The sequence below is a fragment of the Chelonoidis abingdonii genome, chromosome 1 (assembly GCF_003597395.2).
Source record: "Chelonoidis abingdonii isolate Lonesome George chromosome 1, CheloAbing_2.0, whole genome shotgun sequence".
In the NCBI taxonomy this organism is placed as follows: domain Eukaryota; kingdom Metazoa; phylum Chordata; order Testudines; family Testudinidae; genus Chelonoidis; species Chelonoidis abingdonii.
In genome coordinates, this window is record NC_133769.1 from 243,107,421 (window position 1) to 243,179,509 (window position 72,089).

Sequence of the window (72,089 nt, forward strand, 5' to 3'; positions counted from 1 at the left end):
GACATGGGGCCAGAGGACAGGCGAATCACCGGCCTGCAGAGGGCACTCCAGAGCTGGAATGAGCTAATTCCCAGAAGTCACCAGCAGGAGGCGCCAAAAGGGTGAGTCTGCATGTCTACAGCTGGTAATGTTAGATGGTGTCTACTTGGCCTATGGATCATTACATACAATGTGTTTAGCAAGAGCAGCAAAAATAACATTAACAAGAGAATTGAAAATACTGCACTGATTGCTATAGGACAAATAATCTAAGCATATATAAAACCTTTCAAACACATTTTTTTGTTGTTGTACTACAATTTGTGCTCAAGAATAACAGATGTGGATTTTATTTGCAACACCCTTTGCTAAAGAGGTAAATTAAGTTACAAGTAGTTGTTTCTTAAAATTTTGTGGCAATGCTAATGGTACCTTAATCGTAACAAAGGCAAGACAAGATGGGTGAGGTATCATCAAACAACTATAATCCATATTTGATGGGGACCCTGTCCTGAAATAAATCTTTCCTGACTCCATCTTCTGGCCTTCAAACAACTTCCCTCCACCCTCCATTCACCAAGTTAATCAGAAGCAAGCTCCCCACAGACAAGGATGCACCAACTCAAAGCAGCACCAAACTCTGCCAGAACCAGTACATACAAAACCTGCAGACATATTTCCATTTGTATAATGATCAACACCACCTACAACACACATTTCAAGATCCATAGATCCTACACATGCCTATCACAATATGTGGTGTAACTCATCCAGTGCACTAAATGCCCCAATAACTATGCAGGTGAAACCAGACAGACAATCACTGTACTCTCGAATGAACTCACACAGGAAGATGATAAAACACAAAAACAACCTATCACTTATGGGTGAACACTTTTCATAAAGCAATCACTCAGTTCTCATCCTCAAAGGAAACCTGTAGAACATTTTCAAAAGATGAGCTTGCAAGCTTAAATTCGTAACTTTGCTTGACACTAAAAAGAATGGTCTTAATAAAGACATTGGATTTATGGCTTATTGCAACAATCTGTAACCCCCTTTTTATCCTATGATTATAGGGGTGTTAATAGGGCACTTAACCTTGAATGGTCCCTTATAATATGTGCTAACTAGTTATGCAAAACTACTTGTTCAACTTTGAATTTAACTCTGACACTCTGAGTACCTTTTCGAGACCTGAAGGAAAGCTTTGTGTAAGCTTCAAAGCTTGTCCCTCTCACCAATAGAAATTAGTCCAATAAAAGATATTACCTCACCCATTTAGTCTCTTTAATATCCTTGATTGACATGGCTACAACAACACTGCATACATCATAACAAAGGTGCCATTTTGCAATTGAAGAGGAAAAGCAATTGCAATGGATAAATATGCTGAAAGAAATCAAATGGATGAAGGGAGAGAGGAGGAGGATATGTACTTCAGAACAAACAACACTGACACTTGACATGTAAGGAGTCTTATTTGCTTTCTCTTTGGAATTTATTTGCACTGTTGCAAAAAGACATCAAACAATTGGATGCCACAAAGAATTTTTGCACTTCACAATACCTAGAACACTGATTTGATTTTAAGATACTTTTAGCAATGTATTCCCCAATAGAAATATTAGCTAACAACAAAGCCTCCTTTAAGCTATCCACATTGGGATTTTCCTAAACCAAATTCAGTGGATTCATTTTCATTTGATAGACTTTGGCTGTTAAGCACCAACACACTTTTCTTAGTAGAGAAACTGCTACCAACAATGACCCATTTAGAGTCAATGGAAGTGATTCCCTTTTCCCCTCATCCAGCACAATTATTGACTTCTCACAGTCTTTAAAGTCTTTAAGGCCTTGGCTACACTGGTGCTTTACAGCACTGCAACTTTCTCGCTCAGGAGTGTGAAAAAAACACACCCTTGAGTGCTGCAAGATACAGCGTTGCAAAGCGCCAGTGTAAACAGTGCCGCAGCGCTGGAAGCGCGGCTCCCAGCGCTGCAAGCTAATCCCCATGAGGAGGTGGAGTACATGCAGCACTGGGAGAGCTCTCTCCCAGCGCTGGTGCTGTGACTACACTCACACTTCAAAGCACTCCTGCAGCAGCGCTCCCGCGGCAGCGCTTTGAAGTTTCGAGTGTAGCCACACCCTCAGGAATTCCTTCCTTTCTGCATTACCATGAACTGCTATAGATTCCTTTTCAGCTCTACTGGTGTTTAGAACCGACTTTGGTATAAAAGACAAATTAACAAACTCCTTCTGATTTTCACTCAAATTCAGAACTACCTCTGGCCCTTCAGGAAGATTTTCACACAACTTTCTTTTAGGCAAACTGCTAGACTCCACAGTCAAAAGGTTAGAGGCATTCCCTTCCTCTTTGCAGCTCTTCTTGCTGACAACATGCAGATTAGAGACTATTCCAGGGACCGGCAACCTTTGGCACTTGGCCCACCAGGGCCGGGCCAGTGTGTTTACCTTCCATGTCCACAGGTTCAGCCAATCGTGGCTCCCACTGACCATGGTTTGCCACTCCAGGCCAATGGGGGTGGAGGGAAGCGGTGGCCAGCACATCCCTCAGCCCGCGCCGCTTCCTGCAGCCCACATTGGCCTGGAGCGGCGAACAGCAGCAAGTTGGAGCCGCGATCGGCCAAACCTGTGGCCGCGCAGGTACACAAACTGGCCTAGCCCTCCAGGGGGCTTACCCTGGTGGGCCATGTGCCAAATGTTGCTGATCCCTGGACTTTTCCTTCCTTGTTACAACTTTCCACTTTCTCAGTGGGTAACACTGTCAAATCACCTTTATGCTTTCCTTGTGCCCTGGTCATGATATAAATCTAACCAGACAAGGTTGTCATACCTTTACCCTACAACACACAAAATAGAAACATCAGAATTTCCTGGTCCCTGGGAGCTAGTTATGACATCACCTGGATGCAGCTTGGTTACAATGTTATTCTCCCTAACAGATACAAATTTAGGGACATTTCCTTCCTGGGCTTCAGTTGTGTCCAGAATCAACTCTGAGACAAGTGATAAATTTTTAACCATCTTAGGCTGACAGGCTTCTTCTGTCTGCTTCACAGACAAAGAACTAGAGAAACATTCTCCTTTAGCAAACACACTGCTATTCTCAACAGACAAATAATTTGAGATATCCTTTCTTTTGTCCCAGCACTCCTGGCTGTCTACAGACAAATACTTGGAAAGAGGGACAGCTTCCTTAACAGGCAAGTTGCCAGAGCCACTCCCAACAGATGAATTACTGCTTTCCACAGACCGTGGCTCATCATACTGAACTACCTTAAGCAAATCACTTTTATATTGTCTAGGCTCAATTTCATAAGCTTCACTTGCCAATAATTCAGTATCCACACAAAATTTACCCTCTTCTTCCACAGGTAGGGTATTAATCTAACCATCAACTTTAATTTGCTCCAGAGAAACATTTTCCTGAGCAATGAGTTCTTTCTGTGCCTTATCTACCGCCAGATTTACTTCTGAGACATTAGACAGACATTCAGAAATTTCTTCCACATATAAACTGCTTTTCTGGACAGTTAAATAGCTACTTTCCTCAGACAAACATTTGGAGAAACCCTCCATAGGCAAGTCATTGCCCCACTAGACACAGGCTTAGGATCATTTATTTCCTATGACTGGTTCATGAGATTAACTTGACTGAACAAAGCTTTAAGATAATTCTCTAAAAAAAGTTCTGAAGAAATTGTATTTTTCGCTCCCACAGCCAAGGTGCCATCAAATCCCTTCCACTTAAGAGGGATTTTAGCCAAAGGCATTCTTACAAAATATTCAGATAATGCTAGCCCAGTTACACCTTCACCTGGCAAATCTTCTTCCCTGACAAGACTTGCTTCAACCAAAGTAATATCTCCTGCAGTATCCCTCCATCCCATACACCTTATTCCATTAACTTCTGCATGGCTAATAAACTCTGTATTTTTGTTCCCATATTTATGATTTATGATGTAGATAACCTTCTTGAATATGTGTAGTATACATATGCACATATTATATGTACAGTATGTGTGTGTGTATATATAGGATGTATGCAGTATTATCAATATCATCTTCTACAACATTTTCTGTTTGTAGGAAAATATTTTACAGTGAACTCTAAATAGACATCTTCTCTCTCATGCTAATAAATGAGGCCCTGATCTAATTAGCTGTTCTGTATGCCTATGCAGAGACCTAATAACTTCAATAGGTCATCAAATATTAAAATATTTCATAAAAATAAATGAGATAGAAGAATATATTGGATGGTTGTCTCCTGTGCCATGGAGATGTAAGTATTTTGCAAACATCCATACACAATCAAGTTTATTTTGTATTCTGTATAATTTTTATCTACTGCTCATGCCTTAAAGGTTTCTCTGAGCAAGAGGTCACTTCTGATTCAAGTCTATACTCCATTATTGGGGCTACACTTACAGTAACTGAGATTTATATATTTGTATTTTTCATAAACCATAAAATATGTAGTTAATTTCTTTCTTTTGAAGCATATTTGTATTGAGTACTTTAGAAAAGTATTCAACTGAAAAATATAATATAATTGACTCTCCCTGTGGCCCTGAATCTGACCCTCTGAAAAGAATAAGAGCTTCAATTTCAATAAGTGCATGATCAGAACCATATTTAATGTACATGTTTTATCACACAATCTGTATGCTTAAAGTAGATTAGACTCTGGTTACTGTCCATAAATTTGTTTAAGGAAGCATTTTAGGATGATGTGTTGCTCTCTTTTTAAGTTTGTGCTAAAAGTTCTGATGTAAAATTGATCTTAATCATTTAAATGTAATGGAATAATAGTAATTTGTATCTAACAAACTCTAGATTGCATACTGCTCTGCTTTTCTTAAGAGTAGTCTTACCTCACTACCAACCGAAAAACACAAAGTGACCTAAAAGCCACACAGAAGTGATAACATATGGGGTAAATATATCTTGGAGAAAGCTGTATGATCTCACATTCCTCTGTATCCAACTTAGATATTTTAACTCTCCAGCTAATGTTCAAAGAATGACTTAATAAACCTCTCAGATGATTCTTTTCTTTGAAAGTAATTGATATATGTTCTCTTCCCTCTTGATATTTCTGCAAAGAAATTTTCCTTCGGAAACCTGTCTTAAACCAGTACTCTTTCTGTACTGGCTGACAAGGTGGTCCAGTCCCAAGATAGGGATATGTGTTCCGTCGATCGCCCCGACACAGTTAGGGAATCCCATTGCAGCAAAGCCATCCACTATGACCTGCACATTTCCCAGAGTCCCTACCCTTGATAGCAGCAGCTCAATGATTGAGTTGGCTACTTAGATCACAGCAGCCCTCACAGTAGATTTAGCCACTCCAAATTGATTCCTGACTGACTGGTAGCTGTCTGGCATTGCAAGCTTCCAGAGGGCTATCGCCACTTGCTTCTCAACTGTGAGGGCTGCTCTCATCTTGGTATTCTTGTGCTTCAGGGCAGGGGAAAGCAAGTCACAAAGTTCCATGAAAGTGCCCTTCCACATGCGAAAGTTTCGCAGCCACTGGGAATCATCCCAGACCTGCAACACTATGCGGTCCAACCAGTCTCTGCTTGTTTCCCGGGCCCAGAAGCAGCATTCCATGGCATGAACCTGCCCCATTACTACTTTGATGACCAAATTGCCAGAGCCCGTGCTTTGAGAGAAGTCTGTGTCCACGTCCTCATCACTGTTGTGATCGTGCTGTCATCGCCTCCTTGCCTGCTTTTGCAGGTTCTGGTTCTGCACATACTGCAGGATAACGCGCAAGGTGTTTACAATGCTCACAACAGCAGTAGTGAGCTGAGCAGGCTCCATGCTTGCTGTGGTATGGCATCTGCAGGAGACCAGAGTTGCAGAGGAAGCAGTGGATGATGATGGATGCCACGAGAACAGATATTTATACCGAATAATGAGAGGACTTGCAAGGTGGATTCATGGCACCAGGAGAGCAGAGTTGCAGTGGAAGGTGTGGTTGTATGATGACGTTTAGCAGTCCTAGTGCACTGTTTACTGAAAGCAGTATAGCGTCTGCACAGAAAAAAGGCGCGAAACGATTGTCTGACATTGCTTTCATGGAGGAAGGGGCGACTGATGACATGTACCCAAAACCACCCATGACAATGTTTTTGCCCCATCAGGCATTGGGAGCTCAACCCAGAATTCCTATGGGCAGCGGAGACTGCGGGAACTGTGGGATAGCTACCCACAGTACAACGCTCTGAAAGCTGGCGCTTGCCATGGTACTGTGGATGTACTCCGCTGACTTAATGCACTTAGTGGGGACACACGCAATGGACTGTATAAAATCACTCCTTAAAAATCAACTTCTATAAATTTGACCTAATTTCGTAGTGTAGACATACCCACAGAAAGTAAGCCACTCTTGAGAGACCATGGTTTTCTTGGGTTTTATTTATTATAATTTTGAAAGATGCTCAGATACCATGATGAGGAGTGCAGCATAAGAACCTGACTAGAACAGAGAGAAGAACTGGATCTCTTGTGGCCTTTGGTGGGTGTAGACAAGAGAGTTAATACCAGCACTTTTATTTGTCCTTTTTGAGCCCTGTGCAAATACCCTGAGTACTGTAAGGAATGCAGCTCTCTACCATGACTTTAGTGTTGGCATTACCTCTTGCCAGAGAGACGTGAGCCAGAACTCAGGTACTGACAGGTAAAATACCTTTCAGATTACTTTAAAAATGCACAACTTGCTCTTATTAGGATTTATGTAGGACTGATTGCTGTTTGGGAGACAGTAGCTCCTTCCTGCTATGTCTCACAGCTATGAAGGTAGAACAATGTCACTAACGGTCATTGTCCCAGGCAAGAATCTAACCTGCAGTGGTTCCCTGTCCTGCCAAAAATCTTGCCCCTTCAGATGATATTAGGTAAGGAGGAGCAGGCCTTCATAACCAACAGCTTGTATTAGAAGTCACTTTATAAACAGGTTCTACTTTCCCTTTGTAATTGACTTTCTCACCAGAGAGCCATGACAAATGGAGGCAAGGTGGCAGCCTCATTTCGCAACCAATAGTCGCCAGGCCCCATCTTGACAAGTGATGAAATGTACTAATAATGCCAGAAAACACAATCTTTGCTCCATGTGCCACTTAACACAGGCCGGGAAGAAGCAATTGACAAGCCAACTGACCCTCACCTTCCCACTGATCCACTCTTGCTTAATGGCCTGCATAAAAAAGGCTGAACATAATTGAACAGACACTTAGGGTTAATTTAAACCTACTGGCAGGGGGCCAATGCAAAACCTTCTGTGTTATGCAAGCTCCATAGTACATGGAGGAGCATGGACACAGAAACTGTCCAGTGGAACTTGCACCCTCTCTGAATGCCAGGGAGGAGGTGATTCCATGCAGGCTTCAAACAAGCAGACACTGGAAGAGAATGTTGGGGCTGGGTCACTATACTTCCAGTGAGCTCAAAAGGCACCCCATAGTTTGGAATCGGGAGCTATGGATGGGCTGCATTATAACCCCGTGGTTTGGTCATATGTTTAGAGGTGGATTGTGTTACCCCTAAAATCCCTGTTTAGTTCTTTAAAGAAAACATATTTACTTGGTCTTTATGCAGCGAAGGCTGGATTTCACCCTCAGAGCAAAGCAGATATGGAGTAGCTATGCTCCTACTTACTCAGAGAGGAGTGAAGCAATGGCTTAGATGTTTTAGGGCTTTGGGGTTAAACACTAAAGCTGTCAATCCACATCACACCTTCTTCTCCACCAAATTTCCCTTTGACAGATGAAGACATTTTACATGCTAAAACCAGCAATAAAACACTTTGGGTACACGTATAACTTACAAGATCAAAAATTATTTTCACTGAAAATTCTAATGAAATATTGTTATCAGTTAAACTGTGAGCATGTGAGTAAGAACCAGCCAGCCAAGCACCTGAGAGAGAGAGAGAGACAGAATGCTCAGTGCCACCTTGGAGTACTGGCCCACTCTATCCAATGTCCAGTCTTCATCAATGGCCATCCTTGATGTTTCAGATGAAAGAGATATGACAAATAAGGAGGGGAAATATCCCTTCCTGACCCCTGCAGATGGTTGGCTGAAACTCTGAAGCATGAACTTTTAAGAACTGTAATGAGATGTGCTGAGTCAAGAGCTAACTCAGCACTCTGTTACTCAAATCCCCTTCAGTTTATACTAACTGCACTCTGATTGGAAGACTGGCAGTTGGCAGAGGATGCCAATTAACTGAGTGGAGATAGAACTGAGGACTAATTGAGTGGAAGTATCCCCAGCAGCTAGAAACATATAAGCAGACAGAAGGGAAGTGCTGGACGAGAGTAGGGAGCCTGAAGGAAGGCAGAAGTAGGCAGGATTGGCTGCTGCTGCTACTGCACCCTTCCCCAGGAGCAATTGGGGAAGCAGGCTACTGACTGTAATTATAATAAAGCATGCTGGTGGTTAAGAAGACCAGGAGTGGTTGTGCTAAGTTACTGAGGTTGGAAAGGACTCACAAGGAGCCACCCCAAGAATGGAACATAAAACATTAATGAGAGGTGAGTCCCAAAATGTTGCTGAGCCCCACCATCACAAGCAGCACCATCATATAAAACATTCAAAACTTTGGCCAGCTTTCTCAAAATTAAATTGTTTGCCTCCCCACCACTCCCACTGGGAGGCTGTTCCACAACCTCACTTCTCTGATGGTTAGAAACATTCTGATTTCCAGCCTGAATTTGGTCATGGACAGTTTATACCCATTTGTTCTCCTGCGAACATTGACCTTTAGTTTAAATAGCTCCCCTGCTGCTTACACCAATGTATTTATTGAGAGCAATCATATCCTTTCTCGGCCTTCTATTTTTCTAGACTAAACAAGCCAAGCTCTTCAATCTCCTCTCATAACATACCCCCTCAATTACCTGATCATCCTAGCAGCTCTTCTCTGTACCTGTTCCAGTTTGAATTAATCTTTCTTCAAGATGGGTGACCAGAATAGCACACATTATTCCAAATGAGCGCTTACCAGTGCCTTGTCCAATGGCATTAATATTTCTCTCTCTCTACTGGAAATGCCTCAATTGATACATCCGAGGATTGCATTTGCTTTTTATGCACCTGCATCACAATGGTGGCTCTTAGTCATCCTGTGATCAGCCAGCACATCCATGTCTCTCTCCTCCTCTGTAGCTTCCAACTAATGAGACCTCAGCTTGCAGCAGAAACTCTTATTATTAGACCCTAAGTATATGATCTCGCCCTTGGTACTATTCAAGTTCATCCCATTTATATCACTGCAGTCTTTCAGGCCATTCAGATTTTCCTGTGAAAAATTCCAATCCTCCTCCGTATTGATGATGCCTCCCAATCTGAATAATCAGCAAATGATCATCATTAGCATTCTCCCAGTTTTTTGTGCCAAGGTCTTTAATAAAAATATTAAACAATGTTTGTCCCAAGACTGATCCTGGAAGAACTCCACTATTAACCTCCCTCCAGTCTGATAACTCACCTTTCAGCACAACCCAATCTCTTCTCCCTTTTAGCTAGTTCCTTGTCCCTCTTATGGATCTTGTACTGATCCTCATCTTCTCTAATTTAACTAATAATTTCTCATGTGGTACCATGTCAAATGGTTTACTGAAGTCCAAATATATTAGATCTACTGCACTTCCCTTATCTAAAAATATCAGTTATTTTCTCAAAGAAGGAAATCAGGTTAGCCTGATTGGCATGATCTACTTTTGGTAAACCAATTCCTTTACATCTCCTTTATCATTTACCTCCATGAATTTAATTATTCTTTCCTTTACAATTTGTTCTAAAGGCTGGCATACTAGTGAAGTCAGACTAACAGGTTGTAATTGCTCAGATCACTTTTCTTCATTTCCTAAATATGGGTACAACATTAGCTATTCACCAGCTATATGGTATTACCCCCAAATAGATAGGTACATTATAAATCCTTGCTACTGGACTAGCAATCTCATAAAACAGTTTCAATATTCTGGGATGGAAATTATTCAGTCCCACAATTTGAACGCATTAAGATCTTTAAAGATTTTATTGCATCTAAGATGTGGTAATTTCCATTTCTATACCCTCATTTTCATCAGCCATCCTGCTTTCATGCCTATATTTCATACTATAATCCTTACTGAAAACTGAGGCATTCTTATTCCTGCATTCTTGATTACTTCATCACACAAATGAGGGGACACTGCCTCGGTAGCCCAGAAAGGTTGGGGGAGAAGGGAATCAATGGGTGGGGTTGTTGCAGGGGCACCCCCCGTGAATGGCATGTAGCTCATCATTTCTGCGGGATCTGACACAGAGCACCTGTGCTCTCTGATACACTGGTTCTCTAGTACACTTGCCCCATATTCTAGGCAGGACTGACTCTATTTTTAGATAAACCATAAAGGAGGGATTGACTCGGGGAGTCATTCCCATTTTTGTCTTTGTGCCCCCGGCCGACCTCAGCTAAGGCCAGCCAGGAGCACCCATGACAGCAGCAGACGGTACAGAATGACTGATAACTATCATCTCATCGCCAATTTACAATGGCACAGCAGACTGTACAGAACAACAGGTAACCATCTCTGCTATCTTGCAATGGCAAATGAATGCTGCTGTGTAGCACTGCAGTACCGCCTCTGTCAGCGGGATCCAGTACACATACGGTGACTGACAAAAGGCAAAATGGGCTCCATGGTTGCCATGCTATGGCATCTGCCAGGGCAATCCAGGGAAAAAGGGCGCGAAATGATTGTCTGCCGTTGCTTTCACAGAGGAAGAAATGAGTGACGATATTTACTCAGAATTACCCACGACGCTTTTTTTGCACCATCATGCGTTGGGATCTCAACCCAGAATTCCAATCAGTGGGGGAGACTGCGGGAACTATGGGATAGCTACGGGATAGCTACAGAATAGCTACCCACAGTGCAACACTCCGGAAATTGATGCTAGCCTCGGTACATGGACGCACACCGTCGAATTAATGTGCTTAGTGTGGCCGTGTGCACTCGACTTTATACAATCTGTTTTACAAAACCGGTTTATGTAAAATCGGAATAATCCCGTCGTGTAGACATACCCCTAGTCAGCATGGGGAGCCAGAGAGAAAAGCCCAGTTTCTATGCTACTGTCTGCACCTGCACTCTCCACGAGGTGAAGGGAGAAGAAGAAAGGAATCTTTCTCCCTACAGGCCTGGAACAGGTGGAAGGAGACAGAGCAGTGCTTAATTTGTGCCAGGGCTTTCCAGGGGTGTGTCCCAGCACCTCTAGACTTGGCAGTTCATAGCCCCAGCACCTCTGAGCATGCCGCATCAGTTATGAAAGTAAAAAAAAAAAAGGCTTGAGCCCCAGCATCTCTTTCATTACAAAGTAAGCACTAAGGCAGACGACACTCACTAGCCACCCTTTACATTGGTCTGGAGGAAGGAACTGCTAGGACAAGGACATACAAACCCAGCTGGGGAAGACTGTGCCCAAGTGGCGAGGGGAGATTATCTAGAGAGGGATTATAGAAGAACAGAGTGTGGTGACTGTGGGAGGCATACTAGTACTGGGACATCTCTCCAGATCCCTGTTTAAATTCCTTATCAGCCAAAGGGGGGACTTGACTCAAGGATCTTCCACAGACTCAATGCACACCCTAATCACAAGGTTATAAGTAAACGGCTGCTTAGGTAGAGGGTATCTGAGCACACCTACCAGAGCAGGCCCCACATCACTTACATAGTCAAATATCTATGTTCATGGATTGCTCTGGGACTTAGGTGGGAGAGAGGCACCTGGCTGACTACAGTGAGGCCACAATGCACTTGCTCAAATGAACAAACATAAGCATGTAGGGAACTTTTACTGTAAAAACTTAGGCACCAATTGAGGTTAGGTGACAGCAGAGCAGGAGTGTTGTAGATCACAGTGGTGCCTAATAATGGGACTTAGGCATCTTTGTGGGTCCCACCCTCAGAAAAATCCAGATCCTGATGCAGTGGCATAAGACTGCTGCCAAAACCCTATCCAGCACCTAGCTTTTGCTCTATGCTTCCAATTTTTTACTCTGAACTCTATGATCATGCTGTCCAAATAGCTATTAAATATAGATGTAGAAAAGTCTGGATCTAATTATTTGTGTTTCCATAAATCCAGTTATGGTATCATGATCTATCTGGATTTAACCAAATCTTGCACATTTGCAGTAAGTGAAGTGGGTGAAGTATAGTTGGATGGGCTGTTCATTGTCAAATTGGATGTGGTTTAGCTCATGAATTGTTAATATATTTAATATGCATGTGCATGTTACTGGTAGTGAAAATTATTCTACTGAAATGTTGTTTATGACATACAAGATAGTAATAGTTGCTTCAGTGGTTTGAATACTCTGGATTTAAACTGTCGTTTTCATTAATTATATCCCCTTCTGCTTCCTGACAATATAGTCCAATGACTTGTGCCAGGACTACAGCATATTTTTGAGAGAAATCTAATCCCAGGTTAGAATCCCCAAGTGATGGAGGATTTGCCACATCCCTTAGTAATCTGTTCCAATGGCTAATTAACTTCTGTGTTGAAATTCTGCATCTTATTTCCAGTTTAAATTTTGCTGACATCAACTTCCAGCCACTGTATCTTGTTATGGAATGTATTTTGTATTTAATGGTTTCCAAAGTAAATGTGACATTCTGCTTGCTTTAAGTGGGTATAAAAGGTGAAGTTAAACTTAACTTTTCTGCCTATCATTGGGATTTTTAGACAGCTTCTTTCATTTGTAGGACAACTGTTGTGAATTAATGGCAAGAATCGTAAAGCATCTGAGATATGGACAGGAGATCTAATAGTGCAAATATTGATTTTGTACTTTCACTAGTGCCATCAAAAGCAGGGGAAAGCATTAGAGGATTGTTATTTGGGTACAAGCAACAGGAACTAAGATTTTAGATACCATTTCATTTTAAATGGATTCCTCTGGTGAATAACAACACCATTCTCAGTGTTAGTTTAAGGATCAGAATAACCACTTGTAGGATGGTGCAAGTAAATGTAAAATGAAATGGCTACGCAAAGTCACCTTTGAATGGACCAATATGTAACTTTCATTTTCAAAAGCATTCAGGTTCCCCAAACCCTCCACAAATGATTACATTTCTGGGGAGGGGCATCTGACCCTTCTTGCCCCTCCTAGGCATTGCATTTTGCAGCTTATTGACCATTTTAAAATGAGAGGAGATGACAGGATCCATATTCCCTGAGATGGGTTTTTGGGTGCTGTTCCAGCTGTAAGTCAGAGTCTGGATTTTTCTGGTGAAATAGCAGTGACTCCATTTTTCTATTACTGTAGTAGAATTTAGAGATACAAGGCCAACCGCTGGCTGCCTCTACTATAGATGGAGCCAAGTGCCAGATCAGATTTTTTTTTCTGAGCCTTTGCCCCAGAGTTTCCTAGTAGAACTCAGGGGTTCAAATCCCTAGACTGGTAGACAGGTTCCTGCGACACTCTCCTGTCAGGTACTGAGCTGAGGTCTGTTGGGTTGTTTTTCTTTTGGCGTGGTGACAGGGGATATACTTGTCTATATGGCAAAATTCAGGCAAAATATTGACTAGATCCAGTCGGATCTACCTTTCAATGTAGACCTTTGAGAGTTTGCTTGTTTTAGAATGAATTAGACACTCGATTTTGGTTTGTATTTTAATGTGTGTGTCTGCATGCATGTAATGGCAGCTGCTACATTGTTTGCCTATTTTGGGGGTATGATTTGGGGTCTCCAAAAATTGGCTGGCTCAAGCAATCCCCAAGTGCTAGATATAGAGCTTTACATTATTATTGCACAACAGTAAATTAGATTTTTTCGTGTAATGGCCCAGTCTATCCTAGTTGAGTATAGACAGTATCATTCAACGATTCAGAGGAAAAACCTGTCTGAAACCCAGGTGCGGATACGTTTTTTGTTGTTGCTGTTTTTCACAATGCTCTCCCTCCTCCACCGTGAGCTGTGGTCCTGGTTTTTCTGTCGGATTGCCAGTGGCTACCCCGCAAGAGCCAGTTTTCAATTTGCGTAAATTACATCTCAATTAAGCTCTGTCTCCAGCACCTTCGCTTAGCTCCCTCCCCATCAGCTCCCCTCTAAAGAGCCGCCCACCGAGAAAGAGGAGCTGAGCAGCCACTCCGTCCTAGCTCCAAACACACCGCCCGAGAAGCCAGGAGGCAGGAGAAGTGCGTGCCGTTCCCCGAGTGTTGTGTGCGCCTCCTTTCCTGCCTGTCCCGGGGCTGGATTTGAGCCTGAGGCTGCGGCACTGGGGGCTGAGCCATCTGTTGCAAGAAACAAAAGCTGGTGAATTGCTTTGCACTCTCCCCCAAGTGCCTGGGAGGAAAGAGCTGTGGTGTTGCCGGGAAATGCTACAATCTGCTTGTATGGTCCGCTTGCTTTGAAACGAGTGATCTCGGGATTTGTTGTCTTTAATAAAATAATAATAATAACAATAGGTGGATGGATTTCGAGGGCTAATTCTTTTTTTGGAGCCATGACTCCCCAACCTGGATGGCGGGCAATGCGAAGGCGTAAGGAATTATAGCCCGGGGCTCAGCCAGGTTTATTTGGGCTGGGATGAACTTTCGGAGCCCAGGGTGCCACCCAATGACAGACACAAAGCCGGAGCACGCAGGAGCTGAAACAACCACGTTCCTGGGCATACCTTAGGCGAGCTTCTAGCCCCTGGCAGCGACGGAGGAGGATGGGCGCTGCCGCCATCGCTGGAGTTTTGTGATACCAAACTGCAGGTAATGGCTGTTGCACCAAATGTCTTTTCGCTGCCCCTCCCTCCCCGCATGGGGTCGCGTTGCTGCGAGCTGTTCGTTGCAATTTAACGGGCAGTGCGAGCCCCGGCAGAGGAGCCCCTTAGCAGAGATGGAAAAGTGCTTGATTAACCCAAACAAACGCACGCTGGTGCAGCAGCCACTTTGGACGTGGTTCGTTCTGTTCCCGGGGCTGCTTGGAAGCCTCGGGCTGCAGCAGTGAAACGCTGCCTAGGGGTGGATGGTTGGGGGCGGCGGGGTTCGCCTGCATGACATGGGGGCTTGTTTTATTTCTTTCTGTTTGTTTGTTCGGTGCTCACTGTCCGGCTGCGTAGGGAATGAACTCCCTTCAAGTCGACCTCGGGGAATTAGGGGAATTCTTCCCTACTAGGAAGCATCTGCCTTGAAAAAGGCTAAGGGACCCCCCCCCCCACCGCCCCGCTTTCTCGTGCAGCAGCTCCAGCAAATCGTGCTGCTGAAATAATTAGCGTCTTCCCCCTCCCCTGTCCCCGCTACTGCCCCTCAGTGACCGAAACCCGAGGCCACCGTGTGAGGCCAGATACTGGCCTTGGGCTTGCAGTCCTTCCTCAGGCAGAGCTCCCCGTGACGTCGCAGCGGTATCCGTGGAGAGCCACGCAGGGAGCTTTCCGCTCACTTGGTAAGAGTGAGTGTCCCACTTCCCCCACACCAGTGGTGGTCTCCGAGCTGCGCCCTCCCCTGGTCAGCCACTCAGCATTAATGATGCGGTCACTAATACCTGGGCATTGCCAGTATCTTCCATCTCCCCCTTCCCCGGTGCAGTTTCGGGAGAGGGCGCACCTCGTGCCAGTGTTCAGGAGACTGAGACCAGTTGGTTCTCACTCAGTTATTAACAGCTGAAAACAGCCCAGCACAAACATCCCCCTGGTTTGTGCCAATCCGAGGAATGATGGACCTGCTGCCTCAGACCTGAGCCAAACTATTAATGCAGGGGGCTAAGCTTGTGGGGAGCAGAGTCAGCCCTGGCAGGAGGTGACGCCTTAAACTCTGCTAGTGTAGGTCATTCTGGAAAGAATTCAAAGCCGAGCTGGCCAGGGGCTTTCCACATCTCTCCCCCTGCATTCCAAATTGCACCCTTTGCTCTCCAAGCTGCTTTTACCTTGCTCTGCTTATTATGTGTGTGCTGGGGGGGAGGGGGGCTGAAATGCTTTGTACCTTGGGCCCCTTCCCCTCCAGCGTGCCACTCATGATCGTGCAATGTTCCTGTGGCGACTGCATATTTAATTGTATTGATTGTGACAAATGTCCTCTTTTTGGGGGTGAGGAGTGGGAATCGCTTTTTTTTGTTCATTTCTGCTCCTCTCCCACATGTTCTCTCTCTCTCTCTCTCTCTCTCCTCCTGGCATATGCTTCTCTATTGGTGTTTGATTTTTCTCTTCCTCTGCATGTGCTTTCTCAACCCTTCTTCCAACTGTAACACTCCCATGCAGACCCTTCCTGTGAATATGTGTGCTGCCCCCTGATTCTCTTCCCTCCTGCACATGCTGTCCAGTTCCCTTCTGTCCTGCATACACTGTTCAGCTGCCTGGTTCCCAGCTCCCCTAAATATACTGCCCAGTAGTCTGTTCCCCTGCACACAATTCCTAGCTATTTGGTTGCTTCCTTCCCTACACCCGACTGGTTCCTTGATCCACTTGACATGCTGGCAGACCTACCTGGTTCTATTCTCTCTGCTCCCATTCTCACTTTCCCATTGATGTCTCCTAGTGGTGGCTGGCAACACCACACTCACTTGTGTTTCCAGTCATTCTGTTTTCTCTCATGGTATGTGGCAGCGGCTCCTGGTGGAGAGAACAAAGGTAACTGCTCTTTGTTTGCACCCACCTCTACAGGGGTTTGAGCTCTTCCACAGTCTGAGAAACATTGGTCTAGTGATTACAGCTGGGGACTAGAAGGCAGAACTCCTGGGGTTCCATTATTTACTCTCCCACTGACTTATTCTGTGATGTTAGAGAAGTCACCTAATCATCTGCAAAATGAGAAGAATGTTTCTCTGATTAACAGGAGTGTTGTAAGACTCAATGAATGTCTGGGAAATAACTGAAAAGTTAAATGTCATTATTAGTTGCAGAAATTGTTGTTAATGATGAAAACATTAGAAATGAGTCATGAAACGGAGGTTATAGTAAATATAACTCCTCTTAAAGAAATGAATCCTAAATCAGTTTAAACTTCTTGTTTTTAGGAACTTAAAGTTATTTAGACTCTTAATGGGAGTTAGGTGCCTAAATACCCCCCTGGAGATCTGGGCCTTAGGCAGGGGCAGCTCTAGGCATTCTGCCGCCCCAAGCACTGCAGGCAGGCTGCCTTCGGCAGCTTGCCTGCGGGAGGTCACTGGTCCTGCGGATTCGGCGGCAGCCTGTGAGAGGTCCGCAGAAGCTGCAGGACCAGCGGACCCTCTGCAGGCACGCCGCCGAAGGCAGCCTGCCTACCACCCTCATGGCGACTGGCAGAGCACCCCCCACGGCTTGCTGCCCGAAGCATGCACTTGGCATGCTGGTGCCTGGAGCTGCCCCTGGCCTTAGGTTCTCCTTTTTGTTTTTGTTGTTGGTGGTGGTGGTTTTGTCCTTTCTGTCCCAAATCTGCATCTTGACATAGCAGGGCCTCCAAAGAGATCTTGCCAAAAGAGCAGAGCCTCTTGTAAGACATTTCCTTGAGTTCTCTAAACTTAACGAAATCATCCCTTTCTATTAAAATATATTATGAAGACTCTGAAGATATATCATTTATCTCTTCCAAAAATTTCAAATGTTTCTATGTTATTGAACTAAATAATATTTAGAATGCTTAAAAGGAGAGGGATTTTATATTGCACTGAAAGGGAAATACATTTTACTGCGAGTTAATATGTATTAGGTGAATATTTTTCCAAATTTAACAATTTCAGTGTTGTGAGTATTTTGCATTATTGTTGTTCATTTATTTTCTTAAATGGAGAAAAAATATGCAATCTGTAATTTCCCACTTAGAAGTTTAATTCTTGATCTTGTTTAGCAAGTCCTCATCTTGTTGTAACTTCTTCTTGACTCCTGCAAGAATTATATAAAAGGAAATGGAGGTTTAGTACTCTTCAAAAGAAAATGAAATGTCTAAGGTGTTTTAACATGACAACTTTCACTAAAGAGAACTTTACACACTTTATGAGGTTTTTTGTTGAGAATAGTAGCTGTCTTATTAACTTGACCACAGGCACTTGAGAAACCTCTTCAGATTGGTGTCTCTTCTTTGAATTACAACAGTTTGCATATGATGTTGGTAGAAAAATGACAGTCATACTGTTTGAAGATTTAAGAAATTTGACTTTTATACTAAAGGTAATAACTTGGTGTAGGCAATACTGGATGAGGTTTTAATATAGATGAAAACCACAGGCCACCATAGACTTGGATGAGTGTCCTTCATTGCTAGATGAGGTGCCTTAATATGAATTTAACAGCTTAACTTCTGGAACCCAAATTTTAAAATGTTGGCATAAATTTTATAGATGTTAAGGCCAAACTTTTCACACTTGGAAGCTTAAGCTTCCTTCTACATCCATGTTTAGGCTTCTAAATAAGTGGTTTGGTTTTAGAAGTCCTGCTTATCCATAGCTGCAATTGAAAATTTTGGCTTAAATGACTTTGCATACCAACATCAGACAACCAGTGAGAGGTAAAGTATGACAGTCCCAGATATAACAACTCCTAGTTCTCTGTCCTAAACTATTAGAGAATGCCTACTCCCATAAAAGTTATATGTCTAAACCAAAAGTATACAATATTTTACCACAGAGAAAGAGAAAATTAGTATAATTATGGTAAAATAGAAATGAGGGGAAAAGTTGACTTTGAAATAGCAAATAGCTTGAAAGAAAAGCTCTTTTCACACCATATTTTCACAGGCTTCGTCTAAATTGTCTATCAGATTGCATAGAAATAGATTTGTACAAAGTTTTCTTTATTTACATTTTCTCTATTGTATAGCTCAGTCAGGAAACCTTAAGAAAAGTAGCTCCTACAGAAGCCATCATTTAAGTGATCATGCTCTACAAGTGTTTTTATGAAGATAAAAACATTTTCTTTTACAAATAAAACAGGTACAGCGAAATGAAGACAACTGACAAGATGCAAAAGAGGGCAAATTTTGGGGCACTATCCGTGGTGCTGATTGTGTCTCTGGAGCTTCCACAAATCGCTTTTGCATGTCCACGCCCATGTGCCTGTTACGTTCCCACTGAAGTTCACTGCACGTTTCGATCCTTGGCAGCAGTGCCAGCAAGAATCTCTAAACATGTGGAAAGAATCAATTTGGGGTTTGTATTGCAATTTTACTGAAGAGTTTTACATTTTCTGTGTATAATCCTATATATCTCAGCACACATGCTGCAAGGTGGGAAAGCATTATGTATCCTTGCTGAGCAGAATTGCAATTGTGGATGATTATTGATAACTACTTGAGTTCAAAATGATGTCAGAGTCACTGGTAATAAGGATGTTTTGGTCTAGCCTAATTTTCCAAGATCAGTTCCCATTTTTTTCAGACAAAAATTATTGTGATGGGAATTACTTTTAAATGTTATACATACATTTGAGTAGCATTTTATGAACATTGGTAAGACAAATTCAATGTTTTAAAGTCTATACAAATAAATATTTTACCTGAGATTATATTTTATTAGGAGTATCTGGAATAAGACATACCTTAGAGAAATATTGCACCTAATAGGAAATTGATAACCGCAGTGGTAGTAAACTCTTTTGCAAAATAACTTTAGAACAATACTAGAAACCCAAAGAAGTCTATAATTTTTGAGTGATAGTCTGGATGTTGATATAATTCCCCTACTGAAGTTGAAAGAAAGGATCTCTTCTCATCTTAGACTAATCTGTACATGAAATAATATTCATTTTAGAAGAAGACCTATTTTCATACTGCATCCTATTATAGTTTCATAGCTTTTTTAGTCTTTCCACTGCCCATTCTGAAATCAATGGAACTGCTCACAGAATAATGTATAACTCCCACAATACAGAGGGGATGCCTAGTTAGGACGGCTTTATTACTCCTTTTCATTGCTCCAGTGGTGCAAAAGACTATAGTGTTGGCCCAGATCTGGTCTGTGATTATGTCAGACCATCTGCTATTACTATAATTTTTAATGGACCCCATTTAGAAAATACATTGTGTGCACAAATAAATGGGAAATAAATCTTAATTATATTAAACAGATATGGTACCCCAGGGAGTCATCTGAATTGTTGTCTCAAAGCTGTAGCCAAACAAGCTGAAATGAAGAGAGGTCAAATTCTATCCTGCTATGTGTGCACTGCTCCAGTTGGCCCTAAAACTGTTGGCGAATCTTTGGTTGGAAAATGCAAAAATTATTGAATGTTCACAGGAGTCATTATTAAATAAAATTATATCCAAAAATCTATGGTACAAGAATAATAAGGTTGCAAAGTCAAGCACTCAAAATTTAGGAAGTGTCAGAGTTAAGGTTGCCTGTGAAAAGTTAATTTCCCACTTTCTGTATATGCATTATGATATAGTCTTTAATTATATGATTGCATTAAATTTTTTTCCACTGAAAATTTATATAATAATTCAGGCAAACACCTGACATGGAAAATTTGAGCCCAAACAATTGAAATCTGGCAAAATTATAAGCATGTGAACAGCATTTTAGATGGACATTTTTAAGCAACCTTACTACAGACATCTCTACCAGTTCTACCTATAATAACTACGTGGAGATCTTGCCCTAAAGATCTGCTCATGGAGGGCACCATCAATATTTGGGGTTCTCCTCCTATTATGGAAAAGGAATAGAGGATTGGACATCTCCATGGCCATACTCCCAGCTTTCTTTCCCTAGACAAACGGCCCATTCTGCACTACGTCAGGGGAAATCTTACCTCCCAGTCAGAATGGTTTGGTAGGAGTTCAGGTTTAGGCCCCTCTTGCAGGTTTACCACAGAGAGGAGAGAGATTCTCTATTATTTGGTTAGTTTACCCTTTATTTTGTGAATGAACTTAGTTTTCATGAGCCAGACATAGTAAAGACAAGCATTACTCAAGCTTTTATATACAGTTCTGTCTTAGTCCTTATTTACAGTAATTTTGTTCTACTAATCTTTGGGCTGTCTTATTCATATATTTGAAATCATGATGCTGAGTGTATTGCTGTTGTTTTTAGAATTAAGTGAAAGTTTTTGGCTAAAACATTTTCAGTGAAAAGTGCAGATTCAGCTATACCAATTCATTTTGTGAATTTCTCTCAATTTTGCCAATTTATTTCGATCAGAAAAAATGTGAAACAATCAAAACATTTAATTTTGATACTTTCAGAACAAAATGTTTTTATTTTTCAGTTTGAAATGACTTTTCATTGAAAAAGTCCTTTACATTTATTTTTTAAAAATCCAATAAAAACATTTTTAAATGGTCAGAATTAAAATGACATGTTTTGATTTTGTTGAAACAAAACATTGAATTAAACTGGAAACTATTTTTTTTCAATTTTAAGAATTACCAGTGAACTGCAAAATCTGTTATTTGGACAGCTCTAATTATTAATTATGGTTATTGGGCCAGATCCTCAGCTGACCATCAGAAATTAACATAGCTGTGCTGAATTTGACCAGCTGATTATCTCGACTACTTTTTTTCAGTGATAATGGTGTTCAGGCTTTTTGTTGTACATGGATGGGAACTAGGATGAAAACACTAATGTATCTACACAGGGGTTTAATCTAAAGCTTTTTGATGTGGGTCAGGTAACTCACAGTACACAAGTCTCACCAATAGAATGCGCACACAATGCCTGCTCCATTTTCATTTCACATTAAATGAACACTGCAGTTTGCTGCCAACTGAGGCTGTAGCGTCCTCCAAGGATATCCCATGATCCTTCGCTTTGCTGCTGAGCCGCATGCATTCTGGGATTATATTTGCTATGAATTCTGAGACGTCAGATAGGTTCAGTTTTTTGGGGTTTTTTTAAATCAAGTTTCCATTGTCTCAACCCCATGCTTCCTTTCTGGGCTGGTTTGCACCATTTTCAAATTCCCGTTGGCCATATGGCCCCAACAATGCTCTGCACTGCTATGGTGACATGTGGATATGTGCAGGCTGCTTGGGCTGTATTAAAGCTCTCGGAGCTTGAGAAATTTGGCATTCGACTTTGCCTGTTGCACCAATGAGCTGCGGGACCAGGACAGTATTCGATAGCAGTAGCAGCAGCTTCTCTGGCATCAGGAGGGAGGAGGAAGATGCCAAGCTGTTGGAACAAGAGGCCTGGTCCTGGATCACCTACACAGCATTCAGTACTGTCTCTGGGCTCAGGAAACCAGTGTGGATTGGTGGGAGAGGATCGTTCTACAGAGCTAGTATGATCAGCAATGGTCAGAGAACTTCAAGATAGAAAGAGCTACCTTTTTTGAGATCTGTGGAGAACTATCTCCAGAGATTCAGCAACATCATATCAACATGTGAAGCCTCAGACCTGTGGACAAATGGGTCACTATTGCCATCTGGAAGCTGACCACCCCAGAAGGTTCTTGGTCTGTAGCCATCCAACTTGGCATAGGACAATCATCCTTGGGGGCCATTCTCCTAAAGGTCTCGTATGGCTTTGATAAGGTGCTGTCTAATTAGGTCATGAAACTGGGTAACGCCCAGGAAATTATTGATGGCTTTGCATGCATGAAGTTCCCAAAGTGTATTGGGGCAATTGATGGAACCCATATGCCTATCATTCCCCATGCCCCACGGCACAGAAGGTATAAACAGAAAGGGGTATTTCTTCATAGTGCTCTAAGGACTGGTGGACCACTGTGGCAGGTTTATAGACAAAATTGCAGAGTGGTCTGGGAGGGTCCATGATGGTAAGGTCTTTCAGAACTCAGTACTATTTAAACTATGGAGAAAGGACCGTTTGTCCCCAGGAGCACGGTGACCATTAATGGGGTGGAGGTTTGTCAGGTTATTCTGGGCTTATTTGCGGTGCCCTGGCTACTGGTGCAATTCACAGGTCACTTGGACAGAAGGAAGGAACGTTGGTAACTATCACCTGAGTAGCTGCAGAATGGTAGTTGAGTGTGCATCTGGCCGTTTGAAAGACAGATGGGACTGTTTATGGAATAGGTTGGAAACAGCAGGAAAAAAATGCTCCAGCCATTCTAACAGCATGTTGTATTTTGCACAATATTTAGAGAGCAAGAGAGGAAGCTTTACTGAAGGGTGGGAGGCTGAGGTGGGAAACTTGCACGGAGGTTTGAGCAGACCTCAAGGAGTTCCACACAGTTCCACAAACATGCCGGGGGCACGCTGCTAGGGATGCCTATTGTTCATATATTGAGCCTCCTGCCTGAACATGTTAGCCCATGAAGGGTGTGGGGATGCTGATTGTGGGGGATTGTGTGTGGGTGGTTGAAGTTCCACATTCCATTGTGCTATTGTGAAATGCTATGAATTATTTCAGCTTTGTTTAACGGATTTTCTGTATTAAATGCAATCATGACTCTTGGATTTATTGTAGCAGTTTTATTATGAAATACCAATAAAAATAGTTAAGTTTTAATGAAAACAATGGAATAATAATATCTTTATATTTGGAAAAACATTTAACCAATCTTCATAAATAACCAGCTATATGCAAACCTTTAATTACTGCAGCAGTTTAAACAAAACTCAAAGTAGTACAGTTTTAGTGGAGGGCAGGGAGGGCACAAAGTTAGACACATGTATAAGCTTTTTTTCTGGCTCTTCTTGTCTTCAGGGGTTCTGGGTTGAGTGCCATAGCTCAAAATTCTCAGGGCTCAAAAGAGCTGGAGTTCAGGTGAAGTGTGCTTGGTGCCCAAAGGCTGAATCTAAGAGGTTTATGGGAGCCGCTGGGAGTACTGCTGCTGGAATGCAGAGATTAGGAGTTGCTGCTGGTCCCCATAGCCAGCATTGTCCAGAGCCTGAAGGACATGTCTGAGTCCAAAATTATGGGATTGCAGGCCTAGCATGACCATGTTTTGCAGGAGGTGTCATAAACAGATGGTTAAGGGTTAATGTCTCTTTTACTTGTAAAGGGTTAAGAAGCTCAGTGAACCTGGCTGACACCTGACCAGAGGACCAATGGGTGGACGAGATACTTTCAAATCTTGGTGGAGGGAAGTCTTTGTTTGGGTTGTTTGTTTTGTTCGTTCTTTGCTCTTGGGGCTAGGAGGAACCAGACGTACATCCAGGTGTTCCCAATCTTTCTGAATCAGTCTTTCATGTTTCAAAATTGTAAGTATAGCCAGGCAAGGCGGATTAGTCTTATGTTTGTTTTCTTAATTTGTAAATGTATCTTTTTGCTGGAAGGATTTTTACCTCTGTTTGCTGTAACTTTGAATCTCAGGCTGGGGGGTAGGGGAGAGTCCCTCTAGGCTATATGGATCTAAGTACTCTATAAGCATTTTCCACCTTGATTTTACAGAGATAATTTTTACCTTTTCTTTCTTTAATTAAAAGCTTTCTTTTTAAGAACCTGATTGATTTTTCCTTGTTTTAGAATCCAAGGGATTGAGTCTAAACTCACCAGGGATTGGTGGAGGGAAAAGGAAAGGGGGAGGGTTAATTCCTCATTTGTTTAAAATCCAAGGAGTTTGGATCGGTGTGAAGCTTCCCAAGGCAACCCAGGGAGGTGAAAGTCTGGGGGCGGAAAGGAAGGGGGATGGTTTATTTCTCCTTGTTTTAAGACCCAAGGGGTTTGAGGCTTGGGTTCCCCAGGGAAGGTTTTGGGGGAACAGGAAGTGTGCCAAACACTATATTTTTGGCTGGTGGCAGCGTACCAAATTTAAGCTAATAATTAAGCTTAAAAGTGATCATGCAGGTCCCCACTTTTTGGATGCTAAAGTTCAAAGTGGGGAAAAACCCTTGACAGGAGGAAATTCTGGCTCAGGACAGCGTCCATAAAATGCCTGTGCATCTCTCTGTCTTTTTCCATGCTTTTCTTCATTATGGTGATGCTGTCTTTGGCCAAATCCACTCTTTCCCTGACAACTGTGACACTGTCCTTGGCTGCTGTCATGATCTCCTAGGAAAGCTGCATTTATTTCTCCCACTGGGTCCTTGTTTCCATTTCTCAGCCAGCCTAGTTTTCCTTTCACTCTGCCATGTGATCTGCTAACGTCTCATTCAGAGTCTTCCTTCCCTCCCTCTTCCTCCCTTCAGGCTGGCCAGTCTGTCAGCAGTACAGGGCTTGCCCTTGGTGGTCTGGCTGTTGCAGGTACTGTGGCTATGGGAGCAGGAAGAAAAAAAACAGTTGTTTGTTCATATTCCAGACAAGTTATGATTTGAATTTTTTTTTTTTTTTTAGTAGGCATATGTGACTTTACCTCCACTCTTTGGGGAACCTCAGAGAAGGTAGATTGCTGCGTGCATTTGGATTTCAGTCTAGTGTATCTGCATTCATCTGCTGGTAGGGGTCAGGTTGGGTGGTTAGAGCTATGTTACAAGTTTGTTTTTGCAGTTTTGTTGGTGCACTGGAGTGCTTCTGTGGCATCAAAGACATTGTAAAGAGAGGCATGCATGGAGGGGTGCTGAATAGTAATCCCCTCTCATCCCCTTGAGGCTGTCCTGTTTGTCACTGAGTGTGCTGAGGCAGCCCACTACAAGACTGAGAATGGTCTTACTCAGAAAGGCAAATGATATACCAGCAAGATCTGCTGTGAAGTTATTCACCAGGATTGTCGCCCCAGAAGCTCTGCAAGAGTGGAAGGGACTTGCAAGCTCCATCACGGGGCATGGGTGTGTGGCTATTTCTTATAATGTGCTAAACAAAATGAAACAATTTCTCAGTCTTAAGTTCTGCTACAGCTCCCCTGCAGAGAAGGGAAAGTGTAGAGAAAATTAAATAGGGTCCTGCAATGATTGCCAGCTAGAAAGCAAGGTATGAGGAATTTGTACCTCAGCAAGGAGCAGTGTTGTTTGTGCTTTGACCAGGTCCATAGCGTGCCCTCATACCTCATGTAAACTATGAAAACTAACCACATTTATTTTCCTGTAAGCCCTGTCTCAATAAACAGTTGAATTTTTGTACAAATTAATGCTTTCGGTATTCAAATCTGCTGTGGGGTAGGGGCAGGTAGGGGATGGGGAACTGTTTGTGACTGTGCCATGCTGGCATGTTTTGAAGCAGCAAAAGAAGCAGGTGGGAGGGGGATGGGGGGGGACTCCTAGCTCACATTCACCACCAATAATCAATAATAAATTATAAAGATAGGTACTTATATTCTGCAATTCTCTATGGGAGATCTGACTCTTTGGTCCCAGTCTGGGTTTCTGGGTGGGGACTCAGGATCAACTGATACAGGGCAGGAATCAGAGTCCCCTCTAGCAAGGCAGGACTTACGCTGGCTTTCCAGCTGGTCATTCTCAGGTTCCTGAATCTCCCAAAAATCCTGCCACACAGAGGGCAGCTCCTCTGCTGTTCATCCCCTGATGAGCTGAGCCAGTCATCCTAGACTGAGAGGGTAGGGAGTGCAGGAAGCAGGCTCAAATAGTTCTGGGATGGGTTGTACTATCATTCTATTATTGTGTAGAATCTTGTCCAGTTCATCAAAAAACATGCACAGGTTACATGTCTCCTTCCAGATGTCTCCTTTTATCCCTTGTTTCAGTGTAGTTTCTCCTGAGTTTCTTGTTCTTTATCTGACACTGGCTATGATCCCTCACAGAGATCTGCTTTGCAATGTCCAAAAAAAGTTCCTTATTCTTGTGGCCACAAGAGATTCCCAAACCGAATCTTTTCCGCAGATGGTGATGAGATCCAGCAGCTCAACGTGGTTCCAGGCAGCTGTGCAATGCATGTTGTGGGACTTCTGGTGTGCTATTGTGGTTGTATCAGATGGGATCCACGAGCAAATGGGCAAAATCTGGCTCTGCGCCACCTTTTAAAGGAGAGAAGGAAAGGATCATCCTGGAAACTGACACCAGGGTTGGGAGAGCACACAAGTAAATGGAAAGAACAGTAATGGTGGACCTACAAAGCACTATGGAATAGCTGTTGTCAACATGCAAAAAGTGGGGCACAGCAGTTGTGTGAACACAAACAAAAGACAGAACTAATTACATTCAAAGACAATCACTTTGTAGAAGGACTCCAGAGTTCCAAATAAATGCAGAGTTAGTGTGCACTGATAGGTTGCATCATAAGTAGGCAAGTGCTTTCAAAACAGATTAATTTGATTTGATCTGGTTTAAAATGCCTATGTAGAGAAGCCCTCCATTTGTGGTCTAATCCCAAAGCTCCAGGCCAACACCCTCACCTCATTTAAAACCCTCTTGATTTTTAGATGAGAAGAGAGAGAGGTAGGATGCATGGGTAAAATGCTGGCCCTATTTAAATAAATGGCAAAACTCCCTTTAACTTCAGTGGGGTCAGGATTTCACGCCATGTATTTTTAAGACATACAAGCCAGAACTATTTCTTGATTTCCCAGTTCTTTTATCTTATCTCTTTTTCAGTCTTCTTGTTGTAATACATCTCTCCTCTCCTTCCCCACCCCCCCACGCTTTTACTTGTATAGCCACGAGCACATAATTAGCCCTTAACAAATAGTAATTAAAACAAGACCTTATAGTCTATTCTGTGATTTATAGCTGTGACTAAGATGGGACTGAATGGAGTGTAAATCAGTTCTCCAGAACTGAGAACTGTGGTTGGTCTACCTAGTCTCTTTCTTTTAGAGCCCCATCCCCTTCTCTCAGTGAAGTTAGCAGGAGTAAGATCAGTTCCTTCATTTCTTGCATCCATATCCTGCAGTCATTCTACGGGCACTATTCTCATTTGTTTCATTAGAAGTTTTACCTACAGGATCAAGTATTTTGCTGCAGCATTTCCTCCCCTCTCCCCTTCATTCCCTGAGACACCTAAAGTAACAATTAGATATCACTGTAGTGCACAGCAGAATTTTATCTTAAAAATAGCTGATTACTTTAAGTCATGGCACAGACAGTATTTGAAACTACAGCTGTATTCTTTCAATTCACATTCTTTTCTCTTGCAGTTGCTCTAACGCAGTAAAAGTAGGAGGAGGTTTTCAGAATTTGTGTATATTTTATGACTCATAGAATAAAACTGTCTCTGATATGTTTCTTCTGCAGCAAATATTTGTTGCTAAAGGTAAAGTAACTATAAGTATTTCTAGGGTTCCAAGCATCAGTGCTTGGCTTCTCTTTTACGTCGCATTTCTATTAATCTGACCTGGAAGAAGGGCTAAACTATGCGTTAATTATATTTTCAGATACTATAAAATTGTGATTGGCTGCAAATACTAGTGAGGACAGAAAATTGACACACAGGCCTTGAACTTGATCCAGATCAACTGAAGTCAGTGGAAATATTTCTTCAGTCTCAGCTGAGCGGGTCAGAAAACAGAATTTCCATGCTGCCAGAAATTCTGACATTTCAAAATTTGTTTTCATCCTAAATTGGGACTAAAAGTCAAAATCTTGAAATACTTCAGGGAACAGAAATTCCAAAATATTTTGATTCAGAAACATAGTTTAGAAATTTTTCATTAAAAAATTTCATTGTGTTCCCACAAAACCTTTAGATTTCAACAAAGTGGCATTTTCCAATGGAAAACTATTCCATCAATTTTTTTTTTACCAGTTCTAGTCTTACTGGGAGTTGGATTTCCCCTATGTAGATTAGAAACAGGGGAACAAATAGTCATTGTGAGGTTAATAACTGGAATACAGTAGTGTAAATGAGATCTAAGAATCAAAGTGAGTAGCACATTGGATATAAGGATACTGTACAACATGATGGCAAGAACAGCCAATGTGCTTTTTGACTACATGCACAAAAGTGTCGTAGCATGGATCAGTCAGGCTCTCACCTTTTTCTATATGGCACAGGTGAGACCATACCAGGAGTACTGTGTACATTTCTGAGTACATAAGAAAACTAAAACTTATTCAGAGTAGAGCAACAAAAATTATACGAGGCTAGAGAGACTGATTTAAATGAATGACATAAAGTGCTAAACATTATAAACCAGATGCTCAGCTAATATAATTTTGTGTAACTCTATTGTAGACAATGGAGTTATACCAATTTTCACCCGCATCTTGACCAAGTGACTGTCAAGGAGGCAGATATCTAATAATGGTTGTGGCTATACCATAGCTCTGGTAGCCATATCCAGTCAATGGATAACAACTTATTTCCTACCCTTTCAGAGAAGTCAATACAGCTGCCCTCTATCACCCGAGGGTTCCTATACATAAAGAAAATCCTCTGGGAGACATTTAAGTCAGAGTTATGACTGTTTGCAGTACTGAAGCAGCCCAAATTAGTCAAAGAGTACCAGAGAATCATGTTAATTGAAAGAGGTACACAAATCAGCTAAAGGGTTCTAATTTTTCTGGGGGCTGAATTATTCCCTGCAAACAGGATTCTTTAAGTATGTCTTTCCACCATGTATAGGAGCTCATACAATGGGCCACATTCACCTATAGGGTTTGATTGTTTTGTGCTGCTCTGGTGAAGCAAAGTAATCATAAACCCAACTGAACCTGATGATTTAGAGGGCTTTACTATGGTTTGGCATTGTCAGTTTGACACCCATGAATCTGACTAAATATTTTTAAACAATTAATTATGATCCTGATTCTGCACCTGTTATGTTGGTTTTATGACATTGTAACTCTGAATTACAATGGTGTAAAAATTACATAAGGGATTGGAGAATCAGGCCCAGTAACTCCATTTATACTGGTGTGCCTGTCTCCTTCCAAACAGAATATTTATTTTAGTTTCTGCTTGCTGTTCTTTCCATCTGATGGCATGTATTCAGTTAGAATAGAAAAAGGTCAGCCACATATATTTCACCTCTCAATTACAGTATTTTCCACCTGCCTTTAATTTATTTGATTTAGACTCCTAGATACTCATTCCAAGTGGAGTATCAGAGGGGTAGCCATGTTAGTCTGGATCTGTAAAAAGCAGCAAAGAGTCCTGTGGCACCTTAAAGACTAACAGATGGATTGGAGCATAAGCTTTCGTGGGTGAATGCCCACTTTGTCAGACATCTGACGAAGTGGGCATTCACCCACGAAAGCTTATGCTCCAATACATTTGTTAGTCTTTAAGGTGCCAGAGGACTCTTTGTTGCTTATTCCAAGTTGAAAGTGACTATATGCATATTTAAGGTAAATATGAATTTCCTCTCTTTCCGTGTCTGGTCTTTCTCCTCTTCTGTCTGTGTCTAACCCTGCCATTCTCTCTGTCTCTCCTCTACGTTTCCCATCTAATTTCACTCTTTATTTTTTCTTTCTTGTCTTTCTTATTATTACTATTATTCTGTACTTTAGAAACAGTGGAACTGTAGAGCCATATTCCTATGTAGATGTTCTTTACCTCTCACACAAAGTGAAAATTATCTCATTATCTTACTCAGTTTCACTGCAGTCAACAAGAATAATATAAATCAAGTCTAGTTGTGCAGACATAAGAAATTTCTTTTCTTGGGAGTTTTCAATGTCACTATGGCAAGTTTCCTTGCTCACAGTAAAGACAAGGAGGATTTGGTAGAATTTCTGCCGTTACAGTCACAGCGACACTGAAGGTTGAAATGTTGCTGGGGATCCCTTAATGAACTTTCTAGCCTAAACTCCTTATATCATCCATAATCTATAATAACTTCCTTCTCTCCAGCCTTCCTGTTTATTTCTCCCTCTTCAAACTTCCCAATATCCTGCAAATAAACATTTTTCCCACCACTCTGACTACATCACTCCCTATTTCTACTGCTTTCCTCCACCACCTCTTTCACTCACTCACTCACTCTCTCACATACACATTTCTCCATCAACTCTGAACACTTAATCCTTATTTTCAAGGTGCCACATGAGTCTGACTCAACCTATATCTCACCTTTGTCTCTATCTAGTCCCCACAATGTGATCTATGATCTGTCAACTCTTCTCACTTTGATACTTTTCCTTTTTTCACTCATGACTTCCTGCCTTTTTCCTATGCCCAGAATGACCTTCCGATTTAACTGTCAGTGTGAGGTATTGTGGTATGGCTTCTGAAAGGCAGCAGCAGTCAATGTAAACAACACAGTGTCTACACTGACACTGTGTCAGCCTAGCTACATCGACCCAAGCGCTACGCCTCTTGAGGAGATGGAGTTATTCAGTTAGTATAGTAGGTGAGTTACATCAGTGGGAGGTACAGTTTTAGTCAAACTAATCTATAGTGTAGACCAGGCCTTATTCTCAAATGCAATGGTCTGGACTTTCAAGATGCATGCACAACATATGGTCCTAATCTCTGTATTTGTTCAATTCCCATCCCTTTCCTTCTCCTTACTTCTCAGCATTTCTTATGTTTGTCCAATTTTAAGTTCTCCAGAGCAGGGATCATATCTTTTTATTTCTACAGACTTCCATGTAAAACCCTGGTGTTAGACAAATGTTTAATAATAACATGATTCATCTGCTCGTTGTAATAGCATTTTCTATTAAAAACTGTTAAAGGCACACCAAGCTAAATTTTTCATCATTGTCTTCGAAACTGAGTTTGCAGACAGTGCACCCATTAAAACAGTGAATTGTACATGCAGAGTCCGTATGTATAAGCACAAAATAGTTAAGTGTATGTGCAAAAGGGTACTTGGGTATACAAATATACATTTGTGTAAGCAGTTATTTGTTTCATGCCCACAGAATGTGTTTCTCTTGCATTATTAGTTATTTGTGCACACACTTTTTGTGGGCAAAACTCAGGCACTTCCGGCTGAAAATTTGGCCCTTTAGATCAATATACTTTTGAAAAGCACTTATGTGACTTATGAGGCCCAAGATCCATTTTCAAAAGTATTTTAGGTGCTTGAGTCATATTTTTAATCTGGACATTGATTTCACTGGCAGTTAGGCAACTCAATTTCTTTAGGTGCTTTTCAAAATCCCACATGGACACCTATCTACATCTTTAAGCACCTAAACACCTTTAAAAGTTGAGCCCTAAGTCACGGTTGAAAATGGGACATTATAATCCATTTAGTCATTTCTGAAAATGTTAACCCAGAAGATAAGTTTTTCTTATAAAAGTGGCTTATTCAATGATGGTAGCATTACACTGGTCTTTGCTATACTTTTAAAGTTAGCTTTTCAGTAGTGCAAATAGTGTTTATGCTAGGGAGTAAGTTTATGCATGTTTGTTGTTGCATGTGTTTTCAGACTGGAAAATGTTCTTCATAAGTATCATTAAAACAATAGATTTAGGAAGAAAACATTTTCCAAATGGAAATGGATGATTTTGAAATCAAGAAATAGAAGGTACAAAACAGATAATTAATTTGCCACCTATAAAAGGACTAAAAATGTCTTTTAAAAAAGCCTGAAATCTTTAGCAAATTCATCAAGACCGTACATCTCAGTATCTGAATGTATCTCCTCCATGCTCCTGATATTCTGTTTTTCCTGAAAAATAATGTTTTACAGCAGTAGAAAGAATGAAAAATCCAATTTTAAAACTTGGGTGCCTAATTTAGAGTTCCTGGTGCTCAGGTCAGCACTGGATATTCCTGCATTTGGCATTTGTGTGCCCAAATGCAGAACTGGGTATCCTAATTTAAGGCACCCAAGTTGGCAAATGGAATCTGATTTGTCAGTTCAAAAAGCTGAAATGAGTTGTTTTCAAATAGCAAATTCTGTCTCCCTTACTTCTCAAAAGAAAGCTCAAAAAATTTTGCAACTGGAAGATGAGTATCTGGATTTTATGTCAGTAGTTAAATATCCAGTAACATGTGGTAACAGTAGGACAAGCAGTTGAGCTAGTAACTGTGATTTTTTGATTCAGGAACTGCTTGGCAAATGTCTATTTTCAAATACCACTTCACAAAGCTTCATTTGTTTGGCAATCCTGCTCTTGGCAATACTGCAGGTAGTTTCCTGTCTCCGTACTATCCTAGGCTGTCAACATGCCATTAACTTATACCATTCCCATAACAACAATTCCATGGAAAAATATACTAACTGACATCTCAGAATTTAAACTCCCATTTGCTTTTACTTTAAATTATGGCTAAACTAGCACAAACTGAGTTTAATAAAACATAATGTAAATGTGGGCTAAGTATACTTGGCCTTATCAAAATGTTTACTGAAACATTTGGTCCTTTAATGGTCTGTCATGCCTGAAATATAACTGAATATGTTGTGTTTTTTCCCCCAGGTTTAATAGCATACAGTCCATATCTGAAAACTCATTTTCAGGACTCACAAAACTGGAATTGCTCATGATTCATGGAAATGACATCCAAAATATACCCAATGGTGCTTTAAAAGATCTCATGTCTTTACAGGTAATACTAAGGTGTTTCTAAATATAATAAATTACAAGTTATACAATGATAAAAGACTGAAATAAGTAGGTTTCTTTAATGCTTCATTTATTGTCCAATAGGTTATCCATTTTTGTTCTAAATATATTGAAAACTTTTGAATTACATGATTAATAATGCCCATTAATGGCTGATGTTATTCTGTTACTCTGCTCTCTGTTTCACTATTAGGTATTTCTTTTTTAGGTATTCAAAATTAGCTACAACAAGCTGAAAGTTCTAACAGGCCAAACTTTCCAAGGACTTTCAAGCTTAATGAGATTGCACATGGACCACAACAGAATTGAATTCATCCACCCGAATGCTTTTAATGGGTTAACTTCTCTGAGATTGCTCCATTTGGAAGGAAACTTACTCCAGCAGCTTCATCCCAACACATTTTCAACATTTACATTCCTGGATTATTTCAGACTGTCAACAGTAAAACACCTCTATCTGTCTGAAAATATCATTAGGACACTGCCTGCAGGGATGTTTCAAGGAATGCCACTCCTGGAGAATCTTTACCTTCATGGGAATCCCTGGTCCTGTGACTGCAGCTTGAAATGGCTGCTGGAATGGGATAAGAAGTCTGGAGGTGAGAAAAGATCAATGATTATTCTATTCATTATAGTGACAACATTCCAGTGATATGTCCTTCTTCTGCTGGGCACATGAAACCACTGGTTATTCTCTTGGCTTTACTGCTTATATATTGTGACTTCCTAAGGATTGCTCTATTTTTTCCACTATCTCGCAAACAAGAAACATTCCTAAAAGTAATGTGATGGAGAAGCAATTATGAATCTCAGGCAAAAAATCTGTGTTTATGCATGAGGGAATCATAGTCACAACTGAGTTAAAAAGCATGATTTCTAAAAATTGTAATGGGATTAAACAGGTGGTAGAACACACTATTAATAGAGAAATAAGATCTATCCATGGTGCAGGAGCTAAGGAGCTGCTTTGTTGCAACGAATTCAGCTGCAGTTAACGCAGAGGAAATTAAAGGCCATTGGGATTGGGAAGGATAGTCACACCCAGGCAAACCTCATCTCAGGGAAGAAGAAAAGAAGCCCAGAAGTTGAAAGTCTTATGAGGAGGATCAAGAAGGCTGCAGCACTGGGAAGGGAAGGACTCACATAAGTGTGGGATTTGGGTTATACCAACATGAAAAAGAAAAGGTAGAGGACTCAGGAGACTGTAAGAGTTGTTGTAGCTGACTGGGCATCAAGAAGGGACTGTTTTTCTCAGGAAAGTTGATGCAACAGAAGAGGTTTGGGCAGGATTAGTGACAAGGTGTGAGGGCCACTTTCACTGAGTTGAATCAAAAGATTTACAGCACTTGGGAGCAGGTTGAGCAGATGTAATCAATCATAGCAGATTCTGGTGGCTTAGATTTCCTCATACAGTATGTGGCTTGTAGCACTTTGTTGAGGGTCACATTGTTACAGATCTTTGTGTTGTAGAACTTTATTATTTTGGACTTGTGAGGGAGGGATTAACTAACAGGACTGAAATGATTTTATCTTTAGCTTTGTATTTAGATAGCTTGCCTTCTAATAGTCTGATTAATTGTCCTTAACACACATCAGTAGATGTGTCAAATTATTTTAAATTGTCCCATTTCATCTGATAGATATTAGCTTTCCTCTGCACTTGCACTAATTTAGGCTCAACTACTGTGTTTAGCACTCTTTTCTTACACAGTAATAGTTTGCCACAGTTTTTATTCGATTAACTTTGTTTTCTAAATCAGCATTCTAGTGCTGGGAATTACTTTTGGATGTAGTAAGAAAGTTATTCTTGTGATTGTCAAATAGATGTAACTTTTGTGTTCAGTTATTTTTATACAAATCCTTCACTGACTTCATTAGAAGTTTTGTACATGCCAGCGTATGGGCATATTGTTAAAGTGGTCATTTGAGATTTGAGGGTGCTTCCTTTTTGTGGGGCAACAACCAATTCTGGGATGAATAAACTCTGAGGCTGAAGGGGCTTTATTTGTTTTTTAAAATATCATAATTAATAGTCTAGTTTAACTTGAATGGGGAGTGGGGGAGAGCTTTACATAAAAGGGCTGTCAAAGTGACAAACAATCCATTGCTTAAATAAAAAAAGTTTTAAAACTCTTTCCCCTTCCTTCCTTCATCCTATTTTCATCCTTTATTTTCCTTACTCATTTCACCCATTTCATTCACTCACCCCTGCTCCCTCACTAGAAGTCTGCTTGACTCTTGTACCCAGAATAATTGCAATATATTTTGTTTACATTGAGTTTCCAAATGGAATTTGGAGGAAGCAGCTGGGATTCTACTAACCAAAATAATGTGAATACAAGGATATGGCTGAGGAGAAAGGTCTTGCTAGCCTGTATGGAGGGAAGGATCCTGGCAAACAATAGGATTCCCCTTTCATAACTTCAACAGCCCTATTTTCTTTTCTGTTTGGTATTTTTTCCCCTTTTTCTTCATGTAAATTGTGAAGACTGTACACAAATCAGTCAGAGCAAAGGGATTATGGCAGATAGAGTAGAAAGGTTTGCATAAATACAGTATTATTATTGAGGAATAAGCATAAAACGTTTACGTAGAACACAAACCCCAAGCTCTCACAGCGTGGGGAACTGCATAAATTAAAAAAAAAGTGTTGTTTTCCCTCAATAATTATGTGTACCATTTTACTCTGCATCCCTGATGATTCCATTTCAGCCTAATTATAAATAATCTGCTGGAACATTTCATGAATGAAGAATGTGTGCTACATTTCTCAAGTAAATTCTACAAATATTTTTTTTAAAAGTTTGTGACTGAAGACCTTTGCATGACTTGCAAAAAACATTTAAAACTTGTTTTAAATGTGCCATTTGTAAACATAAAAGTTTCTGTAAATATGTAATAACCAAGTAACCATTCAACTATGTTCAATATTTTCCACAGCTTGGCCTTGACTGTTTGTAATAGTCACATAACAGTCACATAAATCATAATGTTGAAAGCTTAGTGTAAGCGTTCTACAGATGTTCACCATATCCATTTGTATGCTCCTATTTCTGTCATCAATTTACAAGAGAAAATAATCTAATTTCATAGTTACCATGCTGCATAATATTGGAGACATGAAACTCCCAACTTTACAAAATCTTGTTTTTCAAATTGTTGTATTCAATAGACTTAAGTAAATAAGTACTTAGGCACAGCTTATCTGCTCTGCTTAAGCAAATACTCATTTGCTTGTGTGAAAAGGTGTGCATGTTCATTTTGTGGCCACAGCACAAACACTGGCATGAAAAATTAATTTGTGCTATATAGATAACATCTAAAAAAGTGGCCTTATTCCTCAATAACTGGGTGCCCAACTTGAGAGATGGAGGTCTGATTTTCAGAGGCTTAGAGCATTCAAACTTCCCATTAAAATCAATGAGAGCCATGGTTGCTCAGCAACTTTGAGAATCAGACCCTTTGTTGCATCAAGTCCAAAATCTAGAAACTAAGGCACCCAAAATCAGTGGCCACTTTGGAAAATTTGGCTGAAGATATGTGTGTTCTTACAACATTCATTTAGCTCTCTAAAAAATGCTAGAATTCTATGTCAGAATTCTGTATTGGTCTCTAGAATGTATCTTTTTTTTTCCTTCCAGGTGTATTAAAGTGCAAGAAGGATAAAGCTTATGAAGGAGGTCAACTCTGCCCTAAGTGCACCAGCCCAAAACAACTGCAGAAACAAGATATTCAAAACTTGAAAGATCTTTCCTGTAAGAAACCTATTATACAATCCCAATTGAAACAGAACAACAGCATTGATGAGGGGGAAGATAGGGGCAATTATGAACTTCCTATGGAGGCATTTCAGCTATTTCCATGGAACATTACTCTCAATATGACTGATGAGCATGGGAACATAGTGAACTTAAACTGTGAAATCAAGAAACCAACAGACTCTGCCAAAATTCAATGGAACCAAATCAATCCTCAGGAAATTGATATCAATGCTACAGTTTCACTTGATTTTGAATGCCCAATGAAACGAGAAAACTATGAAAAATTATGGAAACTTATAGCTTATTACACCGAAGTGCCTGTTAAATTACAAAGGGAACTCATGCTCAGCAAAGAGTCCAAAATAAGTTATGAGTATCAGCAAGATTCAGATGATGATGCCCTTTATTACACGGGTGTCAAAGCTCAAATACTTGCAGAACCTGCCTGGGTTATGCAACCGCTGATAAACATTCAATTAAATAGACACCAGAGCACAGGGCAAAAAGTGGTGCTGTCTTTTTTTACCCAGCTTTCTCAAACAATTCAGATGAAAGATATAAGACAGCATAGACGAAGCTGGGTGATGATAGAGCAACCTCAGAACTCAAAGACAGCCCAGAGTGTTATTGAAGGCTCAGACTGTCAGCTGAGATGCAATGTGAGAGCATCAGAGAGTCCTCTCATCCAGTGGGTGCTGCCAGATGGGAGTAAGCTGATAGCTCCATTTAATCAGAAAGACAGTAGGTTTTCCATCCTCAGCAGTGGCCAGTTAATGATCAAAAAAGTGGGTTACACTGATTCTGGTTTGTACCACTGTGTTGCCCAGGTGAGAGATGATGCAGACAGAATGGCCTACAGAGTTTTAGTGCAGCCTCCAATCATTCAGCCCACTGACTCTGATGTAATGAGGGTTGAAAAAAACGTAGGGGACCCAATAGTTTTGCCCTGCAGTGCAATTGCCATACCAGATGCACAGCTGAGCTGGATCCTTCCAAGCAGCCACGTGCTTAATGATTTGTCAAACTCATCCAAAGGTTATGTGTCTCACAATGGCACATTGTTAATTCCAAAGAGTCATGTCAGTGACAGCGGGTATTACAGATGTGTGGCTGTCAATCGGCAGGGATCAGATCAGTTTGCTGTTAGGGTATCAGTAAATAAGATGGTATCTGACAGATCATCCAAAAGGATAAGAATGAAGAAGCGTCCAGGTTTGAAAACTTCCGGAAAAAGAAGAGGGGAGGTGATAGAAGATGAAGGGGGATCAGGAGCAGAAATTCCAGCTGAATCCCAGCACAAAAAGAACCATCTGAAGGACCGTGAAGCATCCATTAAACAAAAGAATGACCTCATGCCTGAGGTTCAGGTTAAAAAAAACAAGAAAGACAGGAGAAAAATGAAGTTATGGAAAGGTATAGATAGAACCGAAGACAGCAATGTTGCTGAAGGACGTCGGGTATTTGAATCTCGAAGAAGAATAAATATGTCAAACAAACAGATTAATCCACAACACTGGGCTGACATTTTGGCAAAGGTCCGTGGGAAAAATCTTCCTAAAACAACAGCAGCAGCAGTCCCTTCTTTAATGACTACATTGCCGTCACTCATGCAAAAAATCACTACAGCTCCGTCTCCTATGGCCAGTCCCCCCAAGAAACCTTCTCTAGAGACTGCAACCAATGGGGAAGAGTCTTCTGCAGATGTATCACACTTGGGTGAGGAAAAGATCTTCTCAGTCACTGTTTCCCCCACCATTATAGCACAAGATTTTAGCCCAGATCAAACAACTTCTGCTCAACTCACATTAATGAGCACAGAAACTGAGCCCTCCATAGAACGCCAGTCTTTAGGAACACCTGGAAGTATATACACTGTAGAACCATCCTTTGTGTGGTCTACATACCTTACTCCAATCTCTCCAACTTTACACTCACATCACTCATATGATCAGCAGCATGCTGATGTAAAGACTGATTATTCACCAGTAGCAGAAGAAAGCATTAACACGGTCACTAAAGAGCCCCTGGATGAACAAACAACTACCTTGCCCAATATTCAAAGCAGTTTTCACACAGTGGAAAATGCAGTTACAACAACATTGTATACCACAGAGGAATCTTCTGCTTCTGCTGAGCTACCAGGGCATGCTACTGTCTTTGCAGAACCTCAGACGGTTGTAAATCTCCCTAGCACCTTGGAGACAGATGTACAGCACAGTGAAGTAGATGCAGATTCGATAAATTCCTCACCTCAGGGTGATAAGATCAGCTATATTGATTTAATAGCCACTACTACTATTTCTTCTTCTGCTTCTCCATTTAAGGATTTTGTTACTAGAGAGAGCAATGTCGTAAACCATCAGCACAGGGAGGTACCTACAGATCAGACTAAAATTACAGACATTGACTTAAGCACAATCTTTCAAGTTTTCACATCATTTAATGAGGAGCCACAGACCAACAAGGATATAGAGTCTCAGGTCAGAGTGTCTAGTAGCAGCTATGGGAGCTCTGAAGGAGCTGCACATGAAGGTATGCCTGTTTCAAAATCAGACTCCACATTCACTCTGGCAAGTACCATTGCTCCTCTTAAAAAAACAGAGTCAATAACAACTGTTGTTTCATTTGGCAACCTGACCGCTATGGCTGAGGTTACAACTCCCTCTAGAAATACTACTACCTCTAATACACTGCTTACCCAGCATCCCAGAAGAAGACCTTATGGGAGAAGGAGATTAAGACCAAACAGAGTTCGACAAAGACCAAAACCTATTCCTTCTCCTGCTTTTACCACAGAGGAGATGCCTGTTATTCAAAAAACACCTAAAATAGAAGGTGCTACTAGAAGTTCTCCTGGATCTGTTGTTGAGGGTGATCATAAAACTGATGCTAAAATACAAATTAAGAAACATAATCATTTAGAGATGATTTCTTCATTGGTTACAGAGGCAAATGTATTAGAGAGGTTGACCAAAGTTAGAAACACAGAGGCAGGTTTTTCACTTAGGCCTACTGCTTCTCTACCTGAAACAAAACATTCATCACTTTCTAATACTGATGAAACCCAGGTACTTCCTGTGCCTACAGCTATCACAACTGCTTCATCATATGGTGGGCTTAACACAGTCTCTGTTACAGAGTTACATTTGTCCCAAGAACCAGATCAGAAGACAACCTCAATGTACCATACACTAGTTAATGTGTCTGAAGAAAATGTCATTAAAACACGTTATGAAGTTACAGATGGTAAGGCACAAAAAACAAGCAGTTCAGTCGCTACTGAGTACATTAATAGCCTGCTTAGCCCTGCTTATTCAGTAACTCCAGAATTTCGAAAAGATTCCATTCCTCTTGGATCAAAAGTTGGAGAGAATGGAATCAACCCAGGAGTGTTTCGGCCAATACCTCCCACTGTGCTGCATTCAAGTGCTCCTGTTGACACAGTGGAAAGTTTTAAGGACCTGTCAATTTCAGATGAACTTCAGAAGCCTTCAAAATCTTTAAAAACAGCTCCAGTAACCACACCACCTCAACCAACAGAAATTGTGACTGTATCCTTTCCCTTCAGCACAACAAGATCTCAACCTTTCACACCTATAGAAACCAAGAAACCAATTATTGTTCCTGTACAAACTTGGACAAAAACAGTATCATCTTCCTGGGACAAGAAGGAAACCAACTCTCATGCATTTGATCATGATCAAATTGCTATATACACAACTGAAAAACCTGTATCTCCAGTTGCAACCATTGACTTTGTTCCATTTACAAAATCTGATGCTCCTACCCCATCAGTTTCAAGCACTTTACATTTGTCTGTTCATTCTTCTACCAAGCAAAATACCACATTCAATCAAGTAAGATTTCCAGAGACCAAAGGAGTTGAAATTGATGATACAACAATCACACATAGCACAAGACAAAACGTATTTTCCACCTCTTATTCAAACCAAAACAGGATTAAAGCACAACACAAACAAGAGCAATTTAAAGAGACATTTGGTCTCATTAGATCTAACAACAGTTTATTGTTAAATCCAAACTTTCCCCATCAGTCAGCTGGAATGGTACCGATCTTTAACCAGCAACCAGCTGTAACAACTCCAAAGCATATTCCAGTGAGAGGGACAAAGAGGCCACCATATCTCATAATACAAGGATCATTTCATCATTTTATAACTCAACAGCCCCTCCACTATACCAACAAACCAGAGATAACAGCATATGCTGCACACACAACACAGGACAGAAAAACCTATGCTCCTCAAACAGAGCCAACCACTACAACAACAGCCACTCCATTATACAGACCTATCCCGCTTGCTCCAGGTAGATTTGGCAATCAGGGACAAAAGAGATACAATATTCACTCCAGAGTTTTTGGCAATAACTATATTCCTGATAACAGAGGCACAGTTGGGAGACTACCGAGTCAAGGAATCCCATATTACCCCAACCCTGGAATCTCCTTTGTCTTTAATAGAACCAGAACATTTTCACACTTAGGAGTGAATCCTAAACCAATGATGCCTAGTCCACTTCCCCCAGTAAATACAAATGACAAGAAAGCCATCCAAGTCTCATCTGCTGGGATTACAATGCAAGGCATTGTTCTAAAGGCCACAGCTGTTCCAGTAGCTCCATTGTTCCACAATTCAAGTATCACACCGCCAGCCACAACTACTTTGAAGAGCATTCTTCCATCATTCATCTCTCAAAGCATCAGACCTCAAATATCCTCTAACATTCAGTCCTTCAGAAGTGTCCTTTATAATAATCAAAAAGTCCCATCTGTGCCTAAACTGGGAGGAATTATGCCAAATAATTCTAGTGTAATTCAACCTTCAAATAACTTCAGGGCACATGGTGAAAGACCTAAAATTACCACGAAAGGTCCTCAGAGCTTGTCCATCCTTGCTGAAACAGATGCTGTTATCCCGTGTGATGTAGTAGGAGAACCCAAGCCTTTTGTTACCTGGACAAAAGTCTCCACAGGTAAGTTAGTTAAATATTTGATCTGCCATATAGCTGTAAAAGGGGACACATACAGTAACTTCCATATTAAAACAAATACAATAGTATTGTACAGTAATGATCCAAAACACTATATAACACTTTTATCCATGTTAATAGTTTAGACCACTAGGATATTTTAGTCTTTTTTAAGGCTGCACATGGATATGAGAAAAACTTTCACTGTCTGCTACTCTGAAATAAAAATGACTTTTAGGTCCTTTGCTAAAAGGCAGGGCTGGCACTTCCATTTAGGCGACCTAAAATGGCTAGAGCCAGCCCTGCGCCTAGGGCACCAAAAACCCTGGTGCCACTCCTGCTAAAAGGTACTCTAAGTGCTTGATCCAAAATCAATGCTTTATTGCACTTTGGATCAGTCTGTCAATACACTATAATTTTTAACATTAAAAGTTACTCCCACTAAAAATGTAAAATGCAGGTGGAGGAGGGAAATGTATCAAAAGAAAACACTTGGTCTTTAAGAGATCCAGGCATCCAAGTGTACATGTTCTCTTAGACTGGAATTTATGCGAGAGGAGCCTAGGGGAACTGATTAGTTAGGAGAGCGCTTCAGAGTTCTTTATGTTATATGTCTAGGTATATCAGTAAAATGTTCCTGGAAATCATGTGAGAGGTTAATTGACCACCCCCCCCCCCCCAAAGCATTAAGAGTATATTGTACTCTGAGAACCTTTTCCCACTGTTTTTAAGTCTTGGACTTATTGGATGGTTAGGTTGGACAACAAAAACTCCAGGGCAAAATTCTTAAACTAAAGCCACAGGAGTATATCAGAAGGCAAATGTCAGATTTTGCCCATATAGATCATTCTTACTGGGGAGTCTGTTATCGCCATTCATCTTCACTCCTGGCTTCTACTTCATTATTGTTAATATGCAGTAAATAGAGACTTTCCATAAATGTCTTTCAGTGCAATGTTGTCTGTTTTAAGAACAAACTCTTCAATTTTCTTTCTTTTGTCCTATCCTCCCAGGAGCTCTGATGACAGCAAACACAAGGATACAACGGTTTGAAGTCTTGAAAAATGGCACATTCATTATCCGAAATGTTCAACTCCAGGACCGTGGGCAATACTTGTGCACTGCTCAGAACCTGCATGGTGTCGATAAAATGATTGTCCTGTTGACAGTGACAGCCCAGCAGCCCAAAATGTTAGTTTCCCGCTACCGAGATGCCACTGTTTATTTTGGAGACACGGTGGCAATGGAATGCCAGGCCAATGGGATCCCAAGCCCACATATTTCATGGATTTTACCTGATAGGAAGATATTGCAAACAATAACCACCGCTGAGAGCAGGATAATGCTCCATGAAAATAGAACTTTGTCTATCAAGGAGGTGACATTTTCAGACCGAGGAGTGTACAAGTGCATAGCTAGCAACACTGCAGGAGCGGACAGCATAGCCGTGAGGCTTCACATTGCAGCATTACCCCCAATGATCCATCAGGAAAAACAGGAGAATATTTCCTTGCCCTTTGGTCACAACATTCACATTCACTGCACTGCCAAAGCAGCACCCCTCCCTAGCATCCGTTGGGTGCTCTTTGATGGCACCCAGATCCGACCCTCCCAGTTTGTCAATGGGAATTTATTTGTCTTCCCCAATGGAACACTTTACATACGGAACGTCTCCCACAAGGACAGTGGGAGCTATGAGTGTATCGCGGCTAACATGGTGGGGGCAGCTAGGAGAACGGTTCAGCTCTATGTGAAGAAGCAGTCATCAAATGCCAAGATCACTTGGAGCTCTCCGCAAAGATCAGATGTAACCTACGGCAGCACCCTGTATCTGGACTGCAGTGCTTCTGGGGATCCCTGGCCCCAGATATTATGGAGGCTGCCTTCCAAAAGGATGATTGATTCTCTGCACAGGTAGATTGCTATTCATTGTGGCCTGCTTAAATTATTCTTCCAATGATGCTAATGCAAAGCCCATTGAAATAAAGAGGAGTATTGTTATTGACTTGATTTGATAGGAGAAGAGTCCAAAGTAAAAGCTATTTTCAAATAACGACACTAATAAAATGGAAAAAAAAATCCAATTTAAATCTATTACGGTCACACTGCCAGGGTAGTAAAGAACCAGGCAGTAAAAGATTTTGATTAGGGCCCTATAAAATTCATGGCCATGTAAAACACATCATGGACTGTGAAATCTGGTCTCCCCTGGTGAAATTTGGTCTTTTGTTTGCTTTTACCTTATACCAGGGATCGGCAGCCTTTGGCATGTAGCCCCTCAGGTAAATCTGCTGGCATGCCGGAATGGTTTGTTTACCTGCAGCATCTGCAGGTTCGTCCAATTGCAGCTCCCACTGGCCACATTTTGCCATTCCAGGCCAATGGGGGCTGTGCGAAGCAACGTCCAGCACATCCGTCAGCCTGCACTGCTTCCCCACAGCCCCCATTGGCCTGGAATGGTGAACCACGGCCAGAGGGAGCTGCAATCGGCCAAACCTGCGGATGCTGCAGGTAAACAAACCATCCTGACCTGCCAGCAGATTTTTCTGGTGGCCCACGTGCCAAAGGTTGCGAATCCCTGCCTTATACTATACATATTTCATGGGGGAGACCAGCGTTCCTCAAATTGGGGATTCTGACCCAAAACCGAATTACAGGGGGGGTTGCAAGGTTATTTCAGGGGGGTTGCAGTATTGCCACCCTTACTTCTGCACTGTGTTCAGAGCTGAATGGCCAGAGAGCAGTGGCTGTTGGCCGAGCACCTAGCTCTGAAGGCAGCGCCCCACCAGCAGCAGTGCAGAAGTAAGGGTGGCAATCTATACCATGCCACCCTTATTTCTGAGCTGCTGCCTTCAGAGCTGGGCGGCTGGAGAATGGTGGCTGCTCTCCAAGGGCCCAGCTCTGAAGGCAGCAGCTCTGAAGTAAGGGTATCAACTGCTGGCAGTGGCTCTGCCTTCAGAGCTGGGATCCTTGCTATCCAGCTACCCTGCTCTGACGGCAGTGCCACCACCAGCAGCAGCATAGAAGTAAAGGTGGCAGTACTGGAACACTCCCTACAATAACCTTGCGACCCCCACACAACTCCTGTATGGGTCAGGACCCCTACAATTACAGCTCCATGAAATTTCAGATTTAAATATCTGAAATCATGAAATTTATGATTTTTAAAATCATATGACCCTGAAATTGAGCAAAATGGACTCTGAATTTGGTAGGGCCCTATTTGTGATATAGGTTTCTCTGGGGTCATACGGCATTTCAGTGGCATCTAATTGCATACCTGGAATTTGCCTAGTAGATAAAAAAATATAGATCTTTCCCAAATATTATATGTAATATTATTATTTAAAACATATTACAGGTTCAGGAAAAAATAATTAGGATGTTAAATCTAGGTACATCTTTACAAAACTGGCAACTTTTCCTGGTATTGAAAATATATGGTGTAATGATAGGGTTAAAAATCACTGAAAATGTCTAGTTTGGTACATATGAACATGTATAGGCCTAGCTGAGTGCCCATAACTTTGGTCAAGCTAAAAAGGAGCCGTGGATGCTCAGAACTTCTGTAAATCAGTTCATTTATATCCATTAAACTAATTCTTATGCTTGCACAAATACCTAGGACTAGCTGGAAAAGAAGTATGTCATTTAAAATTTTGGGGTTTTGGAAGTTATTTTCATTTTGCTATGGAACCTTTTTGCTATGAGACCTTTTGAATTTTTTTTGCAAAAAAATAGGAGAGAAACCCACCCCAGAATAGCCAGTATCCAGTGTTTGGAGCACTCACTTGGGAGGGGGGAGGTTCCAGTTTGAGTCCCTGCTCCAGATCGGGTAGTGCAGGAACATTCCAGGCAAGTGTCCTAACCACCAGCCTATAGAGTCTGTCTCTCTTACTCTCTGTCCCCCCATTGGAGCCTTTCCACTTTGTATGAATAAATAACTATTCATTGAATCAGAGAGAGAGAGTGACTCTATGCAGGACACTCACATGACAGACTCATCTTCAAGCCTGGGTGTGAATCAGGGAGAACAGAGATTTCAACCTGTGTCTTTTACATCCTGAGTGAGTGTCCCAACCAATTGGCTATTCTGGGTCTCTGAACATTATATGGAAGGAGGTGTATACACTGACTTCATTTACTTTATTTTCCTGTTCTGCTCTGTCCCCCTTCCCCTCCCCCAATCAGATGAGCCCCATTCTACTGTAAGCCATTACATTTTGTCTATTTGACCCATTGGACAGAAATGACCTTAGCACAATTTCAATGCTGAAGAAATAAAACCTCCCTCAATTATTTATTTAAATAAGTACAGTCATTCTAGCACTAATAATGGCCTGTAACTAGACCTGTGCAAATACATCTCTATGTAGATTCTTATAAGAGAAATCTCTCTTAAATGCTGATGGAATCAAACCACACTACCACTATAATAATCACTCTCACAATTTGCAATAAATACCATTGATATGTTTTCCCCAAAACATAAATTTTCCACACAGATATGTAAAATGCCACTCAATCATTCACTGAGGTCCATAGACAGAGTGATGAGAGATTTTTCTGTTAACATGCTTGCTGCCTGATAATGCCAGATTATTTGCCAACAGCATTCCTGATTAATGAACAAGTTCATCATGGTTTATTTCATGATGACATATTTAATATTTGGGCAGGCTGTGAGTATTATCCACAATACATTTTTATACCTTTTAGCTATAGCAACAAAATGGCATTTTGTATAGTTTGTATAACAATAATTCTATCCTCCCCTTAGCCATCATGAGATTCATTATAAGGTGATTAATTTTGTGTACAAATATATAACTCTGTTTAAAATTTACTCCGTGAAATTGTTCTGAAATTTTAAAAAAGTTGTATGGGAATCCATAGGAAGTAACACATTTTGATTCATAATTAACTTGAGTATAGCATTCTCATTCTCCCCATAGTTAGGGTATGTAGATGCATGTATATATAAATTAATGTTCAGTGTTATCATGTCTGAATATTACTGAGTATGGTAGATGTACTCTACATTAAAAGAGTAATAGAATGAATCAAAAATCCTTAACTCAGTAGATGGGTACATTTAAGTTCAGAGAAGAATTGTTTAGTTGCAACTGAACAGAATTATTTTTGTATTTTCTTTCTGGTGAAAAAATTTCTAGTGCCTTCTAATTACCTAGCTATAGCAATACTGCTATTTTTAATGGGGTTTTCTGTGCGTTACAGTAAATAATAAAATAATGAATACTGATTTTGCAGCTCATATCACATTCTCTTTTCTTTCCCCAAATTAGCTTGGAGACCAGAATCAAGGTATTTAGCAATGGGACTTTGCTTGTCCATGCAGTCACGGATAAGGATGCAGGAGACTATCTGTGTATGGCCCGCAATAAGATTGGAGATGACTATGTAGTTCTCAAAGTGAACGTGATGATGAGACCTGCCAAAATAGAACACAAGAATGAGAATAACCACAAGGTTATGTATGGTGGGGACTTGAAAGTTGACTGTGTAGCCACTGGTCTGCCAAACCCCGAGATCTCCTGGGGTCTCCCTGATGGCAGCATGATAAACACCTTCATGCAGTCAGACGACAGTGGAAACCGAGCAAAGAGATACGTGGTCTTTAACAATGGAACGCTGTATTTCAATGATGTGGGGCTGAGAGAGGAAGGGGACTACACCTGTTATGCTGAGAACCAAATTGGGAAGGATGAGATGAGAATACGGGTCAAAGTGCTGGCTGAGCCTGCAACGATCAGAAACAAAACCTACTCTGTTATTAATGTACCCTATGGAGACGTGGTCACTGTGCCTTGTGAAGCCAAAGGCGAGCCCACCCCCAGGGTGATATGGCTCTCTCCAACCAACAGGCCCATTCCTCTCCTGTCTGACAAATATCAAGTGTATGGGGATGGCACCCTCCTCATCCAAAAGGCCCAGAGATCTGACAGCGGCAATTATACTTGTGTGGTGCGGAATAGTGCTGGGGAAGACAGGAAAATAGTCTGGATCCAAGTCAATGTGCAGCCTCCCAGAATCAATGGGCATCCCAACCCAATCACATCTGTGAGAGAGACAGCCAGGAAGGAGAGTCGGAAACTTATTGACTGTAAAGCTGAAGGCATCCCAGCTCCGCGGATCTTATGGGCTTTCCCAGAAGGAGTGATCCTGCCTTCTCCCTACTATGGGAACAGAATTACTGTGCACCGCAATGGCACCCTGGACATCAGGGGGGTGAGGCAGACAGACTCAGTGCAGCTAGTGTGCATCGGGCGGAATGAAGGGGGAGAGGCTCGGCTTATTGTACAGCTCCTGGTCACAGATCATTTGGAGAAACCCACCTTCAGGGACCCAGTCAATGAAAGGATCACTGCCACGGCTGGGCACAGTATCAATCTGAACTGCTCAGTGCACGGGAACCCTGAGCCCAGCACATCTTGGATCCTTCCCAATGGCACTGAGCTGCAGAGCAGCAGCCACTTGCAGAGATTCTACCACAAGAGGGATGGGAAATTGCACATCAGTGGCCTCTCTGCAGTGGATGCGGGGACTTATCGCTGCACGGCCAGGAACCCAGGTGGCTATGCGGAGAGGGTGGTCTTCCTGAAGGTGGGTCTCAAGACAGAAATCAGCAACCAGTACAACAACCTGGTGAGCATCATCAATGGAGAGACTTTGCAGCTCCACTGCATCACGCAGCCAAACCCCCGAGCACACATTTCATGGACACTTCCCAATGGGATGGTACTAGATGGCCCTCAAGCCATGGGTCGCTTCTCCCTCCTAGAGAATGGCTCGCTCACTGTGCTCAATGCCTCTGTATTTGACAGGGGCACCTACCTATGCAAGGCAGTGACAGAGTATGGCACCTCTATTATGAATGTCCCAGTCATAGTGATAGCCTATCCACCCCGGATCACCAGTGAGCCAGCACCAGTCATCTACGCCAGGCCTGGCAATGCAGTTAAGCTGAACTGCATGGCCATTGGGATTCCTAAAGCAGAAATAACATGGGAGCTCCCAGACAAATCACATCTGACAACAGGAGCTCAGTCCCGTCTGTATGGTAACAAATTCCTTCACCCTCAGGGGTCATTAATCATCCAGCAATCTACACAAAGGGATGCAGGCTTCTACAAATGCACTGCTAAAAATATACTGGGCAGCGATTCAAAAACAACTTATATTCACATATTCTAAAGTTCAAACAAACTCCTTTGACTAGACACAAATGCCCAGTCACTGCCAATCAAGTGCAGCAGGAAAGTACTGTTTGTAAGCAAAGTCAGAGACACAAAGGATTTTAATTCTCATTTTCATGAACAGTATATCACTGCTTTTGTAATGACCATGATCCTGCAGCAGAAAGAGCCAATGAAAATACTTAAATGAGGGGACTAACACAATTGTTTACATGATGTAATGTAATTTCTCATGGCATTCCATAGCACCTGAGACCTAATGTACTGTACACATACCTGTTGATATTCCAAAGCTATGCCTTGGCTTAACAAGCACTTTAAAAATACCAGAGAAGTATTAACTGTAATAAGTGAGCTACAGTGATACAAGTGCTTTATTATTGTGTAGGAAAGACATCAGTTTTTTTTATCCCCTGCGGTGCATTTCATAACCTAGCCTTATAGAATATGATTACTAACCTTTCTTTTAATTCTTCTATCTGCTATTCCAGATCAAAGATTAATTTAGCAAATAAGAGTGATCTATTTCTAATCAAGGACATTCAGACTGTAATGAATGAACCTTTTCCAGCCAGTAAGGATGCTCCAGTTGAATTCAATTATTATATGTTTTATATATATTTTCAAACCAGACTATGAGACTAGAAAGAACAACAATGATTTGTCTCATTTTATAAATTATTGGTCTTTACAAGACTCTGATATGTTACTGTATTTTATAATGTTAAGGTCAGTATACTGTACATTTTATAATAAATACTATTTTCCAACCAATTTTTTTTCATGTTTTCATGGTAATTCAGACGAATGCTAGCTGAAGGCAACGTAATTAGTATGAAGTAAGATGAGAAAATATAACAGATTGTTAGATATAATCTTCATCCTACCAAACATCATTTCTGAAACCTGGCCGGCAACCTCCCATGCACCCCATTGTGGCCGAGGGTTAAACTATAGGCAGCCTGACTCACTTTCCCCTCCTGAACTGTTCAAATAAAACTCTCCTTTAAGCTTTTTCTTGGTCAAAACTACCCATCCTTGGGGACTAGGTTTATTAATATAAAATAAAACTTCAGATAAAACTCAATCTCTAAAGTCCATTTCTAAAACCACACAGCACAAGGTTTCTCTTCCTCTGCCCAGGCCTTCCTGCCTGAGGCCTTTGCATTCTCTCCTTTGCTTGGACAGGAGCTCTTTCAGGCCCCCCTGCCTGAGGCAGCTCCTCTGGTCTTAGGGTTTTCCCTGCAGGAGCCTTTCATTACTCTCTGCAGGCTCTGCCACAGCTTCCTGAGCCACCCCCTTCACTGCAGCCACCTGCTGCCCTTTATAGGGAATTACCTGATTTAACCCAGGTGTCCTTCATTCTGTAATCAGGATTGGCTAGCATCAGACCTACACCCATTAAGGGGCGAGCTGTCCTGCTACAGTTTTGTAACAGCTAACATGGAATTCCTGCCCCATATCTTTTAGATATGTTTTCATGTTCAAAGTCTTTTACTCTGAGTCAAATATGGGATTATTTAATAGTGTGATGTCCTCATTTGATTTGCCTAGATTTTGAATACCACAACCACCATTAGAGTAGCAAGTAAAACGTTGACTCTGAGTTAGGAATGGAAGGATAATCCATATCAGGTCATCAGCTATGATTTTTGATTTCCTAAAGGCAGATTTGGGGAAATTCAGTGAATTTAGTTACAGAAGTCAACTGAATTGAAGAGCTCAAGAGCTTAAATATGGAGGAGGCTTGGAATTTCCTCAAATCAACTATACAAAAACAATCTGAAATTTGCATCCCAAGCAAGGGAATAAAATTGTAAGGAAAGGTCCCAGCCCCAACTGGATGAATAATTACCTCCAAAAGATTTAGGAGTTGACGGAGACACTATAGGGAATGGAAAAAGTGGTTGATTAACAAAGAAAGTAACATCATGGAGGTTAGACAATGTAGGAATAAAGTGAGAATTGCTAAAAGTCAAGATGAATTAGCTCTTGCCAAGCAATTTAAATAAATAGTGAGGATTTTTAGTGATATAAATTAAAAAAAGAGTGAGGAAGGATGAAGTTATGCAGTTGCCTGCAGTGTGGACCAGAAGGAGATTAAAGATAAACTAGGTATGGCCCAGAAATGGAATGAATCCTTTTAACTGGTTTTCAGTAAGGCTGATAATATGGCATGTAGGCATGAAGGCAGTATGGTTGTTAGAAATGAGTGTTGGATATGGACATTGCTACATTTGAAGTGGAAGACAAACGTAAAGAGCTAAATTTACTCAAATGGGGGAAGTGGAAGGAGATTTCCATCCCAGATTACTGAAAGAACTGGCAAATGAGATTGCTAGTCCATTAGCAAGGAATTTTAATAACTCTGTCTATTCAGGAGTAATAACATATGACTGAAGAATAGTCAACATTGTACCTATCTTTAAGACAGCAGGGGAGTGGGGGGTAGGGGAAATGATTGGAGTAATTATAGACCTGTTAGTCTCACTTCAGTGGTATTAGAACAAATTGTGAAAGAAATAATTAATTTCATGAGATAAATGGTAAAGGGGGTGTAATGCAATAGGGTTTACCAAAGGTTAGGCTGTGCCAGAGTAACCTGATTTTTTTCTTTAAGAACATAACTGATATTTTTAGATAAGAGAAGTGCAGTTATTTAATCTGCTTGGATTTCAGCAAAGAATTTGACACATCACCACATGGAAAATTATTAGTTAAATTAGGGAACATGGAGATCAGTACAAGAAATGTAAGGCAGGTAAGGAACTGACTAAAAGGGGACAGGCAACAGGTTCTGCTGCAAGATGAATTATTGGACTGGAGGAAGGCTATTATTAGTGGATCAGTCTTAGGACTAGTCTTAGTCAATATTTTTATTAATGACCTTGGTACAAAAAGTAGGAGTGTGTCAATGACATTTGCTGATGATACAAAGTTGAAATGCATCATCAACATGGAGGGGGATTGGAATATTATGCAGGAAGATCTGGATGAACTTGAAGCCTGGAGTAAGAGAAATGGGATGAAATTGGATAGTACAAAGTGTAAGGTCATGTATTTAGAGTCTAATACTAAGAATTTATGCTACAAGATGGGAACTTATCAGTTGGAAGCAACAGAAGATGGGGGAGACCTGGGTGTGTGGACCATTCACACAATGACTAGGAGCCACCAATATTACGCAGTTGTGAAAAAGGCAAATTTGATCCTAGAATGTATCAGATAAGGAATTTCCAGCAGAGGTAGTGAAGTATGAATGCCATTGTACTAGGTATTGGTAAGATCTCATTTGGAATACTGTATACAATTCTGGTCACCTATGTTGAAGAAAGATGAATTAAAACTGGAAAAGGTGCGGAGAAGCACTACTATGGTGATCAGGGGAATGGAAGGCCTATTTTATGAAAAGGGATTGGAAGAGATTGGTTTGTTTAATCTAGCAAAAAAATGGCTGAGAGGGGACTACATAAATACTTTAGGGGGGTAAATACCAGGGATGGTGAAGAGCTATTTAACCTAAAGGACAGAGTTCACACAAGAACAAATGGATAAAAACTGTCTATGAACAAATTCAGTCTGGAAATTAGAAGGGTGCCATCAGAAGGGTGAGGTTCTGGAACAGCCTTCAGATAGGTGGTATGGGAGAAATTAAATTAATTTTGAGAGAGATGGACATTTTTATGATTATGAATGCACAATGGGGTTGTTCGTGATGGTGGGAGGCAAGGGTCAACAACCCTAGAGTTCACTTCCAATTTATGTCTTATGTTCCTAAAAATTCGTGGTTTCAGCCAGCCATCAGGGATTTCCTTCCTCGTACCCCAAATGTACTCTGGGTTTGGTCTAGTCTGTGTTATCTCCTTACACTGAATTATCAGGAATGGCCACAGTTGGAGACAGGACAGTGGGTGAGATAGCCAGAGCTCTGAGGTAGCACCAAGCATTCTCTCTGTCTTAGGTGCTTGGCTGTCTGATTCTTGCTCCCATGCTCAGAGTCTAACTGATTGCCATATATGGGGGTTGGGAAGGAATTTTTCCCCGCATCCAATTGGCAATGACCTTGGGAACTGGGATTGCCTTCCTTTGCAGCCTGTGGGTGTAGGTCACTTGCCAGAATTAGCTGGGTTTATCTCACTTAATCATTTCCCTCCCATTGGGAGGGCCTCAAGGATTGCTGCACCTCAGTCCCTCCTATTCTCTACCTGGGCCACATATTAATCTAGTTTCTTGTGGGCTGTAATGCTTTGGTGTAATTTTGATTGCTGGGTATACTGTTTGGGTGCTGGATGGAGTTGGTGGCCAATGATATATAGAAGTTTAGATTAGATGATCTGATGGTCCCTTTTGGCCTTAAACTCTCTGATTCTAATATATGTGATTATATTTCTAAATCAATACCATTTCATGAGTTGGTGAATGCTTCCAAATTTCACACACAGAACCTGTGGCTCATGATTTAAATGTTTAGGAGAATTTTATAGTTCTGATGTTTTATAGTTAATGGTCAAAACTTTGGGAGGGAGGGAATAACACAGATATTTAAACATTCCTTTTTTGTCAGAATTTTAAATGTAGATTTAAAAAAGTGAAAAAATCAAAATTTGGAAAATTTTGATCAGCTCCAATATATGCATGTGTCTTGGTAGTTTGAGCTGGTCTTATGTTATTTGGTGAATGAGATTTAAAGTTCAGAAACTGGCTTGTAAAAGTCTGGATCTTTATCTTGAATTAGTCAAATCTCTTGAGTTTTCCAAAGGAAATCCTTCGGGAAGGAGCTTTCTGCTGAAATTGTTGGTATGGCCTGCTGCTGTTTGATCCTGCATGACTGTAACAATAGAATCATAGACTCGTAGGCCTGGAAGGGATCTTGAGAAGTTATCTAGTCCAGTCCTGCACTCATGGCAAGATTAAGTATTATCTAGACCAGGGGTCGGCAACTTTCGGCACACAGCCCATCAGAGTAATCCACTGACGGATCGCAAGACATTTTGTTTACATTGACCATCTGCAGGCTTGGCCCGCCGCAGCTCACAGTGGCTGCAGTTCGCCGTTCCCAGCCAATGGGAGCTGCAGGAATGTGCTGGCCACCACTTCCTGCAGGTCCCATTGGCCGGGAATAGCGAACCATGACCACTGGAATCGGGGGGGGGCAGGCTGTGCCTGCAGACGGTCAATGTAAACAAAATGTCTTGCAGCCCGCCAGCGGATTACCCTGATGGTTCACGTGCTGAAGGTTGCTGACCCCTGACCTAGACCATCCCTAACTGGTATTTGTCTAATCTGCTCTATAAAATATCCAATAATGGAGATTCCACAGTAAATTTAGGCAATTTATTCCAGTGTTTAACCGCAATGATAGGAAGTTTTTCCCAATGTCCAACCTAAACCGCCCTTTCTGTAATTTAAGCCCCTTGATGCTTGTCCTATCCTCAGAGGTTAAGGAGAACAATTTTTTCTCCCTCCTCCTTGTAACAACCTTTTATGTACTTGAAAACTGTTACCATGTCCCCTCTCAGTCTTCTCTTCTCCAGACTAAACAAACCTTATGTTTTCAGTCTTCCCTCATAAATCACATTTTCTAGTCCTTTAATCATTTTTTTTTTACTCTTCTCTGGGCTTTTTCCAATTTGTCCACATCTGAAATGTGATGCCCAGAGCTGGACACAATACTCTAGCTGAGGCCTAATCAGCACAGAGTAGAGCAGAAGAATTACTTCTGATGTCTTGCTTATAACACTCCTGCTAATACATCCCAGAATTATGTTTGCTTTTTTTGCAACAGTGTTACACTGTTGACTCATATTAGCTGTGATCCACCCATATCAGTGGTTCCCAAATTGAGGTTTGTGAACCCCTGGGGGTTTGTGAAAAGTTACAGAGGGTTCTCAGGGAAAAGTTCCCTAATGGCGGACAGAGATGTCCCTAGGGACCTTGGGCAGCAAGGGGCCAGCAGCCTGGAGCCCCTGGGCTTCCCAGAGGTAAGCAGATCAAAGCAAGCATATCTATCAGACTGAGGTGATTTAAACTTCAAGACTCCTTATAAGAAATGGAAAGGGAGGTGGATATTTTTTGCTGTTTTTAAAATTAAATAGGCAGCTAGTATTGTTTTTAAAATTGTTATGAAGAACAAGTTTAAACTTTGTTTGTTTGCCTGGATTGCTCAAGCCCTGAATGCTTGTGTAGGAGAAACTCCTTGAGTTGGCTTCTTAAATATCTTCATGCTGTTTCACATCTGATACTCCTTGATGAAACATAGGAGCCTTGTTTTATAACAGGTTTATTCAATGTGATACAAACTACAAACGTGAGATCTTGGAAGAATGTTGCCATTTTCATAACGTAATAAAAATACTGTATTGATAAATAATTAATAATAGTGTGTAATAAGTATGTCATAAAAACAAATTTTATATTTACAAGATCACTGCTTTTATAATTTATACTCAGGTAAAGGAGAAAATACCTGGAAATATTCATTTTTAGGAGGGGGTTCGTGAGACTTGACATTTTGTTGAAAGGGGTTCACAGGCTGTTAAAGTTTGGGAACTACTGAACCATATGAAAAAAGGCAGCCACTTCAGTGGTGAAACTGAATAATACACCATTAGATCTAACTTAGTGCTTTTTCTAAGATTCAAAAGCTCAGGCTCTGAATCAGCATGCCAATGGAATTTCTCGCATGTTTAAAGTAGGGTATGAGCTTTTGTGTCCTGCAGAACTGGGGCCTCTCTCATCAGAGTTCCTAATTAAAGAGAGGGGACTGAATTAGTGGCAAAAGTGTTTACCCTGATCACGTCAATAGTTAACACTTTTGCAATGCAAATTCTTTTGTAGATTTTACATCATGGCTGAACAGTTATTTTTCTAATCTGGCTGTTTTCCATTAAAATATTCTAGATCAGATATTTCTTTCCTTTTATTCCTTTGATTAATTTTACCACTTTGATGCTGGGGAAATGGCCATATAAATTTTAATAAAAATACAACTTTAAAAAGAATTTGAAGTCAATATTCTAGCTTTGAAATACAAATTTGGCACTTTTATCCACCTGTCTGTCCAGTTTTTGGTTACCATTTATAGAAATTTCCAGATATTACTTTTTGGACACTAAATAATTGCTGTATTTTTTCCATTAGGCAGTAAAAATATATGTAGAATAAATAAAAAAATACACAATCAAATATATAAGGTATAATGATCAAACAACTCATCTGATTATATATTACTTGCCCACCCAAAATTTCCAGTGACACCAGTGGAACTTTTGGTTGGATGAGGAATGGAAGATTGCATTCCAAATATTTTCCTAGTTGATAGCAAGATGTACATGTTTGCAGAATTCCCTGAAAAGCAAATTTAAATGAATTTCTACTATTATTCCTCAATCCTCCTCTTTTACTCTGAAAGGCATAGAAAATCTAGTTTTCTTCTGAAAGAAAAGTAAATAAGAAAAAATATAGGTAAAAATAAACTGGATAAAATCATGTTATTAATAAGATGTGTACTGATTTCTCTGTTCAAACACTGCTTGGTGTTGTATCTTATCTTTCCTTACCTTCATCTGTTTTCTGCTGAGGCCCCAAATTGTCAGTGGTATTTAGCCTTTTTGTCCCTCTTGGAGTCCTACTAAGTTCAATGGAACCTTTTGCAAGTACCAGAAACTATGAAGGACACATGAACTGCCTGTGATATCTGCCGCTCATACCAGGGACCCATGTCTTTTCCAGGGTTAAGGTCTTAGACCCTAGTCCTACACATGCTGAACCCCTCCACACCACCCACATGGAGGCAGTTACAGGACTGGGGCCTTAGATCTCTATTTATTTTCTTAATTTTCTGCAGATTGTCCAGTGAATTTTGGATACAAGATACAGACTATAATAATGCATCTTCAAGAAAAATGTGTGATGAAAACAATGAAAAAGAACTCAATGACCCCTACTTTTTGGCTATTAACTTCTCCATCAATAAAGCACCTACTGAAGGCCCATACTTGCAGTGCAAATAGTGACTGGCCCTTATGCAGATATGTAGAGGGGTGGTAAAAAGACTCTATCCTCTCCAGGCTTGTCCCAAGGGCTATCAGAATGCAGTCGCTGAGGGCATGACCTTACCTGTCCACACTGGCCTAAAGAGCAGTTTGAGCAAAGTATATTGCATCATCCTGTGCAGTCACCCTTTTCATTGCAGTGCTCATGGAGAGATTGTACATTCCTGAGGCAAAATTCATCCCCAAGTTCCCCATGTGATGGTGTAGCTCTGCAGTACCCCCTACTTGGAGCAGTGCTATAGGTTGTTTCTCACAGCCATTTTGCCTAAGTGCTGCAGAATCGTGTGTGTGTGTGTGTGTGTGTACTATTATCATTAAACTAATTAGGTCTATGCAAAACTATAACAGAAGAGAAGTATGACCTCCTAAACTGTGTGACAGATTCTGTGGTGATGCCAACTATAGAAATCCATATGTAATTTACATAATTTAAATACCCCTTAACTTCATCTGTTCATTTAAAGAAAATGAAGCAGTTTTTGTTTTTTTTTATTATTATTCGTAATTAGGGATGTTTTTAAGATTTAAAATTAAAGAATAAAATCAGGCCCTGAATTGTTTCCGAGGAAGAGAGAGCTTGTCATGACTATCTGACCTGAAAACAGAAAAACAGACTTGTCTGACATAGTTCATACAAAAAGAAAATCCTTTTCAACTCAGCTGTACAGATCACAACGTGCCAGTGTTTTACATTTTAGTGTAAAATGCTACCTTGTCAAAAATGAGCACCTATATTTTCAGTAGATACTATTTCCATACACTGGTAGAAGAAACACTAGCTTGCTAATGTTTTGCTTATGCTATGTTTTGTGTCAGTTGTAGCAATGAAGGCTTTATGATGATCCATGAGAAAGATTCCTAGATGTTTATTGCATCATGGATATGAGTACACAAAAGTCACAACTTTGCATTTACTTTTTTTTTAAACCATATTTCTTCTGTAAAGAGAGTGGGATTTTTAAAAGCATTTAAGTGGCTATGGCTCTTGGTGATCTCTTTTGCCCAGTCCGCCGGAGCTGACATCACATGTGGGTAGGCATGTCCCTAATTCACTGAGGGTTTGAGTCCCATCAGTTACACTCACCTGGTTTGGCCAGCCTGTCGAGGCCATTGCCCAGGGTGTGGCCGCTGCGCATGCTGCAGCTACTTGGAGCCACAGGTGAGAGCTGAGTGACAGGTGGGGACCAAAGTGGATGGACTACCCCAAAAGGGTATGACAAGTTCCCCCATCAGAGGTACTACCCCTCCCTGGGCAGCCCATACATCCCATACATCTTGAACCGCCTAATAGAGAGTATCTCCGAGGCAAATCTACCTGAAAGTCAATGTGGTTTTCGACCTGGCCGGAGCCCAGTCGACATGGTGTTTGGTGTCAGACAAATACAAGATAAGTGCATTGAACAGAACATGCACCTATATGCTGTCTTCATAGATCTGACAAAGGCGTTTGATACCGTCAACAGTGAAGCCCTTTGGACTATTCTAACATGACTTGGCTTCCCAAGAAAATTTGTCCAGATCATACACCTTTTTCATGACAGCATGACAGGCGAAGTATTGTCTGATGGAGCCACATCAGCCCCCTTCAACATCACCAACAGTGTGAAACAAGGATGTGTTCTCGCTCCTGTCTTATTTAACCTGTTCTTTGCATGTGTCCTCAACCATGCAATGAAAGATCTGGACCATGGTATATATTTGAAATACCGGCATGATGGTTCACTTTTTGACCTCCTTCGCCTGAATGCAAAGACTAAGACAATGCAGAAACTCCTTCCTGAGGCACTCATTTCCGACAACTGTGCCCTCATGGCTTACACTGAAAATGATCTTCAGCACATTGTCAACAAGTTTGCCGAGGCCTCACACCTTTTCGGACTAACTATCAGCCTCGGAAAGACAGAATTTCTCCATCAACCTGTACCTGGATCAAATGCTTCTGTCCCAAGTATCTCCATTGACGGCACTCAGCTTAAAGTAGTGGAGAACTTTAAATACCTGGGTAGTGTCAGATCCAGTGATGGATCACTGGATAATGAGATCAATGCACAAATATGCAAAGCAAGCCAGGCACTTGGCTGTCTGCGTGTCAAAGTTTTAAACCACCACAACATCCGGATGTCAACAAAACTACTTGTATACAGAGCTGTTGTTCTTTCATCTCTTTTGTACAGGTGCGAAACATGGACAGTATATAGGCGTTACATCAAGCAGCTCGAAGCATTCCACATGCGCTGCCTCCGCAACATCATGAAGATCCGCTGGCAAGACAAAGTGCCCAATCTTGAGGTCCTCGACAGAGCCCAGATGACAAGCATCGAAATGATGATTATGAAGTCACAGCTACGTTGGACCGGTCATGTCAGCCGCATGGATGCCAACAGAATCCCTCGCCAGCTTCTCTAAGGTGAGCCCTCCCAGGGCATCTGGCATATAGGTCGTCCACGAAAACGTTACAAGGACACCATCAAAGCCAATCTGCAGTACAGCAGTATCAAACCTAGGGACCTTGAGGACGCCGCCAGCGACAGAACACAGTGGCGTGCAACAGTCAGGAATACCTGCATCGCCTTTGAGGAAGACCACTACCGACGTCTACAAGAGGCACACGAACGACGTCACAGAGCACCAGCAGCACACAACCCACTGACCGCGAACTTCCCATGCACCATCTGCAGCAAAATGTGCACCTCTAGAATTGGCTTGTATAGTCATCAGAGGGCACGCCATGAGACCAACAATAGATGATCTGTACAGATTTGTCATCATGGGATCGATGGACTACCAAGAAAGTGGCTTTGAGGCAGAAGAGCTATTGATTTTCAAGGGTCCATGCTTGAATAGAAATAAGAGTTTGGGAGTATATTTTACCCGCCCTTGTCTCTATCTCTGTACATGAATCACATTTTCAAATTGTCTTGCACAAAAGTGTAATTCACATATGGGTGTAGTAAGCTTATGTGTAGAAATCCCCTAATGCCCAGAGTTGTATGTGTGTATATGAGCTGTGTTATCATGACCTCAATGTATTTGAAAACATGCAGTAATGTGAAAGAGCGTTGAATGACCAAAGCTGGTGTTAGACTAAAGATAATAATACAGACCCTTAAAAAAAAGTCTAAACTCCCCAAACAGGATACACAATCAGCAACAAGGAAATCATCACACTGAAAGATAAATCACATAAAAATAGGCAGTATAAGATTTAAAAGAAAGTACTAAATAGATACTGTCATGCTATCAAGCTCAAAGGAATTGCTGAGCAAACACATGAGGACATTATACAGTTCATTGTATATGGCTCAAAAATCATATAAACTCTTTTGATGGTACAGGTAGTCATAGGTTAGGATATTGACCATTTCTTAATTTTTTAACTGTTAGTCAGTGTACATGTTAGCAAAGGCTTCCAAATCAATTTCCGTATACATTTGAGCCAGAACCTCAGCTGATGTAGATGGATATAATCAATATACCTATGCAACCTACACTCGCTAAGGAGCTGACCCAAGTGTTTACTTATTGTGTGGTCATCGCTATTTATTTCTTTGCATTTGTGAGCTTGAGTTTTGTAAATGATGTGATAGATAAATACATTGTTGCCACTTACCAATATTAGCTTTTTTTTAACAGAGTTTGGAAATTTCCTCATATATACATTTTTCTGTTTCTTTTTTGTGTAGGCAAATTTTAAATGGATGAGATGCTCTGGATAATCAGACTGATTAAGTGCAAGTGGTGCTAGCAAAACTAATAAGCTCCTGTGGAGCTCTGCATCATTCAATAAACACTGGACATCGTATGCGCATTCCATAGACAGTTAAATTTAGCCATGCATGCATGGGCCTTACAGCCTGCTCTCACTACAAAGGTTGGTCAAAGTGCACAAAAGTAGCAAACCTAAGGCTAGAATACACATTCCTGTTCTACAGTGCAAATAAGTATCAGACCCTAGACTCAAACGCATCTTCCTGGTTCTGCACTCCCTTCCTAATGCAGTAGGGCACTATGCTTTCCTGCCAAGTCATAGCACTTTGCTGTGCTTTAATTAGACTATCTGAAAAATAAAGCTAATAGCAATGATCAAAAATTTCAAGTATGGATGCCTAAAGTTAAACTCATAAATCCTTATTTAATCAGCTAAGTAGCAGGGCCCTGATTTTTCAGCCATCATGAGCACACACAACACCTACTGAAGTCATTGGCTAAAAAACTCCCATTGAAATCAATGGGAGACAGGTTGAACCCAAAACTATCTATAACAAAAACTTTTAATAACTGCTTCATTGCAACATAATTTCTTCAAATGTAGCTGACCCCCAAATTTTCAAGAAAATTTGACCCTATGAACATTTTGAATGCCTGGTAACAAGCTATTTGTTATAAGCAGAACACAAAGCAATATATTTTAGAGTGTGTTTATTTTTTTCAGATGGGATAATTTTAAAATTTGTATAATTCAAAAACATTTTTAATTTTCTTCATACTTTTCTTTAGACTGTGGTAGTTATGTACTAAGAGCCAGATCCTCAAAAGTAATGGGACTTAGGTGCTGTCATAAACAGATAGTTAAGGGTTAATGTCTCTTTTACCTGTAAGGGGTTAACAAACAGTGAACCTGGAATACCTGACCAGAGTACCAATCAGGAGACAAGATACTTTCAAATCTCGGTGGAGGAAAGCCTTTGTTTGTGTTTTTTGGGTTTTGCTTTGTTCTCTCTGGGTTCTGAGAGTGACCAGACGTCCCTACAGGCTCTCTAATTTTCTGTTCAAGTAATAAGTACAAGTAGAAAGGCGGTTTAGTCTTTTTGATTGTTTTCTTTATTTGCAACTGTGTATTTTGCTGAAAGGATTTGAATTTGAATTTGTGCTGGGGGAGGCTTCTCTCTAGTGTCTCTAAGCTGAAAGACCCTGTAACATTTTCCAACTGATTTTACAGAGACAATTTTTACTTTTTCTTTCTTTTATTAAAAGTTTTTTTCTCTTTAAAAGACCTGATTGATTTCTTCCCTTGTCAGGCTCAAGGGAATTGAGTCTGTACTCACCAGGGATTGGTGGAAGAAAGGAGGGAAGGGAGGGGGGAAGGTGAAATTCCTCTGTGTTTTCACGGAGCTGAATCTGTATTGCTTCTGTGTGAGGGGAAAAGAGGAGGGGGAAGGTGACATTCTCTCTGTTTAAGATTCAAGGAGTTTGCTCACAGTGACTCCTAGTGTACTCAGGGAGGGGAGATCTGGGAGGAAGAAGAGGAGGAGGAGGAATGGTTTATTTCCCTTTGTTGTGAACCCAAGGAGTTTGCGGTCTGGGGTCCCAGAGAAGGTTGGGGGGACCAGAGTGTACCAGGCACTGCAAGTCCTGGTTGGTGGCAGCACACAATGATCTAACGTGGTAATCAAGCTTAGAGGAATCCATGCTTGGTCACCCATCTTTTGGACTCTAAGGTTCAGAGTGGGGGTCATACCATGACAGGTGCTAAAACTTTGAAGATCTGGGTCTAATCTGTTTAGGTGCTTTAAATTAAGCACCTATTTGCATCTTTAGGCAAGTTAAATACCTTTGAAAATTTGGTCTGATGACTTGCCCAGGTCCACACAGGAAGTTGTAGTATGCCAGGAACTGTACTGAATAGGACTACAGGACATCATCTTACTCCATAGAAGAATGTGATGGCAACATTTATAACATAAAGGATTTGCCCGTCCTGACTTGATTTCAACAGGAATCTCATGTGCCATAGATACCCCATGTAAATCAAATAAAAGTCCATGGGCCAGTCATACTGAGAGAGAATTAAATAAGATTAACATACATAATATATCCATTAGCAGGGGCTGTATGTAACTATTAAGAATGCTGTGGTCTGTATGATTTGCTATATAATTCTCATTGGTGTATAGTTGAGGAGTTACCCCCACAAACTGAGATATTATGCTATTTAATTGATAGCCAAATTATGAAAAATTGGTATATGTAGAGCTCACTTCTGACATACAAAAGTTGTTTGGGGATACTATGTAAAGACAAAATGGCCTTTTGTCAACTTTATGTAATATGTATGTTTTGTGAAACCCTCGCAGCAACTAAAAAAGAAAACATATAAAGTTAATATAAAATAAGAGTGTCGTTGTGCATACATGAATAAATTTGATGGGTACTATTCTTCAAGGATAAACTGCAAGATGTACAATTTAATAGAAATTTGTAAAGAAAGTTTATGCTATAAAGCCAAATATAAAGCAGATTCTTTAATGCTTAGTCTTACATCTTGGAGAAACGGAAGCTCAAGAAAATACATTTATACAGGTTTCTGAGTAACAGCTGTGTAAGTTGTATCTGCAAAAAGAACAGGATACTTGTGCTCCTATAAATGTTTAGTCTCTAAGGCCACAAAAACTCCTGTTCTTTTTACATTTCATACAATAATTTTCATAATTACACAACAATATAATACACCATACATTCCATAGACTTTAAAATAAAAGTGCTTTTGAATTGAATTCCAACAGATTTGAAAGGAAGAAAAGTTAGGCAGATTTTACCTCACATTCTGAAAAAGGACCTCAAATAACTGTACTCCAGTCAATTCCTCTAAATTCGAGGACAAAAATAACGTTATCACACCTCAGCCATCTCAATACACTGAACTTGACATTAATATAAATCATGTCCAAGGAAATAGCTAAAGCAAGTGTCTCCAATAAATCTTCCTTCCTCATAAACTAATCTATTGAGTGCTCTGGGAGTACTGTGATGTGCACCAGACAAAAACAAAGGATCACTTGGCCCTGTGAACTACTTGTATGTTATGCTGTTACATTAATCATAGTTTGCTCATATGAAGTGGTTGTTGCGTGCGAGGGCATAGCCACATTAACAGGTTAAAAGGAGAGGTAGGAAGTGTATGTGTGCCTAGAAGCATACCCAAGGCATCGTCACAATGCACTGTAAAGATTTACGAGGGTTGTAAATATTTTTCAGGTTTCAATATGCGTTGTGGTTTAGAATGAGTCATGCGGTAGTTTTAAAACAAAATCAAAGTCAAGACAACTATCAGCATATCAGCAAACTTTTAAAAGCAATATTATTAGAATGGAAATATCATGGTCGATCATAGTGTGTCAGGGAAGCTGGAAGGAGATGCGGCACCCACTAGACAAAAAATAAGAAACAGCTTTATTAATAGACCTAGCAAGGTGGAAAGACAAGCTTTGTTGGTGGAGGAAGCAAAAATCTTGTTTTGTTGTCTGTTATTGTCTGCCCCTTTTTTGATCACCTAATACAATAAGACAAGCAACTTAATCAAGATTTATGTCCACATCAGTAGGCATAAGACCTGCTTGATTCATCCCCAGTAAAACAATTTCTGCATGTTATCCAAGTCTAGTCCCAGGCCTGGTCTACACTACATGTTTAAACTGATTTAGCAGTGTTAACCGATTTACGCTGTACCCGTCCACACTACGAGCCCTTTATATCAATATAAAGGCTCTTTAAATCGGTTTCTGTACTCCTCCCCAACGAGAGGATGTGCTAAACGGTATTACTATATCAGATAGGGTAGTGTGCCGGCAAATCGACTGTATTGGCCTCCGGGCGGTATCCCGCAGGGCACCACTGTGACCGCTCTGGACAGCAATCTGAACTCGGATGCAGTGGCCAGGTAACAGGAAAAGCCCACGAACTTGAATTCATTCCACCTTTTTTTGCCAGAGTGGAGCTCTGATCAGCACTGGTGGCGAGCAGTCCCAAATCAAAGTACTCCAGCATGGACCGTATGGGAGAGACTGGATTGATCGCTGTATGGGGAGACAAATCTGTTCATCAGAGCTCCGTACAGAAGACAAAATGCCAAAGTGTTTGAAAAACAATCTCCAGGCTACACAGGGCTGTGTGACAAGCGTAACGGAGGCCAAAGAATCAAATGGACGCTCATGGAGGGAAGAAGGGGTACTGAGGACTCCAGCTATCACACAGTCCCACAGCAGTCTCCAAAAATAGTTACATTCTTGGCTGAGCCCAGTGCTGTAGGTTAAACACATTGTCCGATGTGGTTCAGGTGTAGCCGACAATTTACTCCCTCCCCGCATGTGAAAGAAAAGGGAAGAAGATAGTTTCTTGACTTCTCAATGTCACCCTGTTATTGAATGCTGCGGGAAATGCGATGCTGCGGCAGGGAAGACAAGTTTTTTCTCTTTTAAAAGACCTGATTGATTTCTCCCCTGTGTCAGGCCTCGAAGAGGGAATTGAAGTCTGTACTCACCAGGGTTGGGGTCCCCAGAGAAGGTTTTGGGGGGACCAGAGTGTACCAGGCACTGCAAGTCCTGGTTGGTGGCAGCACTACAAGATCTAAGCTGGTAATCAAGCTTAGAGGAATTCATGCTGGTACCCCATCTTTTGGACTCTAAGGTTCAGAGTGGGGGTCATACCATGACAGGTGCCTAAATACTTTTGAAGATCTGGGTCTAATCTGTTTAGGTGCTTTTTAAAATTAAGCACCTATTTGCATCTTTAGGCACTTAAATACCTTTGAAAATTTGGTCCTGAGTGACTTGCCCCAGGTCACACAGGAAGTTTGTAGTAATGCCAGGAACTGTACCTGAATAGGACTACAGGACCATCATCTTAGCTCCATAGTAGAATTGTGATGGCAACATTTATAAACATAATGGCATTTTGCCCCGTCCTACTTGATTTCAACAGGAATCTCATGTGCATAGATACCTCCATGTAAATCAAAATAAAAGTTCCATGGGCCAGTCATACTGAGAGAGAATTAAATAAGATTAACATACATTATATATCCACTAGGCAGGGGACTGTATGTAACTATTAAAGTATGTCTGTGGTCTGTATGATTTGCTCATATAATTCTCATTGGTGTATAGTTGAGGAGTTACCCCCCCATAACTGAGATATTTTATGCTATTTAATTGATAGCTACAATTATGAAAAATTGGTATATGTTTAGAGCTCACTTCTGACATACAAAATGTTGTTTGGGGATACTATGTAAAGACAAAATTGCCTTTTGTCAAATTTATGTAATATGTATGTTTTTGTGTAAACCCTCGCAGCACACTAAAAAGAATAAAAACATATAAAGTTTAAATATAAAATAAGAGTGTCTTGTAGCATACATGAATAATATTTATGATGGTACTATTCTTCAAGGATAAACTGCAAGATGTACAATTTAATAAGAAATTTGTAAAGAAAGTTTATTGCTATAAAAGCCAAATATAAAAGAGATTCTTTAATGCTTAGTCTTTACATCTTTGGAGAAACGGAAGACTCAAGAAAATTACATTTATACAGGTTTCTGAGTAACAGCTGTGTAAGTCTGTATCTGCAAAAAGAACAGGAGTACTTGTGGCTCCTTATAAATTTGTTAGTCTCTAAGGTGCCACAAATACTCCTGTTCTTTTTACATTTATACAATAATTTTCATAATTTACACAAAATATAATTAACCATACATTCCATAGACTTTAAATAAAAAGTGCTTTTGAATTGAATTTCCAACAGATTTGAAAGGAAGGAAGAAGTTAGGCAGATTTTACCTCACATTCTGAAAAAATTGACCTCAAATAAACTGTATCCCAGTCAATTCTCTTAAATTTCGAGGACAAAAATAACGTTAATCTACACCTCAGCCATCTCAATACACTGAACTTGACATTACATTAAATCATGTCCAAGGAATAATAGGAAAAGCAAGTGTCTCAATAAAATCTTCCTTTCCCTCATAAACTAAATCTATTGAGTGCTCTGGGAAGTACTGTGATGTGCACACAGACAAAACAAAGGATCACTTGGCCCTGTGAACTTACATTGTATGTTATGCTGTTACATTAATCATAGTTTTTTGCCTCATATGAAGTGGCTGTTGCTGTGCTGAGGGCATAGCCACAATAACAGGTTAAAAGGAGAGGTAGGAATGTGTATGTGTGCCTAGAAGCATCACCCAAGGCATCGTCACAATGCACTGTAAAGATTTAGAGGGGTTGTAAATATTTTTCAGGGTTTCAATACTCGTGTGGTTTTCAGAATGAGTCATGCTGTAGTTTTAAAACAAAATCAAAGTCTAAGACAACTATGCAGCATATCCAGCTAAACTTTTTAAAAGCAATTATTATTAGAATGGAAATATCCATGGTGATTCATTCAGTGTGTCAGTGAAGCTGAAGGAGATGCGCAACCACTAGACAAACAAATAAGAAACAGACTTTATATAATCAGACCTAGCAAAGGGTGAAAGACAAGCTTTATGTTGGTTGGAGTGAAGCAGAAAATCTTTCCTTTTGTTTGTCTGTTATTGTCTGCCCCTTTTTTGATCACCTTAATTACAATAATACAAAGCAACTTAATCAAGATTTATGTCCACATCAGTAGGCATAAGACCTGCTTGATTCATCCCAGTAAAACAATTTCTGCATGTTATCCAAAGTCTAGTCCCAGGCCTGGTCTACACTACATGTTTAAACTGATTTTAGCAGTGTTAAACCGATTTAACGCTGTACCCGTCCACACTACGAGGCCCTTTATATCAATATAAAGGGCTCTTTAAATCGGTTTCTGTACTCCTCCCCAACGAGAGGAGTAGTGCTAAAATCGGTATTACTATATCAGATTAGGGTTAGTGTGTCCCTCGCAAATTCGATATGTCTCGTATGGCCTCTCGGGTCGGGATCATCCCCACGCAAGTTGCAATCACTGTGACCGCTCTGGACAGCAATCTGAACTCGGATGCAGTGGCCAGGTAACAGGAAAAGCCCCACGAACCTTTTGAATTCATTACCTGTTTGCCCATGAGTGGAGCCTCTGATCAGGCACTGGTGGCGATGCAGTCCAAATCCAAAAAGTACTTCCAGCATGGACCGTATGGGAGTAACTGGATTTGATCGCTGTACGGGAGACAAATCTGTTCTTAGATCAGAGCTCGGTACAGAAGCAAAAATGCCAAAGTTGTTTGAAAAAAATCTCCGGCTACACAGTGCTGTGTGACAAGCGTAACGGAGAGCACAAGAATCAAATGGACGCTCATGGAGGGAAGGAAGGGATACTGAGGGACTCTCAGCTATCACACAGTCCAGACACTCTCACAAAAGATTATTAACATTTGCTGAGCTCCCAGTGCCTGGTAGGTTCAACACATTGTCGATGTGGTCAGGGTCATAGCTCGACAATTTACTCCCTCCCCTGCATAGGAAATGAAAGAAAAGGAAAGAAATAGTTTCTTGACTTCTTTCAATGTCACCCTGTTTGTCTATTGAATGCTGCTGGTAAATGCGATGGCTGCGGCAGTGAAGAGCAGTATCCCGCTTATCCTCTCCTCCCAGGTGGCAGATGGGTTGCAGTTAGAATCAGCTAGCCATCCGTTGCACTCGAGCCCGTGAGTGCTCCTGGCTGTCCTCACAGTGAGGCTGGCGGGGTGCCTAGGTAAAAATAGGAATGATTCCTGGTCATCATCCATAGTAGATGGTACAGAACAGGCTGGTAACTGTCCTGCACCAAACAGCAACTGGGGGCTGAGCTTCATCAGCCCCCCCTTTCCTGTGTAAAGAAAAGATTCTGTACTGCCTGGACTATCATTGCAGTGGGATGCTGAGCTCCTCTCCCCCATACCGCCCTAATGTTCTGCCTGGACTGTCAATAGCAGCAGAGGCTGCCTCCCCCTCATTTTTATCTCAATAACAAGTCACTGTTTCTTATTCCTGATTCTTGATAACTCCATGACATAAATGGGGGGGACACTGCCATGGTAGCCCAGGAAGGTTGGGAGAGGGAAGCAAATGGTGGGGTGGTTGCAGGGGCAATCCCCATGAATGGCATGCAGCTAGTCATGTTCGTGCAGGATCTGACATGGAGCAGCTGTGCTCTCTGATACACTGGTTTCTCAGTACACTTGCCCCATATTCTATAGCAGGACTGACTCTATTTTTAAGATACCATAAAGGAGGGATTGACTGGGGAGTTCATTCCCATTTTGCCTTTGCATCTCCAGCTGACCTTAGCCAGGGCACCCATGATAGCAGCAGAACAGTACAGAACGACAGATAACTGTCATCTCATTGCCAATTTACACCAAGCAGCAGATGGTACATAACGACTGATAACGTCTCTGCTATCATGCAAAAGCAGTGAATGCTGCTGTGTAGTGCTGATGTCAGTGGCATCAGGTAGATAAATGGTGACAGTAAAAAAAAAGCTGAACAGGCTCCATGGTTGCCGTGCTATGGCGTCTGCCAGGGCAATCCAGGGAAAGGTGCGAATGACTTGTCTGCCGTTGCTTTCCCAGAGGAGGACTGAGTGAATGACATTTACCCAGAACCACCCGCGACAATGATTTTTGCCCACAACAGGTACTGGGATCTCAAACAGAGATTCAAGGGGCAGGAGAGACTGCAGGAACATATGGATAGCTATACGGTAAATAGCTACCACACAGTGAAAAGCTCAGAAATCCGATGCTAGGGCCTTCGGACCACTGCAATTAATACTGTGCTGTAGTGTGGCCGGCCGCGTGCACTCGACTTTCATGAGTTCATAGACTCTTACGACTGGAAGGGACCTCGAGAGGTCATCGAGTCCAGTCCCCTGCCCCTCATGACAGGACCAAATACTGGTCTAGACCATCACTGATAGACATTTATCTAACTCTACTCTTAACTATCTCCAGAGATGGTGTCATAAACAGATAGTAGGAGTTAATAGAACAGAAGTACTTTATATCTCTTTTAACTGTAAAGGGTTAACAAGTTCAGTAAGCCTGGCTTGTCACCTGACCAGAGGACCAATCAAGAGACAGGATTTACTTTTCAAATCTTGAGAGAGGGAATTTCTGTGTTGCTGTTTAGTTTTTGGTTGTTGTTCACTCTGGGTGCTCATCAGAGTGACCAAGATCGTGCAACCAGGTTTCTCTCCAATCTCCCTGATACAGGCTCTTATAAGTTCAAAATAGTGAGTACTAGATAGATAAAGCGAGTTAGGCTTATGTTTGTTTTCTTTATTTGCAAATGTGCATTTGGCTGGAAGGAGTTTAATTGTGTATTTGGGTGAAAGGAATTCAAATTTGTATTTTTGCTGAAAGGATTTTAATGTGTACTTGTATACTTGGGCTGGGAGGGTATTCCCGGTGTCTATAGCTGAAAGACCCTGTACCTATTCCATTTTAAATTTACAAAGAAAATTTTTACTGTTTTTCTTTCTTTAATTAAAAGTTCTTCTTGTTTAAGAACCTAATTGTTTTTTTATTCTGGTGTGAGACCCCAGATGAGACGCGATATATCGATCCCCGAGCAATCGATTGTAACGCACCGATATGGCGCGTCGTATAGACGTGGCCTGTGAAGTCATTGAACCTACTGAAATGGAGGATATCAGAATCTGGTCCAGATGCAATCCTTGTGGTTAGATTCTGATACCCTTACTCACACTGACTAGCAATTTACTCCAGGAGTGACCTTACTGAAGTCAATGTATTTACTTCTTGAGTAAGGTGCTACTCAGCTATGACTAAGTATTTCAGAATCTGGCTGTCAGTCTGTATTTATGCCAAATTTCTACATAGAAGCTCCAGGATTTGGCCTATTGCATGGTATTAATTAAAAATTAAGGGCAAAATTCTACTCTAATCCCCTGATATTCTGCTTTTGTGCACATGCAAGACTACAGATGTCAAAATTATGCTATGTAATATTGTGCATTTGGTTCTGTGCAGGCAGAGAGAGCTGTATATCAAAGCCAAGATACGTCATGTGGACCTCAGAGTAGGCACTGCCCTAACTGACTTGACTTGATGAAGAGAAAAATCCAGGATCCATTTCCCTACACTACAAAATGCTAAGCCTTGCAAAGGTCATTCAGAAGGAAATCTCAGGAGGGCAGAGGGAACAGCTTATGCCACACCACTCCTTAACACTCAAGCTAGTACCTGGGCCATCTTTGGTGGATTCTTCAGTATGTCTTGATTACAAAGTGCATTGATAATTCATATTCAGGGGCTTGCCCCCTAGCATTACTGATAAGCAGAGATCCTTCCCAGCACATATTGCTGCACTGGGCCTGCTCCTTTAACTGTCCAGCATGACTACTAATGGGGATTCATTGGCCAGGTAGCTGGATCCTTCAGTGGACCAGAGAGTCTTAAATCACTGTGCTGTGTCCCCCTTTGCCCCCAACACACACATTTCAGACAGATTTCCCAATTCTGGAGCCCCTTTTCTAGGATTCTGCCAGTTGAAGTCAGCAGAACCCAGAAAAGATGTTGATAAAACAAATCTGCCTCTGTTGAGTGAATAAGATTTCAGACTACTTAAATCTATTTTAAGATTAAAGGAGGTAAAGACTTAGCAGAAGCTAAAATTGAGACATTAAAAAAATGATGAGGAGTCCTTGTGGCATCTTGGACACTAACAAAAAATGGTTACCTTTGATCCTTGACCTTGATAACATGCTACCTTGACCTGTAATATCCAATGAAGGCAATTTCATCAACAAAATTCAGCTTTAAAACTACACTGATAAAGCTTAGATTTGTATGTGTTCTGATAGCAAACACAAACATCTCTTAAGAATACAAAGCTCTGCAGGAAGAGCTGACAGGGTTTCCAAAAACTACATCTAGCACAGTCAGGGTGAGATGCTGACTCTCAAGCTCATACATGCTTGGCTGGTTGGTCATATTTATATAGCATGTCCACTTTAACCTTTCCTCCTGCTTTTAAACTAATCTGCAAGTTACACTGGGAAAGTTAACAGGAACGATTACAGGAAGTAACATGAAAGACACTCGAGACTAACCAAAAGAATGATTGCTGTTATAAGTAATGGAGGACACAGGTAAGTGACCAGTTTCAGTGCAGACTAACACAGGTACAATCCTAT

The 72,089-nt window shown here is 41.1% G+C and overlaps 1 protein-coding gene across 2 annotated transcripts; it reads left to right on the top strand.

Moving 5' to 3' along the window:
• The first annotated feature begins 13,984 nt into the window (after positions 1-13,984).
• MXRA5 (matrix remodeling associated 5) lies at positions 13,985-49,244 on the top strand. 2 transcript variants are annotated; one of them, XM_032773632.2, is made up of 7 exons: positions 13,985-14,779; positions 18,909-19,124; positions 33,036-33,165; positions 33,391-33,781; positions 36,824-41,938; positions 42,949-43,849; positions 47,242-49,244. In XM_032773632.2, the coding sequence occupies exons 2-7, from the start codon at positions 18,919-18,921 to the stop codon at positions 49,148-49,150; spliced, it is 8,652 nt and encodes a 2,883-aa protein (XP_032629523.1). In that variant the 5' UTR covers positions 13,985-14,779; positions 18,909-18,918; the 3' UTR covers positions 49,151-49,244. The 2 variants fall into 2 exon arrangements, with proteins under 2 accessions (XP_032629523.1, XP_032629533.1); XM_032773642.2 differs by lacking the exons at positions 13,985-14,779; positions 33,036-33,165; positions 33,391-33,781 and having other exon boundaries at positions 19,025-19,124.
• Positions 49,245-72,089: the final 22,845 nt, after the last annotated feature.

What these genes read in the sequence shown, in the direction of transcription:
- MXRA5 (XM_032773632.2), top strand. Translation starts at nt 18,919, where the DNA reads ATGAAGACAACTGACAAGATGCAAAAGAGGGCAAATTTTGGGGCACTA. An exon ending in ATGGGATAAGAAGTCTGGAG is followed by an intron (nt 33,782 to 36,823) that starts GTGAGAAAAGAT and finishes TTTTCCTTCCAG; the next exon opens with GTGTATTAAAGTGCAAGAAG. An exon ending in ATGATTGATTCTCTGCACAG is followed by an intron (nt 43,850 to 47,241) that starts GTAGATTGCTAT and finishes TCCCCAAATTAG; the next exon opens with CTTGGAGACCAGAATCAAGG.